This window comes from Pipistrellus kuhlii, unplaced genomic scaffold (assembly GCF_014108245.1).
Source record: "Pipistrellus kuhlii isolate mPipKuh1 unplaced genomic scaffold, mPipKuh1.p scaffold_m20_p_2, whole genome shotgun sequence".
NCBI lineage: Eukaryota > Metazoa > Chordata > Mammalia > Chiroptera > Vespertilionidae > Pipistrellus > Pipistrellus kuhlii.
The window spans coordinates 67664902-67736990 of NW_023425515.1; the positions used below are offsets into that span (position 1 = coordinate 67664902).

Consider the following 72089-nt stretch of genomic DNA (forward strand, 5'->3'; position numbering starts at 1 on the left):
TACCTGCCTGACCACCCCTAACTACTCCCCTTTTCCCCTCCCTCCCCCCCCCCCGCCCTCTGCTAGCCTTGTCACTCCCAACTATCCTCCTCTGCCAGCTTGGTCAGCCCCAACTGCCCCCCTGCTGGCCTAGTTCCCCCTTACTACCCCCAATCAGCCTAGTTGCCCCCAACTACCCTCTTCTGTTGGCCTGGTCACTCCCAAATACCTTGCTGCTGGCCTGTTTGCCCCTTACTGCCCACCCCCCCACCAACCTAGTTGCCCCCAACATCCCCCCTGCCAGCCTGGTCACCCCCAACTGTGGCCTGGTTTTCCCCAACTGCCCCTCTCCCCCCCCTGCCCCACCCTGCAGGCCTGGTCATCCCACGCAGCCTGCTGTTCAGTCATTTGGTTGTCCCTCACTAATCTCCCTGCCAGCCTTGTTGCCCCACACAGCTTGTGTTCAGTTGTCCATCTGTTTTTTTCAGTCATGATGGCCCTGGTTTTTTATATATTAGGATGAGGGAAAAATAAAGATATTTGGAGAATTATAAAACTGCCCAAATGTAATTATTCAAAAGATCTATACTAACAAGAGCCTTAGGGGTGATCAGGCCAGCAGAAGAGGGCAGTTGGAGGCTATCAGGCTGGTAGGGGAATACATAGGCATCAATCCAGCTGGCAGGGGAGCAGGTAGGGGGTGATCAGGCTGGCAGGCAGAAGTTGTTAGGGGCAATCAGGCAGATTGCTGGCAGGTAGACAGGAAGGCAGGTGAGTGGTTAGGAGCAGTGGTCCCAGATTGTGAGAGGGATGTCCGACTGCTGGTTCAGGGATCAGGACTAAACCAACAGTTGGTCATCCCCTGAGAGGGTCCCAGACTTGAAAGGGTTCAGGCCAGCTGAGGGACACTTCTCTGTGCACAAATGTTATGCACTGGGCCACTAGTTATTTTATAAGTATTCTTAGTAGAAATATTCTGATTAGAAAAGAAATAAAGCCATAATAAAGTATCAAGATATAAGGATAATGAAAACAACAACAAAAAGCATACTTCATTTTCCAAAATATCTAATATAAAATAAAAATAATATATTTTAAATTAGAGAACTAAACTAAAAATTTCAAAAAATATGAAAATTAGTTTTTGTTAAAAAATGTGTAAAGGAAGCCGGGACCGGTTTGGCTCAATGGATAGAGCGTCGGCTTGGGGACTGAAGGGTCCCGGGTTCGATTCCGGTCAAGGGCATGTACCTTGGTTGCGGGCATATCCCCAGTGGGGGGTGTGCAAGAGGCAGTTGATCGATGACTCTCTCTCATCGGTGTTTCTAACTCTCTATCTCTCTCCCTTCCTCTCTGTATAAAATCAATAAAATATATTTTAAAAAAATGTGTAAAGGAAAACAGAAGTTCTTCCTGAGTATATAATAATAATAACATATACTATAGTACAGGCATCAAATTTCTAGCAGTGAAAAATATAGAACTAATTTAGGGACAGCAAACAGACCAATTAGAATAGATAAGGAAGAAAACAATCTGTTTCTGTGTGAGATTTTTATATGATAAATGTTAAAAAACATATAGATAACTTTAATAGATTTTATTGGGGAATTTCATAGTGAAAAAATAAGCTGGATTTCTACCTTTTACTATATGCAAAGTTGATTTCATGAGTGAAGTAAATTTGTGTACTATAAATGAAGAACTATGATTAACTAACATTTCTGAAAGTATAAAAATAGAGGAAAATGCAAGTAGTCACAAAGCTGTAAAAGTTAATATATAATTGATGTTTTGCAAATGCTAAAGGGTTATATAAACCTTATATATTTCAGTTTCATTATAATATTTAGAGTCTATTAATACTTTTAACAACAATCTCAGTGTCTTAATTTAATTGTCATTTTTATCAGTTATGCATAAAGCTATAATACCATAAAAATATTCTCATGTAAAAATCTAATAATCTGTTTTGGCCTTAATAATGATCTTCATTTGCCAAAACTGGTTTGGCTCAGTGAATAGTGTCGGCCTGTGGACTGAAAGGTCCCAGATTTGATTCTGGTCAAGGGCATGTACCTTGGTTGTGGGCACATCCCCAGTAAGGAGTGTGCAGGAGGCAGCTGATCGATGTCTCTCTCTCATCGATGTTTCTAACTCTATCACTCTCCCTTCCTCTCTGTAAAAACAAACAAACAAACAAACAAACAAACAAACAAAAACACAATAAAATATATTTTAAAAAATAATCTTCACTAACACTTTTCTTTCAAAAAAGGAGAAAACATTTTCCACTGTAAGTTTATAAAGTCTAGCATAATATCATTTTTATTGTTAAATAATATCATTTTGTAGCCAAGTTATTTTAAAAAATCAATAGTTAGATTTATTTACTCTGCTATTTCACATTTAATATCAATTCTCTGAAGAAGAAAAAATGGAGCCATGAATAGTCATCATTATATACAGGGTGGGACAAAAGTAGGTTTACAGTTGTGTGTTTGTGAAATTATTTTGTATATTATTTTGTAATTGCTGCATTATTTTCCATATGAACAACTGTAAACCTACTTTTGCCCCACCTTGTATTAAGGATAAATAATTTGTAGCAAAACAATATATTCTTAGAAATACTTAGTAATAGTTCTAGCTTAAAATCTTTTCAGATTACTTCTATTTTCTTGGCTAAGATATACTCATTTCTTTTCTTTAAATGAATGTACAACATGATTACTAAAGTTAAAAGGAAAAATAATTTTTTTAGAGCCATAACCTTAATTTACATTATACAAGTTTGCAGTTCTTAATTTCCACTAATGACTACTATCTAGGCCCAGAATGAAGGAATATTTAGTATTACTACTAAAAATAAAATGATTTCTAATTATTAGAAATAATTTGAAAAATTAATAAAATTGATGTCTCAAATAAGTTTTGAAATTTTTCAACTAAATCTTTAAACTTATGTCCTACAGGCATTTTTTAATATGTATTATTTCACATTTATAAATATAATTTATTGATTTTTTTTAGAGAGTAAGAAGGAAGAAGAAATATGAATGTGAGAGTGTAGCATCAATCAGCTATCTCCTGCCTTCTGCATGCCCTCTGCCAGGGATTGAACCCACAACTTGGACATGTGGCCTGACCTGAAATTGAACCAGCCACCTCTTTTTATTTATTTATTTTTTAAAAATATGTTTTATTGATTTTTTTATAGAGAGGAAGGGAGAGAGATAGAGAGCTAGAAACGTCGATGAGAGAGAAACATCGACCAGCTGCCTCTTGCACACCCCCTACCGGAGATGTGCCCGCAACCAATGTACATGACCTTGACCAGAATCGAACCTGGGACCTTTCAGTCCGCAGACCGACGCTCTATCCACTGAGCCAAACCGGTTTCGGCAGCAACCTCTTGTTACACTAAAACACACACCCACAAAACACTGAGTCACACTTGCCAGGGCCCTGGAGCCATTTTTTAATACTTTAAAAATATTTATCCTCACATTAAAAAAAAAGCAATTATCTTTTTTGTTGAAATTATTACATATGTCCCCCTTGACTCCCTCCCCCCCTCACTGACCCTCTCCACCCTATTCTTGTCCTCTCCCCCCTCAGGCCTTCACCTCACTATTTTCTGTGCCCATGGGATATGCATACATGCATACAAATTCTTTGGTTGATATCTTACTGCCAACTTCCCCTCCTCTTTCTCTCTAAGATTTGTCAGTCTGTTCCCTGCTTCCATGTTTCTAGATCTAATTTGTTCATTGGTTTATTTTATTCATTAGATCCTACATATGAGTGATATCATGTGATACTTATCTTTCTTATTTTTCTCTGAGTGGCTTATTTCACTTAGCATAATTCTCTCCAGGTACCTCCATGCTGTTTCAAAGGATAAGATATCCTTCTTTTATACTGCTGCATACATTGCTTCTTGGCCTTTTGACTAAGATCAAGTATATACTGTTGCATGGTATTCCATGGTGTAAATATATCACAGCTTTTTTTATCCACTCATCTACTGATGGGCACTTAGGCTGTTTCCAGATCTTAGCTATTGTATATTGCGCTGCCATGAACATAGGGGTGCATACATTCATTCTGATTGGTGTTTATGGTTCTAGTGTATATATCTAGAAGTGGGATCACTGGGTCAAATGGCGGTTCCATTTTTAATTTTTTGAGGAAACTCCATATTTTTCCTATAATGATCCTCACACTTTTAATTTCTTTAAAATAACACAAAGCAAATAATAGAATTAGAATAAATGCATCATTATTCTAAGGTATTTTAGGACAGAATTAGTGAGAAATAAATGTACATAAGCATCAAATTGAGATGACTTCTTTATCATTTTTGTCTTAATTTAAAAAATATTTTATTTTGTTGAAACCGGTTGGCTCAGTGGATAGAACAGTCAGCCTGCAGACTCAAGGGTCCCAGGTTCGAGTCAAGTCAAGGGCATGTACTTGGTTGCAGGCATATCCCCAGTAGGGGATGTACAGGAGGCAGCTGATCAATGTTTCTCTCTCATTGATGTTTCTAAGTCTGATTTGCAATAGGCAGATCTAAGTCTCTATCCTTCTCCCTTCCTCTCTGTAACAAATCAGTAATATATATATATATATATATATATATATATATATATATATATATATATAATATTTTATTTCACTCTGCTTTGGGTGTATTTATTAGAATAAAATCTATGTTTTTTTTTTCTTCATTAAATAAGAGGATGGTGGTGGTAACTGATAATAAAATAATGCTCAATCCCAGTAAATCATCACATGCTTCTTAGTAGGAAAGTTATTGGTCAGAGTTCTTGTACTAATTTTTTAATTAAAACTGTCTCTTCAAGTTGTATCAATTTTAAAATAAGGATTTTATCAGTTTCTCAATAATATTTGTGTTTCATTCTGGACACCGAACTTCACAAAACTCAGAGATAACTTCTCAAGGAGAGAGCTTGATACATAAATGATTGATTCTTGTAAAAACTTTTGAGTATATAAAAATATTTTTGAAAGAATAACAGTAATATTTCTATGTGAAAAACAAATTCACATTTTAAGAAGCATTTGGAAAGACTTCTTATTATAAATCTTAGATATAATAAAGAATATATACAATATCTGAATTACAAGGTAAACATCCCATAAAAGCTACATAGACATTAATAAGATTTGTTTGGAAAAAGAGAGGAAGGATCCAATTAAAAATTCAGAAACGTGTTTTTAATAAATCAAATTTATTAATTTTAGTGATTACTATTTCAACAATAGAAATCAATATATTAAAATATATATTTAAAATAGGATGTGTGTCTTTAAAATATTTATCTTCCCTAAGGCATCCAATAAATATCATATATTTACTTGAGATTTTTCATAGAGTTCTGGCCTTAATACATTTCCACTATGAGGTGAATACAAGTTCAAAATTTCAACCAACCTCTTCTCTAGTGCTTTCTAACTTGCCTCAATTTTTCTCATACAGCTATTGCCATTTACGATCATAAGAAGGAGTTCAGGAAATTTTTAAGTACTAACTATCTGCCTATTGCAAATCAGTCACAATGTTCCATGCAGAACAGACAGAAGGGGCCCAGAGCCAGATAATTCTGACATTTAAAAGGTCCTGACACTATTCAGAGACTTGTACCAGTTATAAGACCAGGATAGTTCACTCTCACAATGGCGCTATTATGTAGCTATGCACAGCTCTGGTTCCGAATACTTCCTCTTTGACAGCATGACTTGAAAGGTTAGGAGTTTGACATTAGATTTTCACCCCATACTTTGAAATGAACACTTCAGCCACTTATGATTATTCATTAGGAAATTTTTGTATGTTATTAGGAAGACATGTTTCCTGATTAAAAATAGCTTAAGAAAAGATTGTTAAATAGTGTGTCTACTAACAATGTCATTCTTGTTATTCATTTTTAAAATCCATGTAATGGAGTACTATAAAATAGAGTGTATCTGTCTAAAACTATTTATGTGATACATAATGGATTTAAATAATTTATCTAATTAGAACAATTCAACTATGAAAACTGCAAATAAGATAAATGAACTAGCCAGGACCTAAAGGAAATGCATAATAAGAATACAGAGCTGTCCCAAAGAATCTCAGTGCAGAGATCAGGACCTCAAAACTGAATTAGGCTATGACCTTATATGATAATTTCTATAATCTCAGTTATGAAATACTGCAATTTGGACCCAGTCTCTGGTTCTGTAAGTCATAATCCAGTGCTCATTCCACTGATTAATCTGAAAGCAATCACAAGGCTCATGGGTGTTGTATGTAGCTAAAATATGTATCTCCTGAATAGCCCTTTCAATATTTTTTTTCTTTAGAGTTAAGTTTTTATCCATAGAATATGCAGTCATATCAAGAAATCCAGAAGGACAGTGGTGGATTTAATGTCCTTAAATAGCAATTACTAAGAACATTTTTAGACCTTTCCTGAATGCATTTGTGCCTTTTGGTACAAGTACAGTTTGAATATGAAGTAGTAAGTATCATATTTCCTTATATGAGTTTTGTGTGGAAAAATATGGGAGTATCTACTAGTAAGAGGAGAAGCACACACATTGTACCCACAGTTAGCCACAAGGCTTGCTGCCCCTTGTGCAGGTCGTTGGTTCAGGGAAACACCAGAGTGCTGAATAGTCCACACTGGAGAGGAATGACAGTACTCATTTGGAAGGAGCTCCTCCACATTAGATGACAAATGTCTCTATAGTTGTGATGACTGAAAGTTCTGCTGTTTCTAAATGCCGAACTCATTCCTGTTCTAGGGAGAACATGTGATGAGTTGGAAGTAACTACACTGTTTCCCTGAAAATAAGACAGTGTCTTTTATTAATTTTTGCTCCCAAAGATGCACTAGGTCTTATTTTCAGGAGATGTCTTATTTTTCCATGAAGAATACAGTACACATTTATTGTTAAATGAAAATAAAGGAAATTTATTACCTATATACGGTATGGTAGTACCGTAGTTGTCAACACAAACCAGACAAACTGAATCATACAGTATCAAGAATTTACTCATTTATTCAATGACAATCATGTCATCATATTCTGGAACATCATCATAACAATCCAATTCCTGAATTTCCTGGTGAATTTCTTGTGACTCCATTTCTTTCAGAATCAGTTGACCAAATCTCTCATGTTTAACCTGGGGTGGGGGCTTATTTTCGGGGGATGCCCTATATTTCACTCAGAAGGAAACCTGTAAGTAGATCTTATTTTCGGAGGATGTCTTATTTTGGGGGAAACACGGTATGTAATGAGTATATTGCAGGCATTGTGTTTTCTGAATAAAAAAAAAATAAGTATGTGACAAATATTCATTTCAATAAATCCTAACAAGTGAAAGTTCTGTTTAACATTTCATGTAAGTGTTTCACCTTTCTCTGGTCAATCTGATTGCCACTGAATATAGGGGTAGAAAAACTAGAGGTTCCAAGTGTTAGAGGAATTTTGAAAAATTGATGTTATTTTCACAAAATTCTATAAATATGCTGAGAGATGAGAGAGAGAGAGAGAGAGAGAGAGAGAGAGAGAGAGAGAGAGAGAGAGAAACATTTTTCGTAATGTCACCAGATAAGAGTAAATGCTCTCATCTCCTATAACAGAATGTTCTCTATAGCACTTTTTATTTGCTCTCTTATGGTATTTACTTTACACATACTTTATTTTAACTCACTTTCCTATGAACTCTATAATTTTTATGTAAAAAATGAGACTTAGTGTTCTTTGTACCTTCTGCAGTACTTAACTCTCTGTAGATGTTCAGAAAATGGTGCCATTGAAGATTTCATAGGTTGTCATGCAGAGCCCAAATGGATTTGCTGTTGCAAAATGGGAAAAGACAGAGCAGAGCTTGACAGCAGAACCAAGGGCGTGGAATTCAGATTACAAAAGGGTCCATTCCTCTACCTCTGCAAGAAACTATTGGTGGAGCAAAAATTATGCAGACTGGGGAGAAAGAAGGGGCATGCTCCAGAAAATTTGCTATCCTGGGGACAAATAATTTTACTTGAAAAATAAACAAAAGTACATTGTCTGCTTTTTTTTTTTTGCTTTTTTTCCCCCTCCCCTTTTGGAAGCATGTGGTAGCAAATCTTTTTTACATGTGATTCTACAGTTGCCTTAACACAGTAGTCAGCAAATTCATTAGTCAATAGAGTCAAATATCAACAGTACAACGATTGAAATTTCTTTTGAGAGCCAAAAATTTTTTAACTTAAACTTCTTCTAATGCCACTTCTTCAAAATAGACTCGCCAGGCCATGCATGGTATTTTGTGAAAGAGCCACACGCAAGGGGTCAAAGAGCCTCATGTGGCTCGTGAGCCACAGTTTGCCAGCCACGGCCTTAACATAAGGGCTAAAACATGCCTATAAGTGCCCAACATAAAATTGTAAAGAATGGATAACCAGTAAGTTTTGCTTATATGTGAGAAGATAGGATATTGATAGGGAAGAAGAACAAAAACAACAGAGACCAAAGATCCTAAGTGGATTTTGAGAAGATATCACATGCAGTATACTTACGTATTTCTTAGAAAAACACACACAAAGTCTAGTTTTCTCAATTTGCTGCTGAACTTAGTCTACTGGTATCTAATGTGTGCTTTCTTTTCTGTCTGAAAAGTCAAGTTTCTTTTCATTTAGAAAACAGGTTGGCTAAAGGTACAGGGAATTGCAGATACACAGGATATATTGACAATGAGGTTTATTAACTTCATTTTTTTTTTTTTACTAGAAAGCCTTTCTACTCTTGCAAAAAATAATAAAATCCAATACATAATTTTGGAAGCCCCTCATTTGTCTCAGAGGCAAATTGAGTTTGGTACTGGAAAATGTTTCTGGAATGCGTTCAGTCTCTCCATTTCTTATGCTTTCATCTGCAAATGTGAAATAGTTTAATATATCAACTAAATCTAATAGTAGATCATATGTATATGTTTTAAAATTTGGAGCCATTTTATTTCATAATTGTAGGTATGTAAATCATGAAAATGCATGGGTAAAGGAAACCACAGGTGGTGGTTTAACTGAAAGGAAATCCATCTAATTAAAAATTAGTTTTTGTATTTATATTTTATTCCACTAACATGTCTGATGACTTTACTAATTTTTTTTCTTTATGGATTAAGGTATTACATATGTGTCCTTATTTCCCCATTGTCCTCCCCACCCCCATTAATGCCTCACCCCCTAGGTGTCTGTGTCCATTTGTTAGGCTTATATGCATGAATACAAGTCCTTTGGTTGATCTCCCCCCCTTACCTCCACCCTCCCCTTCCTTCCCTCTGAGGTTTAATGGTCTTATCGATGCTCCTTTGTCTCTGGATCAGTTTTTGTTCATCAGTTTATGTTGCTCATTATATTCCACAAATGAGTGAGATCATGTGATATTTCTCTTTCTCTGACTGGCTGACTGAAACATGGACCTTACCTCTCTGAAGTCTGAACCCTATTACCTGAAGGGCATTGTTTTGCAAAGCGAACTACACACAGTGCTTTTAGGAGATAATTAATGATTGTGTATTATCTTTCTGTTTGAAAACATAAAAGCAGCATTGAGAAATCATAGACATATTATTCAAAAATGACACTAAATTTATTTAAGCAAATTGGGAGATAATTTAAGGAATTATTATTTTTTCTATTCAATATTTGTCTCATCTGTTCTTTTCTTCCAGTCCTGCTTTCTTTTGAATTATAAAGGTGAGACACTTTTTAAAAATTTCACATTATCTCCTCCTATATTGGATATATATATTTTTTTAGCAAGAAACTAAAAATAATCCAAGTTTGGAGTGATGAGACGAAAGGGCATTAATTCAAAACCTGAAATCAATCTTTAAGCTGAGAAAGGCTAAGGGATTCTTTCCTCAGAGGCTTTAGAAGGAGCGAGGCATACTGATACTTGAAGAGCTCAATGACTCATTTTGTACTTCTAACTTCCAGAGCTCTGAGAGGATAAAAGTTTTGAAGCCACTAAGTTTGTGATAATGGGTGAGAGCCACAGTAATCATGAGAGGTTTCACTTGAAATGCAGGCAGTTAGGGCAGGTCCAGTGGAAACAAAGGCAGGTGGAACATAGGTGGGGCAGACACAACAGTTTAAGCAGCCTGATCCCAGAAACCAACCAAACAGAAATAATAAAATGTTTCTGGACACAAAGCAGGAGGCATGGGAAACCAAGGAAGGGCCTGCAACAACAAGGTGTACTGACACATAGAAACAAAGTTCAGCACAGGAACAGAGAAAGAACACATTGAAATGGGAAAGTTCAGATCTGTTGCTGGGCAAGAACACTGAGGGAATCAATCAGGTGACAACACAGTAGACACATAGCAGGCTTGTAGCAAACATATACCCCTGGACTACAAGGCCTAACTGGGGCAGCTCATTATTGGCCTCCTCTCCTTGCAGGGAGTCTGAATCTGCTTGCAATAAACTTTCACATTTTTGTTTAAATCTTCTGGTCCACAGAGCTCATTCTTCAGTGTCGAGAGACACAACCTCTGGAAACACCTGGGCTCACAGTTCTGGTCATCGATAAAGCAATACAAGGAGTAAAGACTTTTTCTGTATTTTAACAACTTCCTCTCTCCTCTCTAAACCAAGCCTAATATTATAAGAAGTTGGGTATTACCATCACTAAAAGATTTAAGAAGAAACTAGCTGGAAAATGTCAGGCTCACACTCAATGTAGATAAGTTTGTTTTCAGAAATCTTAATATGGAACAGCTTAAATTCACACAATACACTAAAGTATGCATTTGAAATCATCATTATAAAAGTGCTCTCATCTTTATTTTATTTTTTAAATTCTCACTCAAGGATATTTTTCCATTGATTTTTTTTTTTTTTGAAGTAGCAATACAGGTATATTTTATTTCACATTTTATTAGTAGACAGATGGACAGAAAAAGACGAAATAAGGTTTATTTTGTCTTTTTCTGTCCATCAATCTACTAATAAAGTAAGGTTTATTTTGTCTTTTTCTGTCCATCTGTCTACTAATAAAATGTGAAATAAAATATACCTGTATTGCTTTTTTAAAGAGAGTGGAAGAGAATGGGAAAGAGAGAGAAATATTGATGTGAGATAAACACATCAATTGGTTGCCTCCTGCAGGATGCCTGGCAGGAGAAGCTTGCAACCAAGGACCAGGACCTGAGCTGGGGAGGAGCTCGCAACCAAGGGATGTGCCCTTGACCAGAAGAGAACCCAGGACCCTGTGGTCAGCAGGCCACTCTATCCACAGAGCCAAGCTGGCGAGGGCTGCTCTCACTTTTTAAGACAGGACAGATGGACCTGGAGAATATTATGCTAAGTAAAATAAGCTAGTCAGAGAAGGATAAGTACTATATAATTAATTTATATGTGGAATCTAATGAACAAAATGAACTAACAAACAAAATAGAAACAGACTGAGAGCTGCAGAGTGGAGAGGGGTTGGGGGATGAGTGAAAATGGCGAAGGGATTAAGCAAAGAAAACAAAAAGCCTCACAACCACAGAAAACAGTATGGCGATTAACGAAAGAAAAGTGGGGTGAGGAAGGTAAACAAGAGTAAAGGGGGGATAAATGGAGATAGAAGTACACTTGACTTTGAGTGATGAACACACAATACAATTGTAAAATAGTATCCTGAATCTATGTAATTTTATTAACCAATGCCACCCCCATCAATTCAATATTTTTAAACTGCTCTCACAATTTTCTGATTCTAAATGTAATATTTAAAGCTCCAAGTGTCTCTTGAATAATATGATGAGCAGATATTAAGATACATATGTGCTATGTAGCATACATGAGTAAATGAAAAAATACCCATTCAAACTCTTCTCTAACATGAAAGGATATTCTCAAAACCTCTAAAATAAAATGTAACACCTAAAATGAGGAGCTATTAAATAGAATTTAGTTCTTGTTTCTTCTTTCTTATTTCAGCTTCAGGTTCTCGCTTTTGATTAGACACACAAAGATCTTCTAGACACTATTTATGTATGTTTATTTTCTTTTGTGCACTTCATTTACTTCTTAGTGTCTCTGATTTGGAATTTTAATTTCTAGATTATATGACTCCCTTTTATTATTAATCTATCTATTATTTTAATAATAACAGGTCTCATTTCTCCCCCCAACCCTCCCAAAAATGTATTTTCTGAACTATTACCTGCCTACCTCACCAATAGGTCAAAGTTTGTACTTTGCCATTACATCATTGCTGCTCCTATGTTCCGAGGTGGTCTCCAGTCAGAAACAAGATTAATGTGTATAGTTACCCTCATTTATCCTTTTCTCTGAATTAATGCAATTATTCTCTGATACCTATTGCCAGCTTGAACACAGAGAAATCCATCATTTAGCTAAAAATAAATAATGTTTATGTAATTAATTTTTTAGGCAAATACAACTTTAAATGTTATTCACTGAAAATATGTCATAAGAAATTTGTGCCACGAATCTCAGGGCATTGTTTATACTTACAAAGCAGAGATTCTATTTCATTGTGGCTTGGTGCTACATCTCAAGACTAGTCAATCTTCCTCCTCAAAAAACAAAATATAACAAAGCAAATGGACAAACGACAATAACACCTCAAATCACCAAAACAGAATTCATCCTTGGAGCCATAGAAAGAGTCAAGATTTTCTTCCACATTTAAAATTCAGGAGGGACACCCTCACAGCCTTCCACATAGTTTAAAGTTGGCCAGCCTTGCCTTTTTGCATACAGTACACTCACATAGCAGTACTGTTAGTACATGAAATATGTTTTGTTGGTAATTAATTACTTTTGTTTATAACAAGTCGCTGATGTCCATTATGGATAGTTTATATTATTAATACATCATTATCTTGACGCATACTGAGGAATTATTTGTGTTTCCAGGCTTCTTGAGTTTATTCACACTTAATGAGTAATGAGCAGTAAAAAGAAACTCAATATTTTTGCAACTCCCAGACATCGAGCATAAAATATATATTTGCTTTAGTTCATAGAGTTTCCAAACTTTCTGTTTTATAGGAACGTGGGAAATTACAATAGGAAGAAAGAGGAGAAAAACAAGTTAGGTAGCTCTATTATGGCGGCCTGACAAATCATTACGCTCAGCCTGCACTGGTTACTGTGCAGCTCATGAAACAATATTCTGCTTTGTACAGAAGCAATTAGGGAGTGGTTCCCTGGGATACTTTTGCCAACGCTATTTTGCAGAGGCGAAATTATATCTGGGATCACTCTCATTAAAGGAACCCCCAAAGCTAATGAGGTCCCTATATTACTAATACAATATATAAAGTATTTTCTGTTTCATTTGTTACTTAAGAATTCTTACTTGGGGGGGAAATGTACTTTATTTTTAACTTGAAATGGTAAGAGAGGATTGTGGCTCAGAAGGCAGACATCACGAGGAGAAAATATCAAAACAAGCGAAATAAAGGTATTAAATATTTAATTGGTATTCACACTTACTCAGTGGAAACTCAGTTGGGGTTTTGTATGTGAATTACTACAAACAAATATTTTTTCAAAGTCAAAATGGAAAAACTAATATTGGTGTTAGGGTTATGTTTTGTTAGATTAAAATTTTATCATTTTATTCTTTGCTTTCATAAGTTTCTATTTTGCTCAAAATATGTACACAATGCAAGGGACATGGCAGAATCCTGTACTGGGAAAAGAGTTCATTGAAGTCTGTAACACATATCTAAGCACAGCACATATACGAAGAGTAGCATAATGAAATTTCTCCTCCAGAGATTCAAGTCTCTTCAAGTATGGGTGGGGAAACATTTTTTTTTTGCCTTTGATCCTATTTTTATTCAAAATCAGCTGTCCAAAGTGTTTTGTGTTTTGACCATTATGAAATAAACAAATTTAAGTTTATGCCACAGTTGTGGGTTTTTGTTTTTTTTTGTTTTGTTTTGTTTTTCTGAGGTGGGTTTCTTTTCTACAGGCTTCTTTTCAGCTTCTGGTTGCTTGGTACCTGCAGCCTTTTTCCCCACCAAAGGCTTCTGCTTCTTAAGGTCCCCAGCCTTCTTTCCTTTCTTCCCGACCACAGGCTTCTTGCCTGGAACCCCCTTCTCATCTGATTTGGCTTCTAGCGCTGCTGTTGCTTTGTCCACCCGGAGCTTGTGTTTGTTGGCCTGGTGAAGAATGGCCTTCCCGAGCATAGTCTTTGCATATGGTTTTAGCATCAACATGACCCTCAGGCTTTGCAGTGGATTCTTCTTCAGGACTCTGCATGGTGCTCACAGGGCATTTTGGATCTCTGGCCTTTTCAAGATTCTGCTAAGGTCTGTACTGAGCATCTTGTACATGGGAAAGTTGCAGTTCCTCGTGAGTCAAGTGCCATACAGCTCATCTAACTTGCAGAAAGCACTTTCAGCCCAAATGCAGAAACATCCCACATGCCCCCCAGGAGTGAGTTTCAAAATGTTCAGTTTGCTTACATTAAGCAGAGCAATTCTGGGATGTTTCTGAAGACTTTAATGGTCCCGTGGTCCTCATCACAGACGATGCGAGGTCCCCTGCACTGGACACCATGATTTCTCATTTTGCCTTTGCCAGCCCTCATTAGAAGAGAGGCATAGACCTTTTTTCTATCCAGGCATTGAGTTTCTTAAGAAGCAAAACAGCCTCCTTGGGTTTCTTGTAGCTTCATCTTTATCTTCAATCACCAAGGGAAGTTCAGAAACTTCCTCAATATGGTGACCTTTATTTCTTTCTTTTATATCTTTTTATTGATTTCAGAAAGGGAGGGAGAGGGAGATAGAAACATAAATGATGAGAGAGAATCATGGATCGGCTGCCTCCTGCACACTCTACGCTGGGGATTAAGCCCCCAACCCAAGCATATGCCCTTGGCAGGAATCGAACCTGGGACCCCTCTGACTGCAGGCTAAGCCAAACCGGCCAGGGTAATACGGTGACCTTTAGACATAACTAGTGCTGGTGAGGCTGAGGCAGCCAGGGCAGAGCAGACGGCATATTGTTTCTGTGTTGTGTTCACTCTGCTGTGCCAATGGTGCCAGGTTTTTGTTGGTGCAAATATGCAGCCACCACAACACATATTTCCAGAGCACTTCAGCCATGACCATGAATTTCACCGCCTCGGACTCTGGGAATTCCAGCCACAGGTCTGCCAGTACCAGGGCTCAGCACTGGTTTGATGACCTGCCAATTCACTGACAGCATAGGGCTGTCTATTGTTTTTGCATAAGTTGGTATGAACAAAGCCCACACTATCTGGTCGAACGGGAGCTTTGAACACAGCAGGTGAAGTGGCATTTTTACCAGATGGTTCTCTCTTTTTGGAGTCCACAGCTGTCAATGCAGGAGCACACACCAGGAGAGGAACAGGCCCCACTCCTCTCTACCCAGAGGATCCCACAGGGGGAAAAAGTGGGGAACCTTTTTCCTGGCAAGGGACATTGGAATATTTATAACATCATTTGCTTAATATAAATCTATGTTTCTTTAAAAAAACAATTCACAGATTTATTGAATTTTGAGTCCCACCTGTGGGTGCCATGAGAGGGGTAGACAAAATGATTTCTCAGGCTTTGTACGTCCCGCATGTGGGAAACTCCCCACTTCTGCTTCAAGGAGATGAACAACTAGAAAAACAAAACAGAATAGGAGAACAGCATATGTAAACTTTATTGTTTTATAGAATTACTAAATACCCTGAAATTTTAGCAAAGAACGGATGGCTGTGGCTGAAGTAGTAAGGTGAGGTATCATAGAGGAGAAATAGTTTGGTTTTATGCAGAAGTACTAGTACAATTAGGAAAAGAGAGAGAGTGGGCCATTGCTATGTGTCTGAGAAGAGCATGAGCAGAGGCACAAAGACAGAGCATGTAGAAGGAGAAGGGCAGGAGGAAGGAAGCAAATAGAAATACTGGACTGTTTGAAAAAGAATCTTTCTATTGTGAGTAGATTAATGCACCCACATGATGTTCTTGTCCTAATTTTCATATATTTTTTTTTAATATGTTAGGTTATATGGCAAAGGAAAATTAAGGTTGCAGATGGATTTAAGGATGCTAATCAGTTGACCTTAAAATAGGGAAATTATTCTGGATTATTGAAGAGAGCTCAATATTACATAAAGCCAACAAGGGAAACAGAAGAGTCAGAGAATCTGAGAGGAAGATATAACCACAAAAGCAAGTACAGAGTGATGAGATGTGAGACTCATCCTAGTTTGCATATGGAAATTTGGAATATGGAGCAAGAGGGCCATGAGCTAATAATACTGGCAGCTTCTGGGAGCTGGAAAAGGTAAAGAAAAGGATGAATTCCCTAGAGCTTCCAAAAGCAATGAAGCTGAATGACACCTGTGGCATTCTTCTAACCCATATGTAGTATTTTAAGGTCATAAATTTGTATTGCTTTATAGCATTATATTTGTGGTTATTTGTTCTAGACAGATTGCTTGAAAGCTTGGCTCATTGCCATCCCAAGAGTACATATCAACATGAAGAAAGCCATATTTTATTAATGGTGTGAAAATGAAATTCAAGAGAAAATAAAATATTATACATTTTGAAGTAAAAAAAAAATTAGGGAACAAAATAGATAAAAGTGACATGTTAATAAAGTACATATATATTTTTTGTAAGTTAGAAAAATGATAATGCATAAAATAATTTCTTTTCAATTGCTCTTTACCATTTTTATTAGAGTTATCAGAAATTATCAAACTTTTTTTGAATATCAATACTTTAATAATTTAGTTTGAATTTAATTAATATACAGGGTGGGGCAAAAGTAGGTTTACAGTTGTTTGTATGAAACATTTATGTATATAAAACCCTAATATGCAAATAGACCGAATGATAGAACAATGGTGCAGGAGGATCATGGTGGGTATTGGTAGCAGGCAGCAGATTGCAGTACATGGCAGATGGTGGAGCAAGTGAGTGGGGGTGCCAGTCACTATCCTCGAGGCAAGTCTCTGGTGGTTACTGAAAATTCTTTGCTGCTGCTCACTGTGGTCCCACCCAGTGCTTGCAACCAATGCTAGCACAGGTCCACTTACACCCATAGCTAGCACCAGAGCTGCCACTTGCACCGGATGCTGGAGCCCTGTGCCAGCTCCAATTGCTTGGTGCCATCAGCATGTGTGAGCGGCGGCTGCTGGTGCCTCTTGCTCCTGACGGTTTTTCCACTGCCAATGCTAACACCCACTGACAGCACCAGCCTCCCTTGCACCTGCTGCTGGCACCAGCCCCAATCGCTCCACACCATCAGCAGGCCAGTGTTGTCAGCAGGTAGGAGCAGTGGCAGCAGGAGTGGAGCTGCCAGCAGACAGGGGACTGAGAATTGTGGTGGGAGGGGCTAGTCAGGGGTGCAGAGGATGGGCCGATACCTGCCCCTGTGCCCACCACAGCCTCGTGGTTAACAGTTCATTACAAAGTGCATGAATTTGTGCACTGGGCCCCTAGCAATATAATGTACACTAATAAAAGAGAAACATGTAAATTGACCATTAATTTGCTATCTCCACCAGCCAATCAGAGCAAGTATGCAAATTAATCCAACAAAAATGGCAGTTAATTTACAAAAATGGGCTCAGAGGGAAGACTGAAGACATTGTAGAAGGAAGAGGGAGGGAAAGCACAGGGTGACACTTCGATCCCTCCTCTGCTTTGGTCGGCCACAGGAAGCCCTACTCTTGCAGGAATCTTCCTTCAATGGGCCTCTAATAATTAATAGTAATACAAGAATGAACTCTGTGTTTTTCATACAGTCACCCTCAATTTTACCAAAGATAATTATAATAAAAGTACTTGGCTTATACAATAAATCTAAACTTATATCTGGTCTCATTACTTACTGCTGTAAGAGCAGTAAGAATATAAATTGCTCATATAAGCTCTTTTAAATCTGCTTTGTTGGAACTTTTTATAAGGAATCTCACATGTAACCTTTAACAGCCTCACAGGCCAAGGAAATACAAGCCAATTATTTAGCATTTTTTTTGCAATACCTATAGATTTGGGCAAATTTCTTTCCTACTGAGGTCTCAAAAATATCTTGACTTACCTAGGTCTGTCAGGAAGTAAACTCCCTAATTGTGATGAGAACCCTGTAAGCAAAGTGCCAGGCGAGTTTTTCCAAGGGGCTCTCTCTACTCCATAGAATCACCTTCGTTGCTTAAAATTATCTGGTCATATCTACGAGTAAGTCTATGCACATTCTCAAATGCAGCACTCTAGCCGATGCTTGGAAAATCAGCCAGTTTCCAATTGTGCTTATCACAAGAACAGATTCTTATTGAACTGATGTGAAGAACTATACTGTCATGAAAATATAAGAATACTCCCTGAAAGTTATGTTTCAATTTTATGTATGTAGGTATAATTTATCAAATTGTTGTAGTCATAGTTAGCTTAAGAGAAATTATTTCTTTATATCTGAAAACTAAATATTAAAGAACCAGCAATATTTCAAATAACAAGTCACAAATTTATATTCGCGTTTCTTGGTTCATTTAATAACATTTTATTCATTATTGCTTATATTGATCTTTCAGTTAGTAGTTTTATGAAGCCATTAGTTTCTCAATTTATGTCCTGTAATTTCTAATCTAGTTCAGTGGTATGATCTATAAGTCATTAGAGACATGACTCTATTTGAAGCTGAAGCACTTTTGTAAAAGCATCAGGGTAAAAACAATAATTGTCTGTAATTGAAAAAATACTTTAAAAATGTATTTGTGAGAGATTTGATCAGAGTTCATTATAATGAAATTGACAAGGAAATTTGGTTGTTTTATGACATCAAGATTTTAAAATGATAACTAGAATTAAAACTGATAAGGTTATATTAGGACATATTAGATTTTTAAAACATTTTATTTATTGATTTAGAGAGAGGAAGGAAGAGAGAGAAAGAGAAACTTCAATTTGTTGTTCCACATATTTATGTATCATATTCAATGTTTGATTCTTGTATGTGCTCTGACTGGGGATCAATCCACAGCCTTGGATTTACCCAACTGACCTACCTGAACATGGCTTGAATATATTAGATTATTTAAAATTTTATATAATTTCTACAAAATTTATATAAATAACATATATCTACACAAATATAGGAAAATTTAGTATCACTTGTTGAACAAAGTTTTCCATGTAATTTAACTTGTTAAATAGCCTAATAAAGAAAGGAGAGGAAGTATTTTGAGTTTTTACAGAAAGCCTCTGAAATATCCCAAAGATAGCTAGAGGTCAAAATGACTTTATTTAGAATTTGATTTGGGGACATTTGTGGAAAATACCAAGAGGTTAGGATATTTGGCTAAATGAGTCCACAGATCATTGTGAAATAACATTTAATTATCTATTTAACTAAAGTAACAATAATAGATTTCAAAGGCAAATACAGAAGATTAAATAGCTGTTAGCAAAATGTAGCCCTTTTAATATTGAGAAGATTAGTTTTCTTAGGAAATCAAAGACCCGATTAAGGCAGCATTAAGACCTGACTAACAAAACCTGAAGCAAAAAAACATTAATTTGGTAAAACAAAATCCCTGCTTTCTAGACAACATACCCAAAAAGCAAAGGAGATACTTCACAATCTTATCAAAAGTAAACAATTAGTCTAAGAAAAACAAAATTCTAATTTTGTACCAGATTGCTTTAGATATTTAAATTTATTTATTAAATTAAATTCATTCCAATCTTAGCCAACTTAACACACATTATTTTTTTACCCAAAGATCCTTTTTATGCAAACCTTTTAGAACTTTTTTTAAAATTTAATTTGTCCCATATTTCCACGTTTACAGTTTGCTTCTCTTTAAAATAACATTATTTTACTTATACAAATATATTTTTATTTTTTTACTGAAAATGGACATCCTATATTTTTGCATTCAAGTAGTTTCCTTTATTATTTCTAATAGTTTTAATTACATATACTAATTAAAATATTTAACATTTAGAAACCTTGATTTCTAATGAAATCTATATTCAGACATACCTCACAGACATTGTGAGTTCAGTTCTAGACTACAGCCATAAAGTTGAGTATCACAACAAAAAAATCATACTCTGTTGTCTTGCCTTAAATTTGTAAAATATGCAACACCTTTTAAGTGCAATAGAGTGAGGTGCAATAGGATGAGGTGTATCTGTGACTATGAACTGTCTGTTACACATTTTTACTGGCAAATTTATTAATATATTTTATAATTTCTAGAAATATATGCTTCTGCATGCTATTTTTTTTTTTCAGTGTGGCACAAGACATTTTTATTTGCAGACCAAAGTGTCTTTAGTTCCTCCATAACAAGAGGTCAAAACAGGTAAATTTAAACTCAAATGGCAATTAATGTACCAGTATTTTATCTCATTTGTAAATACTATAGACATTTGCTGAATTTCCACAATAATTCCCATTTATTTTACTTAGTAAAATTCCAGAAGTAGAAGTCACTAAAGGGGTTTGGGAAACTATTACACAACAAACATTATTGAAAAATTTACCTACCCCCCCCCACCTTTTTTTAGTTTTATTGTTTAAGGTATTATAAATAGTGGTATACATGTCTCTCAACCCCCTCTCCCCCCATTGACCTCCCATCAGGCTCTCCTACCCCCATGGACTTGCCTTAGTTCTCTTGCCCCCAGTGTCTTGAGTCTGTTGGTTGTGCTTATATGCATGGATACCAGTCCTTTGGTTGATCTCTTACCACCCCCCCAACCCTTCCCTACCTTCCTGCTATATAGCTACAGTCTGTTTGATGCTTGCTTCTTTGCCTCTGTTTATTTTTGTTAAACAGTTTATAATGTTCTTTATTATCCATAAATGAGTGAGATCATGTGGTATTTATCTTTCACTGACTGGCTTATTTCACTTAGCATAATGCTCCCCGGATCCATCCATGCTGTTGCAAAAAAGAAGACATTCTTCCCTAAGCCCTTTTTATTTCACCTATGCCTATTTAATTTATTTGTTTCAAGCAATCACATTTAGATGACCTACAGGAACTTTTTCCCACTTTGCTGAAAGTTTTTATCAATAATGGGTGTTGGATTTTGTCAAATGCCTTTTCTGCATCAACTGATACAACTATGTGATTTTTATCTCTCAATTTGTTTATGTGATGTGTCACTTATATTGATTTGTGGATATTGTACCATCTCTGCATTCCTAGAATAAATCCACTTGGTCATAGTGTATGATATTTCTGATGTAATGCAGGATCCAATTTGCTGGAATTTGTTGAGGATTTTGGCATCTTTGTTCATGAAGGATATTGGCCTATAATTCTCTTTCATTGTTTTCTTTATCTGGTTTTGGTATTAGTGTAATGTTGGGTTCATAGAATTAGCTTGGAAGTGTTCCTTCCACTTAAATTTTTTGGAATAGTCTGAGAAGAATAGGTTTAAGTTCTTTGAATATTTGATAACACTCCCCTGTGAAACTGACTGCCCCTGAACTTTTATTTGCTGGAAGCTTTTTGATGACTGCTTCAATTTCTTCCATAGTTATCAAATTATTGAGATGTTTAAATTCTTCCTGATTGAGATTTGGAAGATTGTGTTTTTCCAGGAAGATGTTCATTTCCTTGTCTAGTTGTTGGAATAGAGTTGTTCATAGTAAATATTTTTACAATCCTTTTTTATAATCCTGTCAGTTCTGTTGCTATTTCACTTCTTTCATTTCTGATTTTGTTTATTTGGGTCCTCTTTCTTTGCTTCTTGCTGAGCCTGGCAAGAGGTTAATCTATCTTTCTTATCCTTTCAAAAAGCCAGTTCTTGGTGTCATTGATTTTGTTTTGTTGTTTTTATCTATGTTGTTTATTTTTGCTCTGATCTTTATTATCTCCTTTTTTTTTGCTCACTCTGGGCTTTTATTGTTGTTCTCTTCCTAATTATTTAAGTTGTAGAGTTAGATAATTTATTACTATTTTTCTTGTTTTTTTTTAAGGTAGGCCTGTAGAGCTATAAACTTCACTATCAGGACAGTTTTAATTATGTCCCATAGATTTTGGATTATTATGTTTTCATTTTCATTGGTTTACATGATGTTTTTAATTTCTTTTTTGATCTCTTTGCTAACCCAATCATTGTTTAACCTGTTAACCGGGGAGTTCCCTTTTTAATTATGCAATGTACAACGGGCGCATACTCTTTCACTAGGAAGTGTCAGTACATCACTCCCAGTGCACATAATTTTATATTATTATTTTTTTATTTATACTTAATTAAAATTAAAGAAATATATATTTTCATTTATTTATATATAAAGCACAAAAGAAAATACAAAATTACAAACAAATAGAAAAGAATACCAACAAAAAAATGGAAACATTGAATTAAAATATTATAAATTTTACAAACAATTATAAAGATTACAAGAAATATTAATCGTCCCTCTCAGGGCGCAACATATATTTCAAGGATGTATTCATATGTCCTACCTGTTCCCAATATTGTTTACGTTTGACGTATTTATAGGTCCTGCTCGGTTAACAGGTTAATAGCATGCTATTTAGCTTCCAAGTGTGAATTTTTTATTGTTTTTATTGTAGTTTATTTCTAATATTATGCTATGTGGTCTAAGAAGATGTCTGATATTGATTTAAATATTCTTAAATTTGGAAAGACTTTGCTGGCAGTCAGACGTTCCCCTGAAGGATCCTGGTTGGAGAGGTTGCAGGCCAGGCTTAGCCCCCATCCCTCCCTCCATGCACCAATTTCATGCACTGGGCCTCTAGTCTATATAATAAAAGCAAAATCAACCATTACAGTGGAACTACCAGAACAGCCAATAACTATGATGCACACTGACCACTGGGGGGCAGGTGCCCAATGCAGGAGTTGCCCCCTGATGAATAGTGCCCTTCCACAGAGGGAGCACTGCTTATTGGAAGTAGTAATAAAATAAAGTGAATCCAAAGGTAATATAGTTTCTTCACTTTATAATGTGTATATAATATGTATTTAATGTTATACATATTATTACTAGGTTTTTATAAATAAAATACTATTTTTATTAAAATTTATTAAAAAGTAATAGTATTTATATCTAACATTTAGTTCTTTCCAATTGTGTCACTACCCATAATTTAGTATTTCTAATAATTATAACTACTATTATAGCTTCAGATCCAAAAAACTGTTTGTTTTTTTTAAGAATAGTTTATTGATTTTTAGAGAGAGAGGAAGGTAGGGAGAGGAAAAAAAATCAATGAGAAACATTGATTAGCTTCCTCCTGCATACCCTTTACTAGGGATGAAACCCACAACATAGGTATATGCTCTGACCAGGAATCTAACCACAAGTTTTCTGTGCCTGGGATGATGCCTAACTAATTGAGCCATACTGACCAGACCAAGAAAATGCTTTTTTCCAGATATACTATTGGGTAATTCATTGATAAAATACTACATACTTCTTTAGGATTAACAAGTGAAATTCACTAATTAAAATTCTCTTACTAGTATTTGCATCTATTAGTACATATGTTTTAGAATCTTTTAACAGAGTTTTAGTCTTTCCATCTAATGTTTCAGTTTAGACATTGTAAATGAACTCAAATTGTTTTCTATGATGCATTTTTTACTTTTACTTGTCTTATTAGCTAAGGAAACTAAGAACATTGATTTTATTCCCCTGTTTTTTCCTAATTTATTTATGTTAACTCCACATCCTATATAATAAAGAGGTAATATGTAAATTGACTATTACTCCAACACACAAGTTAGCTGTCCCCATATGGTCAAAGATGGCCATCCCCATGTGGTCAAAGATGGTTGCCCCATGTGGACACAAGATGGCCACCACAAAATGGCCAGCAGGGGAGGGTAGTTGAGGGGGACCAGGCTTGCAGAGGAGGGCAGTTGGGAGGGACTAAACCTGCAGGGGAGGACCAGATTAGCAAAGGAGGGCAGTTAGGGATGACTGGGCCAGCAGGGGAGGGCAGTTGGGGGCAATTAGGCCTACAGGGGAGGACAGTTAGGGGTGACCATGCTAGCAGGGAAGGACAGTTAGAGGTAACCAGGCAGGCAGACAGGCAAGCAGTTAGGAGCCTGTAGTCCTGGATTGTGAGAAGAATGTTTGACTGCTCATTTAGGCTGATCCCAGGATCAGTCCTAAAGAGGGAGTTAGATATCCTTTGAGGGGTCCCAGATTGGAGAGGGTTCAGGTGGGGCTGAGGGACATATCCCCCTCCCTACCCCCCCATGCACAAAATTTTGTGAACTGGGCCTCTATTATTTTATAACTATCAAAATTCATAACATCTGAAAAATTTGTCCACCTATAGTAATTCACTTATATTTAAATACAATAGTTCACAGTTTTATACAGGTATATCAAAAGTAATTTTAATAGCAGTGAAATATATTAGGTAGTTATGTCTCTGTTTTTGAAACATTTTTTATTAATTATAGTTTGTATTCATAGAATGGATATCATATGACCTAGACTATTTAAGTATGTTTAGCTTTCTCTATTCTAGATTGAAAGAAGTTAAATAAATTAATGCTTTTGAAAGCCAATTATTATTTTTACTAGTTTGTATTTTATGTATTTTTAAGAAGCTTAAACTGAAAACATGAAAAAGGGTCGATTTCTATTTCCTTCTTTTTCTTTTTTGACATTTACAGAATTTTTCAATGAAGATATTAATAATTGTTCAAGTAGTTGAATGGCAATGCTTCCATTATTATCATTTGATTGTACAGCCAAATAATCAACTTAGATTACTTGAGAAATATGTGAATATATAGAACTAAAAAGTATAAGTTTCTTAATATGGCATTTTCAAAGTACTATGTAAAAACATGTTTATGTAAAACCTATATTTCTATAAACATCTATAATTAAATACTAACATTAACATGTAACTTAACCCATGGAAGGCTTTCAGAACTCATCAAACCAGAACTGTTCAGTAAACTTTCTTATTACCAGCAGTTCTCTGAGAAGTAGGAAGAGGAAAGAAAATAGGACTAATATCTGCTTAAAAAAAATAAGTTTTTATTGATTTCAAAAAGAGGAAGGGAGAGGGAGAGAAAGATAAAAACATTAATGATGAGAGAGTATTATGGATTCACTGCCTCCTACATGGCTCCCACTGGGGATGGAGCCTGACCAGGAATTGAACTGTAACCTTCTGGTCCATAGTTTGATATAGAGCCACATTGGCCAGGCTAATGACTGCTTTTAAGAAGTATGCTCACTGTGGAGGACTCAGACTTGTAACAACTCATATGATTGTGCTGTAAGGGAACACAGATTGAACATCCTACCAAGGCTTTGTAAATGATCTGTCTTCCTCCAGGAAGAAATGCTCAGATTGATAGCTGAAGTCTGAACAAAACATAGGAAAAGAGTTAGCAGCAGAAAATTCTAACCAGGACAAAGAGTGCCTTTTAATACTGTAGATCAGACACATGGGAGCATTTGGAAAACACAGGGAGCTCTAAATAACTGTGGTGCAGGATGTAAAAGGATATGGTCAAGAATAGACTGCAGAGGTTATCGGAGGCCAGGCCACGTAGATGGTGTTAAGGCATTTGGATTTGACTCTAAGGCAAAAGACTTGGAGATCTTTGTAAGAGGTGCAAACATGCTCAGATTTGCATTAGTGTGGACATTGCAATCCCAGGTTTACGAGTCATAAACTTGGGTTAAGAAGAGTAGGTATGTGGCAGACTTAGTAAAATGAGATATGGTGGCTGTACTTGAATAAAAATGGGAAAGATTAAGCTGTTTGGATAGATGTTTAGGTGAAAAACAATAGAGATAAGACCAGGAAAAGATTTCTTTGGTTAAGAAGTGTGAGTGATATTTAAATATCTATGACTGCCAGAAATTTTCCAAAGTGAATTTCCCCTTCAACACTAAGTTATATGGTCCTTTAAGTACAAATACAATATTCAATCTGCAAAGGAACACAGTAAGACTATTTTCAACTAGTATAAGCTTATATTTACAGAATTTATTGTTGTGCACTGACTCCAGAACCTCAAAGAAATGTTTATTGTTCTCCATAAAGTAATTTTCACTATTAATTATTGTGTAAATCAAGAAAATACCCCAATATTTTTTAAATTTATGATAATTCTAATTTTTATATTTAGGACTTATTTTAATAATATAATCTTACTAGAAAATAATATGTTTGAAATAAAAGAAATGATTTCAAAGAGGTCTAAGTAATAGACCTCTTTGAAATCATTTCTCAAGGTCTGCCATTATCACATAATCATATACTTCGTTTTTATAATGGCTTTGTTGGTATAAATAGAAAAGCAGATATTGAGTTCCAGTTAGTGGTAATAAGCTAACTATACATGATACAACTAATTTTTGTTATTAAGCAAAATGAATGAGGCACTATTTTATTCTTGCTTAAGACTGAAAACTTTTAGATTACATGTGCATATTAGTAAAACATTATACCCTAAAAAATTATTGGCTACTTTTTTTTCCAAAAGAGGCTGTTACTTTAACTACATTATACTAAATATCTTTTAAATAAATGAACTATGGGCCACTACTTTCATTTTTAAGGAAGTTATTTTCTTACTCTGTTCTTAAATGAAAAACAAGTCTAAAGTTAATTGCAGTAACCTATCATTTTCTTTCGGAGAATGCAACATAACTCCTACAGGATTATTTCACACTCATGCAGATCATTTTTCCCCAGTGTACTTTAAAGGCGGACTTCATTAGCAGAAGAAAGCAGCTCTATTAAATGAGAAAGAACCCGCACCCCACACCCATCGAGGTTACTCTCTACCTGGCCCTCTGCATTCTTCTGTGTGGCATTTTCACCTAGTGATTTCTCGGTAATGATGTTTTGCATTCTTATTAGATAAATTTAACATTTGTTTTAGAATATTTCTTGCCTAAAAATTATAATATCAGACAAAGCAAAGACAAACCTGTAGTTTCAGTTTATTGGGAAATACAAGAAAATATGTTTGTTTATTTTTTTCCTATTGTTTCTTAGCCATGTGATATAATCTATATATCCCCAAAACATAAGGGGCCTATATTCAGCATCATTAGTAATAAAAATCATGTAGAATTTAGTTGTGATATGTGTCGTTTTTAGGTGATATATGTTGAAATGTTTAAATAAAAGTAAAATAATTTCTCTATAAAGTTACTCTTTTTGAATGGCTTAGCACATGCTACCTATTACATATGGGAAGATTGAACTTAGTTGTATATATTTGAATTTGTGTAATAATTTATTAACAAATACCTCTTCTATGAAAGAACTAGTCTCTAAGCTCATGAAATGTCACTAATGAGAAAGAAAGTCTGTTAAATAAATAAACAATCCCTTGACAATTCATTAAATACTTATACCTTCTTGTGCAGTGCCAAGATTCTTGATGTATGATGAAGATGAGAGCAAAAATATTTGGCAGGTTTGGGCAGCTGGTCATTAGGGCTATTTTCAATACCAGCACAGAGGCTAATCTAAACATTACAGCTTCCTTTACTATACTCAGCTACATGATTTACTCTTATGGTATGCTCAGTACCACCCTGGCTGAGATTAGGAAGCCTGTGATCAGTGGAAGCCCATCCCTATTTTGCAGAAGTGAGATTCCACTAGCCTGAATGGAGTGGTACAGTACAAAATATGTTCTGGAATACATTGGTGGCTTCAACTTGCAGTGTGGAATAAAAGTGTCATCTATTTCCATTTTGCTGGTATTTCCATGTTTGTGATGGGAGTGAATTATGAAAGCATGTCATCACTTTGAAAATTGTCAGCAATGTTTCTCATACCAACAGCCGAATATATCCTTTGGACAAGAATATAAAAGACAACTTTAGCATCGTGACCACAGTGTATGTACAACTAATGTTAAAAGAAAGTACATAATAATTCTGGCAGCCTGGGATTTGGTGGCTGCTGTTCTACCCAGAACATCAGCCTTGTATTCAAAAACACTAAGTCTTTAGTTAATGAGCATTTCATTTACATGGTCTTCTGTGTACCAATCCGCGTATCTTTTAAAGGTCTGTTCTGTAGTCTTGAAATAGTTGCCAAAGTCCTTTTATGTCATAAGGTAGAGAAACAGACTTTGAGGGACTATTGAGGGACAGCCTAGAACAGAAACATCTGGGGTTGAGGAAGAAAGATGGAATTGGTTCATCTTGGACTAATTGAATGTGTGATACTATGAAATACCCAAGCCATGACCTTTAGAAGAGGATATGCCTAAACAGATTTCCATATACTAAATTAAATTTAACTTCGTAAGGAGATAGAAGGAGTGAGAGTGAGGGAATAAATATTGTACATTTCATGAATTAAGAATAGTGTTTAGCCCTAGCTGGTCTAACTCAGTGGATAGAGCATCAGCCTGAGGACTAAAGGGTCCCAGGTTTGATTCCAGTCAAGGGCACATGCCTGGGTTGAGAGCTTGATCCCAAAAGGGGTCTGAAGGAGGCAGCCAATCAATGATTCTCTATCGTCAATGACTTTTCCATATCTTTCTCCCTCTTTCTTCCTCTCTGAATTCAACAAAAATATATTAAAAAAATATTTTAAAAACAAATTAGCATTTGTATTGGATTTTACATGGCAAAAACTTATTTTGAAGAGATTTGAGCGGCTGATAAGTTAGCAACAAACAAATGGATTGGGTCTAAATTTACCTTGTGAGAAAATTTTGCTTTATTTTAAATTCATAGATAGGTGCTCTTAGAGTAATTTTCATGATAAGATGTATAAATACCCCCCAAAAAATTACAGGAAACAAACTTCTCAAAAATTTTTCTTATCTATACTAATAAAAGAGTAATATGCTAATTAGACTGGGTGACCAGACATCTTCAGGACATCCAACTTCTTTCTGAAGATTTAGGGGTGACCAGGCTACTATAGGCAGTTGGGAGGTAACCAGGTTATCAGGGGGCAGTTGGGGGTGACCAAGCCAGCAGGCGAGTAGTTAAGGGACAATTAGGTAGGCAGGCAGGTGAGCAGTTAAGAGCCAGCAGTCCCTGAGGGATCAGGCCTAAACTGGCAATCAGACATCCCTCAAGGAGTCCCTGATCAGAAAGGGTGTAGGCCATGCTGAGGGATACCCCCTCTCCATGCAAGAATTTTGTGCACTGGGTCTCTAGTTTATAAATAAAATACTTTCATTTGGATAGTACAAAAAAAACCCAAACACTTAAATTATTATTTTATATTTAATCTAGATATCAAATGATATACAATACAATTTACTAGCAATACTTTTCTGGGCATTAGATGGAATTATTACATTAAATTTACTATCTGCACAAATTGATAGACTTGTAATATGCCTAATAATAATATTATGTATATAATATATGAGTCAATTAGAGTATTTTCAGTATTTCAGACTCTCTACCAAAGATTATTTGAAAAGATTATTATGAAAAAGCAAATAACACCTTACACATTTATAACAAATCACTATTAAATTATAATCAGAAAATAATCATGTGTTATTAAAAACATTTGTTTATTTATATTTACTAGCCTTCCTCTATTCATTTTTAAGTGTGGGATAATTTTGAAATTTAAATAATTTAGGCTTTCTATGTAAGCAATGGTTAATTTAGATGCTTATAATTGTGAGCTTCATCAGAGCAGCATTTTGAAAGTATTGTACAACAAGGTAAATCTCAGTTATAACTAGAATATTTGGACAGGGAACAAAAGAAAAAAGTTAACATTTGGGTCATTACAGGTAGCTATTAACTTCATCATTCTGGTTAAAAACAATAGTACATTTAAAATTTAAGGTAATCTTAAGTATCTCAACCATAAGTAATATTATTCTTGACAGCATAATGGCAAGTTTTGCTCTATGAATAATTATACCTTTTGAAAGAGAAGTAGTTAATAAACTATTGAACTTAAAATTATAAAAACAAAGGGTGAGATTTATACTTTTAATTGAAAATGTATAGCTGTGAACTACTTCTTTTCCAAAATATTTTACAAAAAAAAAAAATGTAGTTTAGGAATGCTAGATAAAATTTGTTCATGGTCCTCCATTTCTAGCTATTGGTTTTATTCATATTTGTATCTTTTCTCTTTGTTATTGTGAATAAGAGCAAGTGTAATTCTTTTTTTTTATCAAGATTTGGCCTTGTAAATTAACTGAAGTAACATGGATAGACTTGTGGAGAAAAATAATTTGATTTAACAAAATGTGAATGTGCATAATTTAATCATTTTGAGCACCCAATGTTAGCCACAGTAAAATCATTCAAGTTTAGATATTATTTGAAAAAGTTCCCGCCTTATTATTCACTGTGAATAATAAAATAAAATGACTGTTACAAAAACCAAGCTTTGTATCAAAATAAATAAATGCTAATATAATTCTGTCTGATTCATAAGCCATTCATAAGCCAAGTTTATTAAATTTTAGATGAAAATATTTGTAGATGCAATAAATTGTTTGGGAAAAGAAAAAAAATATATCAGGGGATATATATATATTAAAGGAAAGACTAAGAATAATAAATATACAACCTAAGAGAAGTGTTCATATATGTATGCAGGGGTGGCCAAAAGTAGGTTTACAGTTGTTTATATGAAATACAACAATAAATAATACAAAAATAATTTATGTTTCACATACAATTGTAAACCTATTTTTCCCAACCCCTGTGTGTGTGTGTGTGTGTGTGTGTATATTCCTCTACTTATACTTAAAAAAAAAAATAGTACTCTGCTAACCAATAACAACAAAAGCAGCATGTTATTATTGGGTCTAGTAATAATTAATGTCGTTTTTAAACATTCGTTTAAAATCTTGCTTGGCGTTGACTTGTATTGACATAACCTTCAAACACGTGGTATCTACAGAACGTGTGAAGTGCAATTAACAAGTTTTGCTTGAAAAAGTTTGTGTTTGGTTTGGATTTTGTTGCAAAACTAGGGCTAAGAAGATGGCGGATGAAGAGCATATTCGGCACTGCATGCTTTACGAGTTCCGATTAGGAAGAAAAGCAAGTGAGGCTGCAAAAAACATCTGTAGTGCTCTTGGTCAAGATGCAGTTAGTGCCAGAAAATGCCAGCATTGGTTTGAGAAATTTCGCGAGGGAAATTTTTCGTTAGATGACAAGAGTGGACGAGGCCCTGTGTCCAATTTTGATCAAGAAGCTCTTCAAGCTCTTTTGGTGCAAAATCCTCAAATTACCCAACAAGAGCTTGGGACAACTTTAAATTGTTCACAAAAAACAATTTCCAATCAATTGCGTGCACTTGGCAAAGTCCAAAAGTTTGGAAAATGGGTTCCTCATGAGTTTACCGACAACAACCGTAATCAAAGAGTCACAATTTGCAGTTCGCTCCTCTCTCGTCAAAACCGTTTGCTGTTTTTAGAGCAAATTGTTACCAGAGATGAAAAATGGGTGCTGTATGTTAATTTGAAAAGGCGGCCTCAATGGTTGGACAAAAATGAGGCTCCGCAGCCCACGCCAAAACCTGACTTGCATGTGAAAAAAGTGATGTTGTGTGTTTGGTGGAATTTTAAAGGAATTCTTCATTATGAACTTTTACCATCTAACCAAACCATTACAAGTGCAGTGTATAGTGCCCAATTGGAAAGGTTAGCCCAAGCTTTAAGAGAAAAAGAACCCGCGCTGATTAATCGGAAGGCGTAATTCTTCACCACGATAACGCACGACCGCATACTGCAAGAATCACTGCTGAAAAACTGCTCCAGTTGGAATGGGAAGTTCTCCCTCAACCTGCATATTCTCCTGATATTGCCCCTTCTGATTACCATTTGTTTCGTTCTTTGCAAAACTTTCTTCTTGGAAAAAAATTTAATAATGAAGAATGCCTCAAAAATGCATTGACCGAATTTTTTGCATCAAAATCACAAGAATTTTACAACAGAGGGATTAAAATGCTTCCTGAGCATTGGGCACAAGTAGTAGAAAACAACGGCAACTATATTGTTGATTAAATTTTGTTGTATTGTTTAAATACCCAATATATTCGATTTAAAAAAGTAATAATATTAGAAAACGACATTAATTATTACTAGACCTAATATATAATGTTAGATCTGGTAGTTTCCTTATCTTAGATGTCAGTCTCAGCTCTCTTCCAAAGTCATCCATTTTAATTCCTGACAGTAGTTTCCTCAATATCCATTAATACTTTTTAAAAAGTCAAATTTGAGAGGACATTGGGTAGAATTGTCAATATTTTTCTCTTCATTCTAAAATCAAAAAGTACACAAGATAGTATAAAATTTATGAAAAATATAATACCAAGTAAATAGCAAGCAAAAAAAAAAGGAACATATTGATTTCATGTAAAAAAAACAACAACATGAATCTCATCAGTAATGAACAATTTTAAACTTGAAGCAGCAATCTATATAATCTTAGAAAGATGAAACAAATTTCTCTCAATTATGACTAGCCCAAGAAAAACATTTTATGAATAATATAAGATTTTAAAAAGTAAGTGACTAATGTAAGTGAAAATTGCATAAATACATACTATTCTCAAGTATACCTAGGCCATTTATAAAAAGTGAATGTACACATTTGGTCATAATACAAATTTTAGAAATTTCACAGGATAGATGGCAATTATTGTTTCCAACTTAGTAGTTAGAAGAAATAACAGCAAATTACTTCAGAAAAGCTAATTTGTAAATAAATGATACAAAAAGCCAAAAAGCAATGCACCAAAGATAGCTGCCTAGATACTCTGAGAGATCCTGGGAACTAATGCTCTAACTGTCCTGATTTTGACCTTATTGTTATATATCAGGGCATAAATGCTTTTATTATGTAGCAACCTTCATATGTAATCAACATAATTATAGCTTTAAATAATCTAAGTCTACTTTGTCTACTTATAAAATATTGCTTGTTAATACCTACTCCAGATATTGGCAATATTGAAGAGAAATGACATTTTTCTTTATGCTGACAGGCACATACATTTGCAGAGATATTCAGAGAAACAAATTATAACTTAAAATATGAAGGCAAATATATTTTATCTACATTGCTATTCATTCTCTAATTTTGGTTGCCACAAGAAAAATATGTCCCTAAACTTTTTGTCTTTTCTCAAAATATCTCATTCCACCTCAGGAAAAAAGGAATGAAATAACCACATGGGTGAGTTTGGGAGAAAAATCTGGGTGCTATATCTCAGTACCTTCCTTTTCCCCTCTTGTGTACCAGCCTATCTCTGGACTTAGAATTCTCTTCCACTTTTCTGTGACATTAGTTTTAAAAGGGCAGACTGGAGATGGCAAATATGTTACAGTTTCTAATAGAAAGTTAAATTTAATCACGTTTAATTTTTTTTTTTAACAGAAAATAATGGAACTGCAAGTTATAGAATTTTGGGCAGTGACTTTTAAACAGAGTTTGAAACTTTTGGCATGGCTAAGTTGAGTAGTTTATTCAGGGAACTTTTGTTGTTGTTTTGTTAATATGTTATTTATTTCAGAGAGGAAAGGAGAGAGAGAGATAGAAACTATCAATGATGAGAGAGAATGGTGGTCCAGATGCCTCCTGCACACATCCAACTGGGATTGAGCCTGAAACCCAGCATGTGCCCTGACCAGGACCTCCTGCTTTATGATTAACACTCAACCACTGAGCAACACTATCGGCTTACACTGACAGTTTTTTTTTGTTTGTTTGTTTGTTTTTTAACAATGAGCATTAAGCAAATTCATGAATTTGATAACTTGCAATATCCCTTTCTTGAGACAGGGCTGGTTTTACCCTCATGTGGCTGAGACCTGGGCAATGTTGATGGACAATTCTTCATGGATCTGTTGCATTTCTGCACATCCTATCTAAGAGGGAATATGCTAATTGACCCTCATGCTGTCGCAAAGATAGTGGCACCCACAGCCAATAAGGAAAGAATATGCTAACTGACTGCCCAACCCTCAAAAATGGTGGCACCCACAGCCACAGAATGGTGGTACTCAGTCCCCTCAGTCCCACTGGAGTGGCAGGCATCTGGCAAGGCCGGACTCACCTGCTTCCAGAGTCCCCCAGTCCCCTCAGCCTCCCAGACATCTAGGGCTGGCTTGAGGTATAGGCAAGTCTCTGATGGCAGCTGCCCAGCCGCCCAGAGCTGCCTGAGGCTCAGGTAACCAGGGCCAGCTGAGGCTTGCATTGCCAGCAGTGACAGCAGCAGAGGTGTGATTGGGTGTCACCTTCCCCTGATGGCCGGGTGGCCTCCCACCCCTGAAGGCTCCCAGACTATGAGAGGGAGCAGGGAGGGCTGAGGGACACTCCCCTACAGTGAATGAATTGTCATGCACTGGGCCTCTAGTACTATTGACACAATAATGTTTGTTCCTCACAATCTGCTCAAAGATGTTTATATAGCAAACTAGTGGCCCCGTGCATGAAATTTGTGCACAGGGTGGAGGGGTGGGGGAGGGATGTGTCTCTCAGCTCAGCCTGCACCCTCTACAACCTTGGACCCCTCAATGGATGTTCAACTGCCCATTCAGGGCCTAAACAAGCAGTTGAAAATCCCTCTCACAATTCAGGACTGCTGGCTTTCAAACGCTCACCAGCCTGACTGACTAATTGTCCCTAACTGCTTCTGCCTGCCAGCCTGATCACCCCTAACCACTTCCCTGTCAGCCTGATGGATAACTAATTCTTCTCCTGCCAGGCCGATTGCCCCTAACTGCCCTAACCTGCCAGCCTGGTCACTCCTAACTTTCCTCCCCACTGGCCTGATTGTCCACAACTCCCCTCCCCTGCTGGTCATGTTATGGCAGTAATCTTGTATCCACATGGGATGGCCATTTGTGTGTTGCAGTGATGGTCAATTTGCATATCACCTCTTTATTATGTAGGATAGCCTTGGAATAAAAAATAGTTTCTCCCTTCAGGAGAGAGGGCAGATTTATTTGCTTTTTGTTTCCTTCTGGAGAAAAAATTTAGCATGTTTTCTACTAGTCTTTTTAAAATATTGAAGATATTCTAAGCTTAAATTTCCTCACCTACACTGTGCAGCTCCCACCACAGCCATTTCTCATTGTTCCATGGGAGAGGAAATGATGCAAACATGAAGCTAATACTGCACATACCTTTAGTAATAAAGTCCTGTCTCTGACCAGGAAACTTGTTTTCTCTGCTTGCTTCCATAAGCTGTGGCAGGTTAATTTGTCAGCTTGCAGGTAAGTTGAAAACTAATACCCTTCCCAGTCCTTGAGAAAAAAATTAAGTATCAGGTCATTTGCTATTTTGATATGCTCATTGCTGCTGACATTTTGGTATCTATTTTTACAAGACAAATACTTAGAAATTGTTTTGATGGAAAAGCCACAGTTTAACAAAAGCCACATGGGTTTCTGCAAGAAGTAGTTCTCAAAAAGTTCTCTAAAGAAACTATGGGACTCAGAGACTTAGGAATGGTATGGGGTTTTAAGAAGAGAAGGGACCATTTGGGTTACAGATAAATGGCAGAACTCTAGGTTGTAATTTGCATAGGTTGACTTCTACATAGAATTCTTGGTCTGATTTACAAATGAGACTGGGGCAAGATGAAAAATCTTTAGCTTCTGTCAAAGGAACCATCAAAGCTGCATATAATCTGCAGGGAAGCTGGACTCTTATTGATGCTACAGAGCTCTAATGAAGTTCTAGCTTTAAACAGACTTTAGGAACTAAAGTGAAAACTCTGAAGTGACTGATTATACTTGGCTTCACATGGTTTGCTTAAATTTACTCTGTATTTGTTCATTGTACTATCTGTAAATGTGGATTTAGCTTTCTGAGAATCATAACTTTACCCAGAGAAGTATGGGATGTATTTTATGAATAAACACACACACACACACACACACACACACACACACACACACACACACACAAATAGGAGCCCTTTTGTAAAATAAAATTTATCACCTTAGATTAATGAAGATGGACAATTCAGTGACTTTACTAGAAACCTTAAGGATTTTCTAACACTTACTACTAAAAGTGTGGTCTACTGACCAGTAAATAGCATTTGAATTAATCATAATGTATTTTATAACCTCAATACATTTTCTTGCACTCCAATCCATGAACTTGAATTTGCATGTTATCTTGAGTAGTTTTTACTTATGTTGAATTTTTAGAACTATAACCTTAATATTTTCATGGGGGATTAGGCATGCTCATGAAATTAAAGGTAAACCAGAGATTTGAAAAAATGTACTTATTATCAAAACAGGAGCAGTGAAATAATGAACAAAATGAAGGAGAAAAATTCTGATTAAACTAGAGGAGAAAGAAGTTTTCTTAGAAGAAAGCATGAGCTATTAAATGGTGGCTTAAAAAGTTAAATACAAAAATCTTAAAAGTCAGAGTAAGTTGATATAAAATTGATATAAAAAGGCCAAAAAATGCCTCTGCTATTTAAGTCATTGTTATATCAGAAACAGTGACAAGAGCTCTAAAATATGCAATCAAAGGAAAGAATTAAGTTTCAGAGAGTAAATTGAAAAGGATCATAAAAATAATTGAGTAAATGTTTCTTAAAGTTATAAATAAAAGATGCAAAATAAAAGCAAACACAGTTACACAGTGTTTACATAAAATTTGGGCAGTGTTGAGTGCAATAGATAAAGGAGATAGCATAAATATAGGGTGTTCCAAAACAGTGTATAAACACATTTTGAATAATTATCAAGGCAGTGTTTATTAAAATACATTTCACTTTCAAAACTGAACTATCAGCTGTTAAAGTGAGTGTACATTTTTTGGGGGGACACCCTGTATTTAATTAACTAATGAAGAAATTTCATGGTGAAACAATTTTTGACATTGTGAATCCTATTATTGTATAAGAGTTTTGAGAAAATACAATAAATAAGTAAGAGAGGCAATAAATTTGTAGGGAATGAAATTTAAAAAAATATATATATTTTATTGATTTTTTACAGAGAGGGAGAGGAATAGAGAGTTAGAAACGTCGATGAGAGAGAATCATCAACCAGCTGCCTACTGCACACCTCCCACTGGAGATGTGCCAGCAACCAAGGTATGTGCCCTCGACTGGAATTGAACTTGGGACCTTTTAGTCCACAGACCGATGCACTATCCACTGAGCAAAACCAGTTTCGGCATGGGAATCCTATTTTTTACTCATCTTGGATTTTTAGTTAGGATTCTTTAACAAAATATGAAGAAAAAACAGTTTATTAACATCCTGCAGGAGAAACCAAAGGTGAAAATTAACTCAAAGTGGTAGCTTAGAACTCTAGCTTATATAGCACCTTCAACAAAGAACAATATCTTTGTAGAGAAATGGCAGAACAAAGGAAAACTATTTAAGTTTTCCCAGATAGAAATTTAAGAGGGTTAATAATGAGAGGGAGTTAATTAAGTAAGGTTTATTTGCATATTCCTCTGATACCATCTTTGGACTTATCAGAATCTGTCTCTAGTAAAAGAAGAATTTATATCCTGCCTTGAGACAGAAAAGCAAAGAGTATAGAGACCTTTTCTTGCATTTAGTGCTTCTTAATTACCTTTAGCCCAAAAAACTTAAGCCAAAGATAATTACTTAAGAGGTAACATATTCCTGGTTTTCTTCAAATTAAAACTCTAAGAGAAAACGAATGATAAAATATATTCAGAAGGAGCCAGATATGGACCAAAACTAAGCTACAGTTATTCTATTGTGAGAATGCTCCATGGGTAAAAATTCTTCTAGGTAGAACCAAGCAATATATGTGTATAATAAATGCATTCATGATTATTTGAATAGCAGATTATTTTAGTAGATATAGAGGTCATTAATTATAAAATCTTTTATTTTATTTTATTTTTAAATATATATTTTATTGATTTTTAACAGAGAGGAAGAGAGAGGGATAGAGAGCTAGAAACATTGATGAGAGAGAAACATTGATTAGCTGCCTCTTACACACCCCCTACTGGGGATGTCCCCGCAACCAAAGTGCATGCCCTTGACTGGCATCAAACCTGGGACCTTTCAGTCCACAGGCAGATGCTCTATCCACTGAGCCGAACCGGTCTCGGCTATAAAATTTTTTTGAATTATGAGAGAGCCTACAATTCAAAACCTAAACGAAGATGTTAGAAAAATATCTGAGACAGAAGGCATATGTAAATTAAAATATCTTTTTATTCTAATAGAAAGCATTAGTATTGCATTGGGTAGGAGGGAGAAGAGTCAAACTCCAAATGATTAAACTGTTTCATTTCCAGTGAGCCTTCCAATAGTAAAATAAGAACACTGGGCACATAATCTACTACTAAGGGCCCAGCTCACAAATTTGTGTACCTTGAAAGGAACTGTGGGCATTGAGGAGGCTGCTGTAGGTATAGGGGCAGGTCTAGGCCCATCCTCCATGCCCCTGTCCTGTCCCTCCCACCATGGGTTCCGGTCCCCTGTCTGCCTGCAGCCCCACTCCTACTGCAGCTGCTCCCACACACTGACAGCGCCAGCCCTGCCCACACCCACTAATGGTGTAATGGTGCAAAGCAATTGGGATTGGTGCCAGTAGTGGGTGCAAGTGGAGCCAGTGATGTCAGGGGGGAGGTGGAGAAGCCCTCAGGGACAATCAGGGCCAGCAGCCACTGCCTGAACCTGCTGAAGGTACTGAGTTATCTGGACCAACTCCAAGCATTGGCAGTGAGTGTGAGCACTGCTCTGGCGCTGGCAGTAGGTATAAGCACCAGGTGTGACCATAGCATGTGGGAACAAAAAATTTTTAGTAACCACCAGAGGCTCCTCCCAATGACAGCGACCAGTGTCCTGCCTTGGTCTGGCACCCCCTCTCACCTGCTTTACCATCCCCCTGTGGCCTGCCATGTTCCACACATGGTCAGCGCATGTCATAGCAACCTGTAGTTCGGTTGTTTCTGCTGTTCTGCCATTTGATTTATTTGCATATTAGCCTTTTATTATATAGGATAGAAAATTTTTATGAATAAAAATATGTAGTATAAAGAAATGCTTATCCAGTGGAAAGACAGTTTGATAAGAAGCATGTGGCAGATGCACCAATAGTGGCTTTAGTTCAGAAAACCACCGTGGATAAATTTCTAGTTAAAAACCATTTAGTGTTGAAGAAACTTGCCTAGGAGAAGAGGATTCATAGGCTTAAGATTCTATTTACCACAGGATGGAGAGGCCTGCTCACAAGAGATTTTAGAGGACCTGCTACTAGCAGAGACTACCCCCATGTAGGGTTGTCTTGCTAGAAATGTGGAATGTCAAAAGAAACTGTTAAATAAGAGTTTAAATAAGCTTTATGGTGAAGACAGACCTGTCAAATAAGACCTGGTGATAGAGGCTGTTGCCATTGCAAATTTTTGAATTTTTCCAGAATGCAGTAATATCTCAGATAGTATTCTAAGAGATGAAGAATTTGCATAATGATATCTCCCCCCCCCCCAGATATCCTAAACATAGTGAATTAATTAACCTCTTTATGTGATATATTTTCTAATCTAACTTATATCAACAAAATATGGGTTTCTGAGATTTGGCATAAATTTACTAGTACATTGGCAGAGCTGAAACCCAGATGTTCCTTCTCTGCCCATTGCCTTAGATTCTATTGAGTTGTACTATGGTCTTTGGCAGAACTGAGTTCTGAAAACAATAACAAAAAAATTATGTAGTGTAACTGCACTAGTGCCTATGATTTTGGCATCTTTTCTAAATTTATTGGAAGAAGTGCCAGTGACTGGAACAATATTCCATATCTTTTAAATAATGAATGTACCCATTTAGTGAGACACTTAAGACATTAGCTGCCTAAGATACCACTACTCTACCAGCTTTCAGAACTTTCCTGGTTTGCTCAGATAGAATGGTAGGTAAAAGAGGAATAAGGAATTGGAGAAGAGGTTACTGTAACAATTTTTATTGCATGAAAATATTATTTGGGGATTAAGTTCCTATAGATATTAATTTGTAAGAAAAATTAATAACTGAACTTTAAAGTTTCTTGGAAATCAATAAAATTAAGAATTTATATACAAATTTGGAAAATATCCAGTAACATTTTGCTCTTGTATACTTTTATGTTGTTACCTGATCACAATGCAGACCCTCTGAAGAGTTATATTGGACAACAAGGAGAGAAAATTTTGGACCAGAAATAAAATAGTGACTTTTGAGCCTTGAGAAATTTTAATTAACATAGGATTTTTGTTTTGTTTTTTATCCTTTTCATTAACTTTTTTAGGGAAAATTGATACTGTTCATCAGTAATCTTGGGAGAATCCTCAAACAATGAGTGGTTGATATGGAGACAGATACAGTGATTGTCTGCTGATCTCCCCTCCAATTCTGGATTAGCAATAGCTTTAATACTTAAGTCTTAAAATTTTATCAGTTAAGAAACTTGGAAATGTTAGACTAGGAATGTTTCCTTCTCATTTCTGATGTTAAGAAGATCCATTTTCTCTATAATCTCCTGCCAAATTTATACCACCTTATTCATTATTTACTTGGGAAAGAGCTATGAATAAATTTGATTTTCAAGGAGAAAGTGACTTATATTGTTCATTCTTTTTTCTCTGTTTTGTCTTTGTAGAGAATAGGCTTCAATGAAAATGCCCATATTCTGCTCTGTTTCTCTCTATATGAATTTTATAGGCAATATTCTGATATTGCATAGGGAACCTGTTTGGGAAAGGAAAAGGAAGAAATGGTCTCAGTCTATAGCTCATTATTACTACTAAGAACTTACTTACATAAAGAATAAACTACTCAACAGGTCATACTTGAGTCTCTGAGTTTAAGTAACTTGAGAATTTGGATAGAGAAAATGGATTTTATTTACCAAATCCTCTGAAAATACATAGACTCATGTTTTTGTTCTTCAATTTGTGTATAATATTACCAATATTATACTTCATTATTTTGTCAACTAGTTTTCAATTGCAATTCCAAGTTTTACTTTCCAGAACAATTCCATTTTATATACGAATTAGTCTATTATATTTATATTACTATTCTGCTTTTTTCATAATATTTATGAGATTATATAGCACATTTATGAACATGTTTACTGTTTATCTCACTCCATGGAATGTATGATTAATGAGGGAAGGAAGTACTTATTGTTTTTTATAATCCTACCACTTAGTGCAATGCCTGGTACATGATAGAGAAATCCATAAACATCTGTTGATGAATGAATAATTTTAACTTTGATGCTAAAATTAAAACTTTTTCAAGAAGCAGCAACATATATTAACTATTCAGTAATCTATGAAAGGAAATGGCATAAAAACATATTCTTGGGCCTGTGATGTGCCTTTTCAAGTATTTGGAATGCCAAGGAAATAAAGTAATTAGCAGATTAACCACAGAATCCAAAATGGAAAAAAATGCCATAAAGTCTACTTAAATCTCTGCGGTAGCATGGAAAGCTAAATTCATATGTTAAACTAATATTGTCAAATGGATGCCATGAGGCATTATAAAAATACATATTAGAAAAGGGCAGTGCTATTCAGTAACAAGGAAAGAAAGGAATAGATAGGCAGATATAAGATATTACAACAGATAAATCCTATGATACATATAAAAGTATGGGAGTCTAACTTGTTCCTACAGTTGTTTGAGTTTCTTACAGGAGTCTATATCAAGTTTACACATCAATCATTAGCAATAACATTTTACTCTTAAAATAGCAATATATATTTGTTCCTTAAGAAAAAGTAAAAATCTGCCTATGGGTATGGCATTTTCCTTAAGCAAAGCAATGCTTGTTCACCACAAACCCAGAAGGTTTCAAGCAGAGCAGGTGGATGTTACACTCATCTCATCCCAGAACCAAATTGTAATTACAACTAAAATATAGAACAATAATCTGAATAATGCAAATGAAGACTAGTTGAACAGAAGTCTTATGAGCAATGTTGTATAGAATAAGCCACATCCAGACTGGTAGGAAGAGCAGAGATGTAGAAATGACTGGTTCCACACCCACATGTGGTGACTAAGAATCTGGAGGGATATCTCACCTTCAGAGATTGCCTCAGAGAAGCTTGGGGCCTTAATTCAAACTGGGGCTTCCCACTGAAGTGCACCAAATCCAAGAAGATAAATTTACATAGCATCTGGTTGTGAAAATCAATAGGGATTATGTCTGCTAGGGAGAGATGAGAGCCTGCTGGAACTTAGGTACCCTCTTAAAAAGCCAGACCACAGTATCTCTTTTGTAGCCACTCACCCTGGGCTCCTGCAGAGGGAGGGCAAGTGGACAAATAACATGCGTAGAGAGACTGGGTTTTGTGGATACAGGGAGAGAGCTGAAGTGACAGCTACTAGGGTCCTTGTACTGAGCCCCTATCCTACCAGCTGCCAACTTTCTTAGGTGGAACACTCCCCTCTATAAGGCATCAGCCTGAGGGAATACAATAGCTCAACCCTCTGGACTCCCTCTCATCTTACCCTGTGAAAATAACACCCTGCTAGCAGTCAGCAGCCTGGGCTGGGATGTAGAAGTCCTAGTAGACTCAGGTGGAGGCCAGTAACTGGGCTGTGTGGCTTTGGGGTAGGAGCCATCCCCTCACTTTTCTTTGAAAGTGATGGGAACCACTCTTTCATGGGAGATCTACTAGTTCCACCTCACCCTGGAACCTGAGATCTCCAGGGTGTCCAAGTAGAATCAGGAATAGACTGGGTTGTGTAGCTCTCAGAAGGAGCCATTTTTTTTCCTTGCACTATGAAGCAGTGCAAAGACCTTCCTTTAAGTGGACAAATCTTGGTCAGTTTGGGTCTAATGAATTCTGCTGGCCTCTCCCTAATGATCCTCTAAGATTCTGCCCCACAATAAAGGTCTGTTGGCACCTAGTGAGTAGAAGCTAGTGTTGGTGTACCCTGAGGATTTGCTGAGTGGTCTCAGACCCAGCATTCATGCTGAGTTTGAATTTGTATCAGTCTTATGAACACCACTCACTCCTATATGGTCTCTCACCGAGAATCTAATTCAACCTGCACACTGCCAGATGTTTTTCAATGAGTGAGCCTAACAGACATCCATCAGGTAGAGACAGGTAGAGAATATTTTGAGGTATCTTGGGACTTTTGCTGAACTTCCCATGGGCTCATTTCTGGTGGAAACCAACCTTATTGTGTATCTTGGTCTTTCATATGCATAACCAGGCCCACAGAGATAGCAACAAACAGGATTACTTTGTAGCTCCAAAAAGATTGCTCAGAGCCAGTCACATGTAGTGTCAGACTTTGACCTTCACCCCAGTCTCTCTCCTTCTCATGTCTGCCTTTTAGGCTCTAACTTTTTATTATGTTAGCCACTTTTATCCCTTCAAGAAATTGATTTTTCTCTTGCGTTAAATTAAATTAAATTGTGTTAGTTTATATTGGTTATAACAATAATCCTACTTGATAAAATAGGGCAGAATTCAAGCATTCTTGACTTATTGGGCTAACTGAAATGTTGAATGATTCTGTACTATACTTCATTCCATAAAAATTGAGGTAGCTAGTCAAATTATCCCTGATTCCTAACATATTAAAGGTAGAGCTTTCATTTATTTTTCCCTTGAGGCGGTAGGAATGCTTCAGATCTGCCTTTCTCCATATTTCAGTGATGGGATTTTCTTCTCAGGCAGAAATTCCTGTTATACACTATTTCCTGAAAGGTACATTAAGTCAGAAAGTTAGTTGTTTCTTGAAAATTTGATATAGTTGTTTATGACCTAACTGTTATGAAGCTTATGAGAAGTATGTGTGTGTGTGTATCTGAGAGAGAGAGAGAGAGAGAAAAAAAAAAAGGAAAAGAGAGAGAGAGAGAGAGAGAAACAGAGAGAGACAGAGAGAGAAGGGTTGATTTTACATTTTATCTGGGAATTCGATTGGGATTATTAATGAAAAGAGTTTTTATGAGTGAAATAGGCAGGTTTAGGAAATTTTAGGAATTAAGGGATCCATGGAAAAAAGCACAGGACTACAGAGCTGCAAGGGGGTACATTTCCATAAGATAAGGGAGCTGAGAGCTGCAGAAAGTATACATTTATAGAATAAAAGGAAATAATCTTCTCATTCAGAGAGGGGAAAGGAAAGTCCAGAGGGAATAGGGAAATAATAAGTTAGAAGAAGGAGGGAACCTCAGGTAATTCACATGAGCTCTGGAATTGCTATAGTAACCAATCTAAGGGTGGTAGTGGCCAATCAGAGGGGATAACAAAGCACAAAGATCTGCAGCTTTTATAAGCAGAAGGAAAAGGACTCAGTGGTACTCTTTCCCCCTACCCACCTGGAAGTCTGTGCTTGTTTCTCAATAAATTTCCACCTTTTGCTATACCACATTTCATCCCTGGTTTCATTCTTCCACTCCACTGGACAAAGGACCTGGGAACCATCCTGCCCAGGGGAACATGGAGCGTTCCAGTCCAATTTTCCCAAATCATTAAGATTGTTTTCACTTTTCTATCTTTTGTAATATTAAACTTTGTAATGGATATAGTCCTAGAAAATCATCCTAATACTTGAGAAAAATTATCCATTTGAATGGGAGACAAAGTTAATTTGTTGTAAATTTCTTATAAGCAAGCTTTCTTGTATCAACTAGTACAAAAATGAATAGGATGGAGCAATTTTCTAGTAATATTAATTCAGTTAAATATAGTAATTTCCAGAAAGTAATTAAGAATATCCACTTGAAAGAATTCCTAAGCCAATCTCATTTTTATTTTAATATAAATTCAGTTATATCTTTGCTTGCCTATGAAAAAAAATGAAATCTCAATGAGAAATTTAGTATTTTTAAGAAAATAATAACAATGTTGTAAAATCATTATAAGATTGTCTGAATTATCTGAATTAGTGCTATATATTTAAAATACTAAGTTAATATTAACATTATTTACAATATTTATAATGGCATGTATCATATTTATAGTGTGTGTTTATAATTTATTTCCTTAACACTTACTACACTACAGTTCAGGCACATTACCAAATAATTCAGTGGATTCAGTAGTGGGAAGGAAAGCTGCTAAAGAACAGGTGAGCATCACTTTCTATGCGTCCTGGCATGCTGATATAGAGTGTAGCATCTCTGTTTTATAGGTAAGGAAACTAATGTTCAAAAGGTGAAGAAACTTTGAGTTTTAAAACTTGAAAGCAATAGGACAGGTATTTAGATTTAGGTCTGTTTGATTTTAAAACATATTAGACCCTAATCCTAAAAAATTAGTTAAGACCGAATCCTCCATAAAAGCATAGAAGTTAATGATAACTGTCCTGAAATATCTGGGTGAAAGAGAAAAGGAGGAATGTTGTTTCATTGATGAAAACCATCCTATCTTTGTGTTTATTACATAGAGATGTGTTGGAAGATTGAGGAGAGGGTATATGTCTAAAATGACTGAGCAGCAGAAAATAGGTTAGTCACGGTGTTAAGGCAATAGGGATGGGATGGTTGATGATGCAGAAGAGTAAATTTATGGATTAAGAATTGTATGAAATAAAAAAGAACATAAAAAGATATTCTGAAACAAAACATATACAACAAGTTTTTAAAATACCCATAATTTTTTTTTTATATTACTATTATAGGGAAGGTAGGAAATTGACATGGCTGACAATATGATAGCAGAGATACCACTTTGGATGTTAGAATCTCCACAGAGGTTCTAAATTAATGGAACAAATTATGGAATCATCTGCAAAATCTTGGATTCTGATGTCATGTGAGAAGATGAAATTTACATAGAGGATATTAGATGAATTATTTGTGAGCTTGATATGGAATAGCAGATAGAAGTTTAAAATCAAAGGTAAAGTGGTAGCTAGGAGCCATGAAAAAAAATGTGCAACAATATTAAGGAAATAAAGGTCTATGCCAGTGGTAGGCAAACCACAGCTCGGAAGCCACATGTGGCTCTTTGGCCCCTTGAGTGTGGCTCTTCCACAAATACCATGGCCTGGGCAAGTCTATTTTGAAGAAGTGGCGTTAGAAGAAGTTTAAGTTTAAAAAATTGGGCTCTCAAAAAAATTTTCAATCATTTTACTGTTGATATTTGACTCTGTTGACTAATGAGTTTGCCGACCACTGGTTTATGTTATAAGAGGAAAGCTATTGAGATTTTTCAAGGAGCAAGGTTATTCAATATAAGATTTATGCCTTAGTTGGGAAAGCTTTTATACTGTACAGACTGAAAAGAGTCTTTGACTTTAGGGAAAAATGCTAACCTAGAAAGAAAACTATTTACTGAGCATCTAATATGTATCAATCACTCTCCCAGGTATCTTTTCTCATTTAATTCAACAGTGCTTTTTATAGACGTGGAAATTGAGACTCAAAGTTGAGCAATTCTCCAGGGTCAGTGTTGATAACTTCCCCTAGTCAAATTTTAAACTTAAGCCAGTCTTATTTTAAAGCCCTGTTCTTCTCATTAATTCAAGCCACCTTTTCAGTTCTTACAGTAAAATTCAGAAAAAGACCTAAGTACACTAGAGATAATGAGGAACAATTTTCATGGAAACAATATGACTAGGCTTTAACAGAATCGGCAGTCTTAAAAATCTCAAGGTGAAGGGAAAGAAAAGGAATATTTCAGGCCAATATCAAGACCTAAGGTAATGCATTTGGTGCTGTGTTGACTTTAGGATTAAGGAAAACTGAGGCACCTGCTTGGGCTCAAAGATGTAAGCAATTCAAAATGAATTAAACTAGGCTTTTTGCTAAACATAACAACAGTTAATATTTATTGAACATATACTCTGCACCAGATGCTGATCAAATAAGTTTACATGTATTCTTTGTTAATCTTCCAAATAATTCTATAAGTAGTTATGATTATCTCAGTTTATTAGTTGACAAAATCTGCACAGCAAGACAAAATGAAGTTCAGCAAATCATAAAGCAGTATCTGAACCCAGAATCCTGATTCCATTCAACAGAATCAACCAGCTCACTGCCTGACACTCTGTTACAAAGACCCTAAGCTGAGGTTATCTAACAAAGACATATTTCATCAGTAGAGGTAACCTCTAAATTAGAAGTTACCTCTGATCTTTGCTTTTAAGGAACATTTTAGTAAATTTGTCCCAAGGGCCCCAGGCCTTGAACTACAATGAGAGGATAGAGGGCAGTTCCATTAGTTTCTTGGTGGCCTCACATTTTCCTCAGGCAACTAGCAACCTTTTCATTTAAGTGCTGTATTGTGTAACCCAATAAACTGGAAATTTGGAATTTGGCATTCTACATACACTATAGTTCATCAATGCCTTCTATAAATCATGTTCTGAGTGGTAATAAATGCCACCTTTTCTGCTGTGCTATCAGGAAGTAATAAATAATATATACCCAGATGAATTGTGATTCTGCCGAATGTACAGAATGAAAGAAACATTTTCAAGTTTGTTTTATCTACTTGTAATTAATAACTCTGTGTAGATAAACTTGCTCTTTACTTTATTCAGCTTTCTTACACGTGTAGCACTTATAAGCAGGTAGGTTATATCAGAGAACAAATGGCCTTTTAGAAACATGGAAATATATTTAATAGTATAGGTAGGGAGGAAGGAAAGTTAATTAAATGACAATCAGAAGTGTCACAGATTTCAAGGATACAGAAGTGGCCACAATAATTATAAATCAGAAAAATAATTTGCACTATTATTCAGATTTTTTTCTTTTTAATATGAGTTTAATATTTTTAGAGTAGCAATATATAAATACATAGCTAAGCACTATTCAAAATTTCTCTTGAGGCTTAAAATTAAAATTTGTCTGCAAGTAGGTTAAGAGTTTGAAGTTATTCTCTAAAAATTGTGTTGGTGCCTAGTCAATTTGGTTCAGTGGATACAGTTTCAGCCTGCAGACCGAAGGATTCCAGTCAAGAGCATGCACTTGGGTTGCAGGCTTCTCCCCAATCCAGGCCCTGGTCTGGACAATCAGTCAATGTGTTTTTCTCATATCAATGTTTCTCTGTCTTTCCCTCTCTCTTCCACTCTCCCTAAAAAAATTAATGGAAAAATATTCTCAGGTGAGAATTAACAACAACAACAACAAAATTGTGCACTCAATAAAACAAACTCTCATTGAGTGGGTATTTCTATCATTTAATGTTCCCCATGTTCATATCTATATTTAGTCTTTTGTTCCATTTTTAGTATTTCATTGAAACCATGTTAACTCCCTTGTTTTTAATAGCACATTTGTCCATGTATCTGTACATTTCATATGTGAGAGAATATCATGGACTCTATAACAAAAATGTCCATGTTTTGATATGAAAAATTTTGAACTTACATGCAGATACCTATAGTGCTTTGATAAGAAAAGTTTAGATTATACAATAACAATTCCAACACAAAATTGGAAGTAGTAGCAAGACCAAAAGCATTGAATCTAATCACTTGAAAATCAAGAATGTGTATGTAGCTATGTGCATCTGGAAGAAAAAAGTGAGTAAAAACACATTGAATATAAGAATAAAGCAAAGATAAAGAGGAAATGGTGTTTTGTTAATTTCAAAATTATTTCTATAATATGTAACCTCATAGGAGTTAGATGACAAATAACAATATTGTAAGAGCTTTGGTAAGGGAAAGTTAGATGAAGTTATGTGTGAATGAATATACATATAGATCAAGTTTCAAAATCATCAGTTGTATCTACATCAGAAGGTAAGTAGTCCTTGGCTTGTCCTGTGAAAGACATAGCCCCAATGAAACACAACCTCCCTTTCAGTTTTTATTCTAATAAAACAAAAAGATTATGGCCTGAAAGGTGCAGGAGGCTTTAAGTCATGCTCAGAGGTTGACAAGAGAAGCTCACTTTTACACAGGCAGTTATTTATCCTTCTAGCTGAATCTCCAAGCTTCAGCAGCCAGGAGTGTGAGAAGGAGAGCACAATGATTCAGAGTCACAGTTTTCTCTTAGGGTTAGTTTCTGTATAAACTCAGGACCAGGGACCGGACCATTCCAATTCTCTCCTAACTTTTCCTAAAAGTCATTGCACAGAGTCCCTTGATCACCCTTTTCTCTAGTTTCAGAAGCTAGTTCTGTGATGTACCATGCCTCCACCTTTCTCTGGTTTGGGCTGCTTGGTTCCTGAGTTTTGTCTTACATTACCTTTGAGTGATCCTCGGTGATTCAGCTGCTTCTATTGTTTAATTTTTCCCCTAACAGTCATTTCACCACAGAGCAAATGCTTCAAAAATTGTACTGACCACAAAATAGCCTTGTCCTCTGTTCTTTGTATCTTACAGAGATTCTAAATCATACAGCTTTTCTTGTTCATTCAATTCATATCTGTCTCCACCCCACCCCCAAAATAGTAGAGGCTGAGAGGAAAGGGAGGAAGACATATCTAATGGAGCTGTGAGAGATGCATTCTAATGGTGAGTTTCTTTGAACAGACAAGCCAGTGCTTTGGTCCTAAGCTTATAGCATCTACCTTTTTTTAAATATATATATTATTGATTTTTTAGAGAGGAAGGAAGAGGGATAGAGAGCTAGAAACATTGATGAGAGAGAAACATCGATCAGCTGCCTCCTGCACACCCCCATTTGGGGATATGCCTGCAACCAAGGTACATGCCCTTGACCAGAATCGAGCCTGGGACCCTTGAGTCTGCTCTATCCACTGGATTTGGCTTTTTTATTTTTTCTTAAGGTAAGCTTCTTCTCATAGCCACCTTATTCCTATGACAATCAGAAGTGTCACAGATTTCAGTTATTGAGTCAATAACTTTCTGTCGAGTGCTTACTGTATCCTAGGCACTGTTCAGGCACAACATGCTAAAACCATCTAACAAGCTTATATTTTATTGATGTGCATATATCTTATACACTGAGTGGCCAGATTATTATGATTCCTGAATGCATAATAATCTGGCCACTCAGTGTGTGCGTGTGTGTGTGTGTGTGTGTGTGTGTGTGTGTGTGTGTGTGTATTGGAGGCCCGGTGCATGATTTCGTGCATGAGTGGGGTCCAGGGGAGGGGACATGGGTGGAACTCCTGGTTGAGGGGACAATTTGCCTATTAGCATTTTATTATATAGGATATACACTGAGTGGCCAGATTATTATGCATTCAGAGATCATAATAATCTGGCCACTCAGTGTATGTTTGGAGTAAAAAATAAAGTGAGTATATGTTAATATATAGACATGATAATAAATTTTATATAGGAACAAAGTATCAGAGCTTCTGTTTGTGTTGCTTTTATTAAAATAGAAAGGAAAATTAATTTTTACCTATAACTAATAAGGATTGGTACTCTATCATCATAGATAATGGATGACAGACAGGTGATAGATGGATAGACTTTTCTCAGTCACAGGTCACAGCCACCCATTTTTGTTTCTTTTTGCATCTTGGTAGACAGAAGTCCAAGATTGACCTCAAGATTGCTGTCTTCTGGTGTATCTGCTTTGGATAATTCTGGTTTTTGAATCAGGAAAGGCCTCTACATAGGATAGGATATTACTCATGCTCTTAGGCTACTATAATTTGACTTCAGTTAATAAAAAAGGAGATAGATTATCCAGGTAGGCCTGACCTAATAAGGCAAACCCTTAGAACAGCCTGGTCCATTGTTGTAAAAAGAGAATCAAGATGTGACAGCACATAAGGGGGTACTAAAGGCAAATTATTAAGGTTGGCCTCCAGGAATTGAAAGTAATCCCTAAGTGGTAATCAGCAAGAAAATAGGGGCATCATGTTTACAAACACAAGAAACAAATATTTTATACTTTAATGGTGCCTGCTTAAAAATATTAATAGATTAAATAAAGCTTTAAGTAAAATATCCTTCACAATGTAAATCAGTAACTTGAAAATATTCTTACTAAGAAATTGTGGAATAAAGATCAAATTGATACAACTCTAGCAAAGAAGGTAAAAATAAAATAACTCAAAACCATTTGTCTTTGTTACCATACAAATTAAAAAATATTCACAATAATGATTAATTAAAAATATATAAAATGCTTGACTTGAAAAAATAGATTTATGCCCACTATATTAATAGAAAAGTTACCTTTAATAATAGTAAAATGTTTTAAAGTTGCATGTTGTGCCTTGAGATATTAGTTAATCACACTATGGATATATTTAAAAACTCAGTAACTAGGAAGACATGTGACAAAAATACTTTTTTTTTTTTTTAGTAAATGCTGTTAGAATAACCATGGAAAATATTACTTAATTTCTGAGGAAACAAATATCAGAAAATGTAAGCATTATGAAAGATTAATTATAATTTTATAAAGCATAGATTTTGATAGCTGCTAAATTATTTTTTTATCAATGAAACACATGTAGATATATGTTCTTGTCTAGCCACTGAAAGAAAGATATACCAGAACTAAATGTTTTTAGGATAATTCATTTTAAATAAAAGTAATATTATAAGTAAAAGTTATGTAAATCTAAGTAAGGTTAGTGATTATCTTGATTGGGGTATGAAGGGGCCTCCAGAATAAATATAGAGGAAATGCATCAATCAGAAATCCACTCTATCATTCAAAATCAAGTTTTTGCATCATAAATTCTCTTCAATTTAACAATCATTTAACATGCCCTCATTATGTGCCAGAAAAATGTGAGCAAATCAGAAAAAAGCAATGTTTCTAAGCAGCTTATGTTCTAGTTTAGCAGTCACGTAAAGATAAATAACATATAGTATGGTAAATAGTGAAGGGCTCTGGTGGAGGCTGACAATGCACACATAACATCTTCACATTTTAGCCACAACATGAGACTACATTTTTCATACACCCAATATGGCTGGAGCCATTGTAGTTAAATAGAGCAAAATGGCTGAGTTTTAATCAAAGAAATGATGAGAGCAATGATGTAGTTTCAGCCAAAATGGTTAAAAGGAAAAATGCCTTCTTTAGAGTCTAGCTCTGTTATATTCATCTATTGTTACACAACAAATCACTTCCACATTTAATGGTATGAAACAATTCTATTGCATTCATGAAGTCTAAAGATTAGAAATGTGAACAAGGAATATCAGGGATGGTTTGTCTGTGCTTTGCTATATCTGTGCCTTTAGGTGGAAATACTAAATGGCTGGGGATGACTGATGATTGGGACATAATCTTGTGAAGACTCCTTCACTTGTTTGGGTGATACCAGCTGTAATTTGGGAACTCATCTGGAATTTTGTACAGAAGATCAACAACTTATTTCTTCATGTGGCCTAGGTTTCCTTACAGCACAGATATTGGAGCATTCCAAGTGAACCAGATCTAACTTAAAAAATAACATTGTGTCACTTATTTCATATTTACAAGCACACCTGAACAAAAAGGAAGATAACATAGATCCACCTGGAGACAGGTCAATATCAATTTTCAGTACATGGATATGATATGATATGATGATATGATATGATATGATATGATATGATAGAAATTATTGTGGTTATTCTTTGAAAATGATATCTGCTACATTCTTCTTCCTTGTTACCTGAATGAATACACACAAGAGCAAAATTGGAAGGATCCCACACTATTGACTCACGTTAGTCTCTGATATGCATTGGAAAAACACTTCATTAAATTATAAGACTGCAAACCTCTGGGTTTTAGTTTTTCTTCTGTCTTTATTACTATTACAACATTGGGTCCTTTGGGACTTACATAAGAACTAAGAAGATATGAAAAGGAGAAATAAAATGCCAGTCATCTGCAGAAGTGTAAGTTCAAATTTAATTCACTGGGGTGACTTACGTGAAGATCTTAGAAAATGAGGGAGTTAGCCTTTTAGATAATCAGGTAGAAGGAAAAGCAAGAAGAAGAAGAAGAAAAAAAAACCTTAAGTGGGAATGTTGATAAACTACACAAAGGCCAGTGTGGCTGAAGCAGAGGGAGTAAAATGATGAGTCACACAAGATGAGATAAGGGAAGTAATAAGGCCAGACCTCTCAGAATTTTATAGGTCATAACATTGACTTTAACCTAAGGAAGAAGGGAGACTGGTAGATAAAAGGCATGATCTCACTTATATTTTAATAAGATCATGTTGGCTGTTGTATAAAGAGACTTGCAAGGTGAAGGGGGCAGAATCAGAAACACCTATTAAATGACTTTTGTGATGGTGGCCTGCATTAGTTTATTGAGAGTGAAAGTAGTTTGGAGGAGTCAAATTCTGGACATATTTTTTCAGATTTACTTTTTTAACAGGGAAAGACACATAACAAAATTTACCATTCCAACCATTTAAAATTATATATATAGATAGATATAGATATAGATATAGATATAGATATAGATATAGATATAGATATAGATATAGATATAGATATAGATATATATTTCATTGACTTTTCACAGAGAGGAAAAGAGAGGGATAGAGAGTTAGAAACATTGATGAGAGAGAAACATCCACCAGCTGCCTGCAACCAAGGTACATGCCCTTGACCAGAATCGAACCTGAGACCTTCCAGTGTTCAGGCCGATGCTCTATCTACTGAGCCAAACTGGTTTCAGTTCAACCATTTTTAAGTATAAAATTATATAGTGTTAATTAACTAAAATTATTATACAAACAATTTCTAAAATTCTTTTCATTTTATAAAATGAAACTATATACTCTTTAAACTTGGGTGTATGTTGAAGGTAGAGATGACAGGGTTTGTTGGAATAAACTGGTGTAGAGTCTGAATAAAAAAAGGAAAGAGAGGTGTAAAAATAAAAAAAATTACCTAACTGGAGGAATCTTGTTGCTATGAACCGAAATGTCTAAGACCTAAGAAGGTACTGGCTTAGAATGTAAGGGAAGAGCAGAAGTTCACTTTGAATATGTTAAATTGAGAATTTATGTGAGTCATTGAAGTGGAGGTATAAATAGCTAATTGTGTGTGTGAGAGCTCATAATTGTATAATTACATATATATTATATAGATAAATAATAGATATATATATAGATATAAATATAGATGATGATGATAAAGATAGATAAAGATGATAGATAGATAGATAGATAGATAGATAGATAGATAGATAGATAGATGATAGATAGGTAGATGATAGATAGATAGATGATAGATAGATAGATAGATAGATAGATAGATAGATAGATAGATAGATAGATATAGATAGATAATAGATGATAGGTGGATAGACTTTGGGAGAGAGTAGTTCTGGGCAGAAGTGGCACATTGAGTAGACATAAGTAAAAATGTAATTTAAAGCCATGTTCCTGGATATGTTCAGCAAGAGTTTGAGTTTAAACAGAAAAAATAAGTGGTATAAGGACATAGCACCAGAACATTCCAATATTCAGAGGATTGAGAGATAAACAAGTAGCACTGTGTGTGTGTGTGTGTGTGTGTGTGTGTGTGTGTGTGTGTGTGTTGGGGAGTGGATTGGAATGGTATAGAATGTGTAGTCTCTCAGAACCTAAAAGAAAAAACTATTTCAAGATGCAGAGATTAATTGATTGTATATAATGCTGAGGATAGATCAAGTAAAATGGGTTGTGAGAAATGACCAAAGGGCTTAACCATTTCAAGGTCATTGTAGACCCTAAGTAAAGCTTATTCAGTGGTTTCATGGGATAAAAAGAAACTGAGAATTCAAAGGAAGAAAGCTTGAAAAAAGTAAATGTATACAATTCTTTCAGAAATCATTTATGTAAGAAGGAAAAAATAAATGGGAGGGAGTGTGGTTGGGAAATTAGGATGAAGACTCAGATGTGCATCAAGTGGTATACAAATTCACAACATAGTTAATTTTATAATATAAGACCTTAAAGCATAATATATTCAACATGACATTTTAAAATAAAAGAATGGCAGTACTAATGAACTATCTGTTCTGTGTAGTGGTGAGTTGATGATCTCATGGCAAAATGTATGAGTTATTGAATATATAATGAATTATGCATTTCTAAATTTACTGACCTTTTCTCTGATGACAATACTTATCAGTAATTTGCCAAATAGCAATACTTAAAGAAAATAAACACAATCTGTCCCAGGATAAAGATGTCATTTTAACATTAAATGAGAAAGTAGCTGCTTTTTAAATTGGTGCAGCTGAATAATTTCCCTCCAAAGGTGAGTGTAGACTTTCCCTCTTTCTTGTAACTCTCATGCATAGTGGTTGCCCACAGTTAACAGGGCTTCACTAAAGACCTGAGTCACAAAAGGAAAATACAACACTGTCAACAATTATAATTGCTATTTGTGACCTACACTGAGTGGCCAGATTGTTATGATCTCTAAATGCATAATAATCTGGCCACTCAGTGTATATCCTATATAATAAAAGGCTAATATGCAAATTGCCCCTTTATCTGGAGATCAACCAGCAGGTAGGTGGGCCAAATGCTCATGTCCCCTCCCCCCGGCCCAGGCTGAATTTTTGCACTGGGCCTAAATAGATAGATAGATAGATAGATAGATAGATAGATAGATAGATAGACAGATAGATAGATAGATAGATGATAGATAGATGATAGATGATGATGATAGATAGATGATAGATAGATAGATAGATGATAGATAGATAGATGATGATGATGATAGATAGATAGATAGATAGATAGATAGATGATAGATATAGATATACACACTGAGTGGCCAGATTATTATATGTTCAGAGATCATAATAATCTAGCCACTCAGTGTATATTTGATGCAAGAGCCAGTCTTTTATATTCTGGCTCTTAGAAACCCTGAAGCCAACAGAGCTTCCCTTATCATATATACTCCCCAGTGAAAAGGTCCCAGACCTTTCCCGTTCTTGGAGTCCCACTGGAACAAAGCCTCCACAGGCCCAAAGATGGACAACATTTACCCCTCATCTATGTCTCACGTTCTCTTCTCTAAGTCTGCCTAAAGAAGAAACAAAAACATTTAAATTATTTCCAGAATAAAACAAGGGAGCTGGCTGTTTTCTACATCAAAGCTATAGTCTGGTTGTCCTACATACACCTGAAAATCTCAAGAAAAGGTCAGCATTGTATATATTTTTCAAAATACCAAGTTTATTCAATCTCTTTATAAAATGAATATTAACTTGTTGAATGACTATGCCCTATCATAATTGAAAAATAAATTTTATTTAAAACAAGATTTTACTAGCAATAAATTTCAAATTTTTGGCATATCCCCAGACATCTAACATATATTTTCTAAATAAATGTGGAACTACAGCAGTAAGTTATAAAATGAAGTTCTCCAGTGTCTTTGCAATTAGGAGCATGACCTTGAAGTCAGTCAATATCTGGGATCAATTGTGGTCCCTTTACACAGAGGCTTTCCCTCTCTAAGTATTAACCTTTTTGCCTTTAATGTGAGTCAAAATACTGCCTATTCCAGGTTCTCCTGGTAAAATAAATTAGAAATATTATTTTAACTTTCAGAATAGGATGTCATGTAGTAAGTGATCAATAATTGGTACTGATTATAGTCATTGCTGTTAATGTCGATTGTCCTCAGCTTACACCTTTTAACTTTTTCCCTATAGAATTTCCACTAATGCTCAGTGGTTGAGCGTTAACCCATGCACCGAGAGTTCACTATTTCTATTATCAGTCAGAACACATGCCAGGTTGTGGGCTCAGTTCCCAGTAGGAGGCATTCAGGAGGCAGCTGATCTATGTTTCTATCTCTTTCTCTTTTCCCTCTCCCTTCCACTCTCTAAAAGTCAATAAAAATAAAAAAAAAATTAAAAATTAAAGAGTTTTCACTAATGGCAGAAGAAAGAAAAAAAATTTAATGTGGACCTGCAGTCTAACTCATACCTCTCTTCTTAGTTCCATTCACTTGCAAGCATATCACCTGTGAAGTTTCATGCTATATATTTTACAAATTGTTAATTGGATCTCCTGCACAAGTATACATCATTTTGCATTAAGTGTCTTCCAACTCACTTGCTAAATGCATTATTTCATTTCTTTCAAATGTTTAAGTAAATATGATATCCCAGGAGGACAGACCATGCCTCTCAGATGCATAGTTTTACTCCCAAGGGTTTCCATATGCCTACTTTGAGAAGCAGGAGAGTGCATGCATTTCCACACAGCATTAAAGCCCTGCATCTGTCATAGGGTTACTTTAGGTAGCCTCATATTCTGACACTTGTCACCCCCCTCCCCACTTTTCTTTTTTAAAGAAATGCTTCTTCTTCTTTTTTTTTTTTAATACATTTTTATTAAGTTTAGAGAGAAAGGGAGAGGGAGATAGAGATAGAATCATCAATGATGATGAGAATCATTGATCGGCTGCCTCTTGCTTACTTCCTGTTGGGGATTGAGCCCACAACCCGGGCATGTGCCCTTGACCAGAATTGAATCCAGGACCCTTCAGTTCACAGACCAATGCTCTAGCTACTGAACCAAACTGGTTAGGACTGTCACCTCCATTTTACTATCCAGTAGTGTCAAATTGCTGCACAGCCTTAATTCTACTGTTTCTTGCCTTCATGCAGTTCCTGATGAAAGCATCTGTCAGTCTGAATTTGATCCTGGTCTCTCAGATGAGGTGGCTGTGCCTAATTCAGAAAACCCCCTACCCATTTCTTTGTGACTTTGTTAATATTTAACTATAGTTATTGACTACATAGAATTATTAACTATAAAGTATAAAATATGTAATTATAGAATTTACCATGTAGAAATATTAAGTACATGTTTCCTAGGGCTTCCATAATAAATTATGATGAACATGATACTTAAGACAACAGAAACATATTATCTCATAATTCTGGAAACCAGAGTTTGGATTCTAAGTGTCAGCAGGACCAGAACGCCTCTGCAGGCTCCAGGGGAGAATCCTACCAAGCCTCTAGTGGCTTCCTTGGCTGTGACTACATAACTCTAATCTCCACTGCCATCTTCATGTTTTTCTTCTTCCATGTGTCTCTTCTATGTGTGTCTTATAAATATACTTATCATTGAATTTAGGGCCCATTTGTGTAATCTAGAGCAGGGATGGGGAACATCCAGCCTTAGGGCTGTGTAAGGCCTGCTGAGCCATTTGGTCTGGTCCTGCCAAGGCATTAGGATTGAGTTAATTAAATATTTGACCAAATGAGGTAAGTTATCTTGTAAATTGATAATTTTGTGTGGCCCAAATGATGTTATAAATATCCAAATGATCCTTGGCAGAAAAAAGGCTGCCCAACCCTGATCTAGAGTGGTCTTATGTCAAGACCCCTATTTTACCTACATTTGCAGAGACCCTTTCATCCAAACAAGGTGACATTCCCAGGTTCTAGGGCTGGGACATGAACACATTGTTTTAAGGTCACAATTTAATCCACAATAGGGGAAATGGGGAATCTGCCTATTTTAGTTAATCTGCTTCTCAAAAGATTACAAGATATATATTTTTAATAAATTGCAAACAATGATCATGAAAAATAGGCATGGCTGAGTACTTTGTCTTGGCTGACAGCAATTATAATAAAAATAAATTTTAATATAAAATATTAAAACATTTAAGTGTTGAAATAATAGAAATTCACACAGCAATAGAAGGTTTAGAAATAAATATGTTTGTGAATTATAAAATACCTTAAAAAGATGAATTCAAATCAGAATAATAGTGATAAAATTTGACTTCAGAGGAAGATGTGATTATCAAACATGTAATACTCTTCCAGAATTGATTATATTCCAGAATTGAATATATAGGATTCATATATTGTGCAAAATTTTATCTTTTGTTCATCCCAAAATGTCATAAAAATGCATGAATCTTAATCCGAGGTTGCTCCATACCCTCAACAGCCACTTTTCGGGCTCATATAAGACTCACCATCCAAAGAACCTGGTGAATTAGTGACTTATTCCTCTGTTTAGACTGCCTTAAAACCACCTTCAGCATGATCCCCTGATTAGATTTCCAAATAGAATGAACAAAGTAATGAATAGCATAAAAAACTTTAAATGAGTGAGTTGTATTTTTGTAGTTTTGCTTTTTGGTTAAGAAAAAAGAAATCTCTAAAGAGATCTTCTAATAAGCCTTTATCCCTGCAGTTGCAAGTACTTGGGAGACTTTACACTTTAATCAGGGAAGCCATGTTTGTTTTGACATGGAAAGCCTCAGAAAGTGTAACAAATAGAACTGGGGAGGGAGTACAGGGCAGAGTGGGAATGTGGCAAGAAGACTGAATACCATTTAATGAATGAACAAGGTGGATATTCAAAAAGGCAGAACATATATGATGACCACAGGGTGGTGTGGGAGGGAAATTTGAAATGAAACAACTTACCTCACCAGATTATTTAAAAGTCAGAATTTTAAATTGCATAGTTTATATGTAGCCAATAAAATTATGCTGCAATATATAAAACAAGAACCTAGAGAACCAATGGAGACAGACTGATAGCGAATAAGAGTAATTAAAAGAAAGATGTGGTTCTGTTGGGGATAACTGCTCTAATTCCCCCCAGTCATTGTAGGAGTAAAGAAAAAAAAGAAAAACTGACTCTCTTACCAGCATCTGAATCTGCTAATTAGCAACATAATTTGGGCCTCATGTTCATGGTCCCTGTAACGACTTTACTATATTAATTCTCAGTTATGCAAGCAGGCATTAGGTATGGAAACATCGTAAGCAATTTCTAAGGCTTTAAGATATTGAGATTGAAATGATACTGCTACTGATGAATTAAAAGAAAAACTGAGCATAAGAAAAGATCTCCAATTAACAGACAATATTATAAATGGAGGTAAAATAGGTGAAAGGGAGTGATTTTGTTTATAGACTTGACTGGTTGAGTAGCAAGCAATTATGGGACCTGTTTCCAGTGTGTCCTTTATAAAAAATAATTGGTGTGTTCCACATAAGTATCTGTTTCAGTAAATGGATATCCTTGAGATGCAGAAGAAGGATAGTGTGGAATAGCAGCATAATTTAGCATGGTGAATGTAGATGTGGACACCATTAGAGCATTAGCCGCAGCACTGCATATGACACAGTATACTGGGTTGACTGCTCAGCCTAGATAAGCAGTGTAGAAGGTAAATGGAGTGACAGCTTGTGGTGTCATGGGTCCAGCTGAGCTAATTAATTAGTCTGCGCTGCTGCATTAGCAGTGTCTCGGTAAAGTGTTCTGGCCATGGGAAGACAGAGAATGAGCTCGCTCTTGAAGGGAACACACATCCAGACAATGGACAATTTGCTTAGCGCATTTCAACAGGCAAAAAATAATTGAAGTTTTCTTAAGAGCCAGGATAAAGAGGTCTGTCCATGTCATACACCAATTTGCTAAAATGTATAAATTTTTATCCACCAAATGACAACTTATTATGAAATTCTCAAATTGTTGTAAATCAATTAAAATAATAAAGGTAATCTTCTTTATTGCATTTGTTTACAAGCTTGGATTCACCTGGGAAACATTAAAACTACATATGCCCAGGTCAGACATCAGAGATTTTTATCTAATTGGTCTGGTTTGAAATCTGTCCATTGGGATTCATCATCATTTAAATTTCTGAGGTAATTCTAATGTGTAACCAAGGTTGAGAACCATTACTCTATTTTATTCTCTCATCTGTACCAAATGCAACATTCAATACATGTTAAAATCACTTGGAAAGCTTTAAAAATAAAATCAGATTTTGATCAAATTAAATCTTAGTTTTAGAAATATTCAAAATTACTGATTTATTTAAAATGTACATATGACAGTTACTAATATGCACTAAACACCACATTTATAACTAAGAAAACAAATGTAAGATTGCTCCTTATTTTCAAGCAATGTAATAATATTGAAGTGAGTTTGTAGTTTAAAAGGGATTTATTATTTCCTAATGGATTGAGTATTATTGTCAGCTATTGTAAATTCTGCCTCTTACCCAAAGACTAATTATTCCCATAGAAGTATTTGAGAAATGAGGAAAACTTTTTGATGAACTATATTAAAATCAAGTGTTAATTTAGCATATTGCAAATCAAAGAAAGGCAGAATAATAAAGTATAGAGAGCATATAGTGACTTTGCCACTCATTTGTTCTATAAGTTTGAGAAAGTTATTTGATTTTAGATTTATATATCGGGGAAATAATTTTTCCTCAAACTGTTACACAATCTAGTAAATATCAAACCAATTCAATCAAATAAGATAATGGATATCCAAATGCTTTGAAATAGATCAAGAATTGCAAAAGTATTTTCACAATTCATATGGAAATGGTGATAAATCAGACCAAAGTTGTGTTTGTTATAAAGTAAAATCTGTCAAAATGATATGTGTGCTGTTCAGTCATGACACAGTCATTTAAAAATACTTTCATAACTTGTAACATGTACTAAGATTAATATATATTTATATATGTATAATATGTAATACTTTCAATAATAAAAATCATTTTTAAAATAAATATATATTTAATATTAATTACATAATATCTTGAAACAATTTCCAGATGATATGACAGAACCTTAATGTAAGCATAATAAAATCCTTTTTAATTTCAATAAATTTGATAGATTGGTATTAAACTTACTATATGAAATATTTTATATCAATAATTAGTAATATATAAATAAGGAAGGCACACTTACTGCACTTCAGGAAGCATATTTTAAGTGTAGTCAGTACAACCATATCTCAATTCTTATCTATCTATCATTTACCTATATATCTAATACTACAATATGAAATTTCAGACGTTGATATAAATTAAAAAGCAAAGGAAAAAACAGAGGGCATAAAAATCTTTCATAGGTAATCTACACAGATTAAATGACAGTCAAATTGTTTTGAAGAATGAGAGTTTGCCAGATAGAAAGAAGAGCTTCCCAGACAGAAAACACAAAGAAGAGTGACAATGTAGTGTGCCTGTCATTCACAATCCCCACCTTAAAAGTTTTTAAAATACAGATAATCTAATGTATTCTGTGTGGATTCATCTAAACATCTTTCAAATGGACTGCTAGTCCCATATATGGATATGCTATCCTGTTCAAGAAATTCATTGTCAAATGTGGAAGTCAATATTACATTTTAGCCAAATCCTTCTTTGACTATTAATTAAACATCTCAATATACTTTGTAGTTCAAGTGTTTTGGTAACAATTTGAAATTGAGCTCAACTCTACCTATCCAGAAAACATATTTTGAGAACTCACAGGGAATGATTTGAGAGTTGGATTGCCAGATTCTGAATGGAGTGCTCTCTCAAATGATAATTTATTAACATTAAAATGAAGAGAAAAGTTTGTGAGTATATCGATTTTGTAAAGGTATAATTACAACTTTTCTATAAATGTGAGAGTATGATTTACTGAGTTTTGAGATTTATTTTTCAGAATTTATCCAAGAGGCTCAGATGCTTACAAAAATCATATGATCACTCCAATCCAATGGCCAAAAGTGGTTTTCTCTTTAATAGATTCCTGTTTGAGGAAGAGACAGCAGCATTTTCATCAATATGTTGTCCCTTAGATTCTGATGAGACTGTAGTTCCATACTTTGCAGATTGTTTATGAAAAAAAGGACACATATGTTATACCTTAATCAATAAAGAAAAAAAAAGAAAAAAATCTTTGAGAAGAAACAAATCAATTAAATTAGGAAAATTAAGAAAAATTTAGTTGCAAGAATTTGAAAAAAATATAGAATTTATTGACAATAAAACTATAAAATAGTACTGACAAGGGCTTTTTTTTAAATTAATAAGGAATGAGATGATCAACTGAATAGGTATCTCATTTATAAAAGAAGATGTAGCAACTACAGAAAGTGAAAAATTTAACTATTGAGATTATAGGTTACAGATTTTACTTTAATTTGCTTGTTTTAATTTAGGAAATACTTGTACATGTCTATAAGTTTATAATAAAAATGAACATTTCCTCACTGTAACCTACCCATGATCAATATCAATCTGCCATTATCACTTTGTTTTTTCATTTATTCTATGGATCTCCTTTAATTTTTCAGATACTAAACTAAACATTTATCCAATCTATAAATATTGGGCCGGCAACTAAGTAATTGCGGATCTTTTAAAGAAAATCAAAAACAATTTTTTCATGGAACTAAATAACTTTATTCTGTAATATATTGCCCATTTTGATCAATGACCTTTTGCCATCTTTCAGGCAGCATCATAATCCCACGTTCAAAAAACTTCTGGTTTTTATTAGCAAAAAACTGAATCAGGTAAGATTTGACATCATCATCATTATTGAAATTTTTACCATTCAAGGAGTTTTGTAAAGATCAAAACAAAAAGTAATCAGATGGTGCAAGGTCAGGAGTATATGGTGGATGTGGCAAAACATCCCAACCAAGCTCCATTAATTTTTGCCGAGTGACCAAAGATGTGTGTGGCCTTGCATTGTCATGATGGAATACAACACCTTTTCGATTTGTCAATTCGGGCCGCTTTTCTTCAACTGCATTGTTTAATTTCATTAGTTGTTCAATGTAGACATCAGAATTGATCATTTGGTTGGGTGGTAAGAGTTCAAAGTAGACAATTCCTTTGTATTTCCCACCAAACTGATAACAAAACCTTCTTTTGATGAATATCAGCTTTTGATGTTGTTTGAGTTGGTTCACCTGGCCTGCTCCACGATCTTTTCCGCTTGATATTGTTGTAAACAACCCATTTTTCATCGCCAGTTATCAGTCGTTTTAAAAATGGATCATTTTCATTAAGTTTCTTTAGCAAATCGCAGCTGCTAATGCGTTGCGTTAACTGTGATTCTTTCAGTTCGTGAGGAACCCATGTATCGAGTTTTTGAACATAGCCAAGTTGTTTTAAGTGATTTTCAATGCATGTATGTGATACATGAAGCTTCTCTGCAATCTCACTTGTTGTACTGTGACAGTCCGAATTGATTATTGCTTTGATTAGGGCGTCATCAACTTCAACTGGACGACCAGAGCGTTTTTCATCTTTGAGTGAAAAATCACCAGAACGAAATTTGGCAAACCAATTTTGACACTGCCGTTCTTTTAAGGCTTCGTCACCATAAACAACACATAACTTTTTATGAGCTTGCGATGCGTTTTTCCCTTTGCGGAAATAAAAAAGCAAAATATGACGAAAATGTTCCTTTTGATTTTCCATTTTTCAACGAACGCCAAACGAAAACTACAAAACAGATCAAAACATTTTTTTTACTGATTAACAGCTGAATAGCCAACTATCAAATAACAAAATGTGTTTTACATTTGTACTACGTCTGCAAACCTAAAAATTCAACTGAAGCCATATATGTGTGAAACCCGCAAGTACTTAGTTGCCGACCCAATAATATAAAACTTTATACAAGAATGAATTTATTTTCATAACTCTTTTATTCTTTTCCTCACCTCCATTCACCTCTCCATGGCAACACATTTTAAAATATTTACTTTTTTTTTTTTAAACCCCCATTACCCTATGATATGATATGCCAATTGTACACTAGGTCCCAGAGTCAGGAGCAGGGGTGGATTAAGCTTTTGTCTTTTACCCATTGGCTATGATGGAGGTTCCTTACTGCTCTGCTTCTGAGCTTGAATGAGCTGTTTTTTCTGCTTACCTAACATTGCTTTGTGCCCACATTCCAGATTGGCTTCCTAATTCCAACACTTCTATAAGCTACCTAATACCATTTAAGTAAATTATGTTTTCTTTGCCTAACTATCCATGGTAATTAATATTCAGGACATTATTTATCACTGTTATATTTTAGATATAAATAATAGTATGTTTTCTCCAAAAATATTTACAAAGTAGATTTCTTTCCTTTTCAGTCTCTCATTTCATTTATCATTTAGCTGACTAAATAGACCTTATTCTCCAGGAATATCAACCTTGGCCTTTTGAAAAATAAAGAAAGAAATTTATCAGTTGCTCAACCCTCATAATAGCTCACAGGGGATATAAATATGGAAGTTCAGGTGAGAGATTACAGAATAGAGAAACAAATGACAACTTAAAGGATGGGTGAAATAAAGAGAAGGCAAAGAAAGAGAAAAATTCAGTCATAAAAAGTAAAAATTAACTAGGAAAATATGATTTATGAAAGCCCAAAATACAGATAATTATAAGAATGAGTAAGAAGTCATAAATGATAATTCCCAGAATTTTTGAAAACTATAATACGCCAGAAGAAATAACATTTAGTGTAACCTATCCTTTGTTACTGTCAAGAAAGAAGTTTAAAAAGAAATGTGGGCCAAAACCAGTTTGGCTCCGTGGATAGAGCATGGGTTTGGGGACTGAAGAGTCCCGGGTTCGATTCCGGTCAAGGGCATGTACCTTGGTTGCGGGCATATCCCCAATACAGGGTGTGCAAGAGGCAGCTGATCAATGACTCTCTCTCATCGATGTTTCTAACTTTCTATCTCTCTCCCTTCCTTTCTGTACAAAATCAATAAAATATATTAAAAAAGAAATGTGGGAGCAAAAGTCAGATTGCAAAAATCATAAAGCATATATTGTATAAGGGTAGTATAACAAATAATCTTGCTATTATTAAAAATAATAAATGTGACAATGTAGTGTGGAGTCAGGGAGAGTCATATTTAATCCCAATGTTACCATTTAGTTGTGATGTTGGGCAAATCTAAATCTTCCAGTGGTTGCCTGCTAGGGGTCTGTGAGGTCTGAAAGGTTGGCGATCAACTTATCAATAAAACAAAATATTATATCAAAAAGCATAGCTGTCATGCTTCCAATAAATAAAAATCTTTTCTTCCCTAAAATGGACTGACTGATAGGACTGTGGACCAGAAATTATTTTTGTTTTAATTGAAAAACTGGAGCATTTTATGGCCAGAATCAGGGAGGTGGTGGGCAAAAGCAATGAGAGAATAGATACAGTGAAGAGAAAACTAATAAAATAGAAGGTCAAAAGTAGTGTAGTTATTGATGGAGCAAGTTGAATGTGTGTAAAAATTTGCAATCTGTCCAAGTGAAGCTAATAGCTCTGCAAAGAATAGACTTGTTTTCCTATGATAGGGGGTAAAGAAGAACAAATTTCTACAGATATAGAATATATGTGAGGTGACAAAAATAAATTTAATATTTTCTATCTTAAAAATTTAAGTATTGTTAATTTTCAGTATGAAAATGTAGGGTTAGAATTGGATGAATAAAAATACTAAAAATGCTTGTAGCAAATGATGTAGAAAATCGGAATGAATTGGAGCAATAGTGAGGGCAGAATTATTTCAAACAAAATAGCAAAGAGCAATAATACAATCAATTATACTATGAATAATTTTACGTGGTAACTTTTAATAGTGTAGACTCATCTACATCATCATACAAAAATTGGAAGTTTTAATAAATGTTTATTGATTCCAGAACACACTTTAAACATTGGTTTATTGGCTAAGTTTGAAAACTGGAAGTTGTTTTAGTTTCTGAGATGGTAAAAAATATACAACATATACCTCATTTTTAAGTTATGTATAAGAAAGATTATTAGGAAATAAGTTATATATAAGAAAGAGTATTAGAAAATATAAAATTCAAGGGTTATATTTCATTGCTTTATTTCCAGTCATAATATGCATTTTCAGTAAGGGGATCTCTGAAAAATATGAATATGAAAAAAATAAATTCTAATTTATCTTTATCACATTAAATAACATAAGCAATATTAATCTATGTACAGGTTTATCTCTCAGATATGTTGTTGATAATTAGGATGACTTTTGAACTCAGTGTCATATGGGGGTCCTTTTGAACTCAGTGTCATATGCACTTAATGAAAAAATGGAGCCTGGTTTAATGCCTTAAAAACTCAGTCCTAATCTCTTTCTCTGCTTTTCTGTTCTCTGCCCTTATCTCTTACCTTTTCAGAGAAGAGTATTCCTTTATACTATTTAAATTTTTGTTACTATTGAAGAGGGCATCTGCTAATTAGGAAAGTACCAGTTATTACTGGATTTAAAGTCCAGCAGAATTTTCAGTATGAATCATTTTTTCCTTACTTCTTTGTTTTGTGTGTGTGTGTGTGGTGTGTGTGTTTGTTTTGGTAAGTTTTCAAGTCTTCTGTTTTATTTGTTCCTAAGTCATAGCCTTATAATAAGAATGAAAACAAGTTTCTTCCTTACTGTCATTAAATCTCTAGACACAAAATAATATTTTCAACTACTAAGCTTTAGAATGTTCATGATATAGCATTTCATCAATCAGGCATATATAAAAACAAAACAACAGGTGGTGGAATATTCTTGTTGCATTTTATACTCTATATTCTGATTCTTGAACCTGGGATCATGGAGTAATTCTGCTTGATTGGGTCAGGGGAGAAGATAAAAGGCAGCTAAATATACCCTTTATTACCTTGGTATTTTTTAAAATTAGCAGTCTTGAAGAAGGCATTTATTATTTATTTCTCTGACATGTTTCTGCTCTATAGCTCTTCTTCAGATGTGAGGAAGAAGGGGTGCTAAATAAGGTTGGAAATCTAGGTGAACATGGGTTGGTTTTGTCTCTGCCAATTTTTTCTTAATCTTCACGGGAGGATATTTTCCCCATTGATTTTTAGAGAGAGTTTAGGGGAGAGAGAGAAATATCTTTGTGAAAGAGACAAAGGAAGATGATCATACTGACTTGATCAGTTTAAGTCATTCCCCCAACCAATGTGGACTCTAAGCCTTAACCTCCTCATAGCTTGTCCACCAGCTGCTTCTGACTGCTTTTCCCCAGGAAGAGCCCAGACCCCCATGAGTATGAATACCATTACTATTAAGAAAGCCCTTCTACATAAAGGCCCAATTAAATTAAATATCTGAATAATGGGACAGGTCGAATTTGGTGTAGCTGACTTTAATCATTTTTAAAGGCATTAGAGGATTTAAAACAATCTAAAAAGATAACCTGGATCTATATGCTTCTTGGCTAAGAAAGTCATTCAGATTATATTTTAGTGCCAGAGAACAAAAGAAAGATGATTACTATTTAAAAAGGCAATTAAAAATGTACAATCCCCAGGTGAAATTGTATGGAATGATTCATGTAATACATTAAAAATATAAATGTATGGCCGTAATTTATTTTCTAATTTAGCATCTACTTTTGTTTTAAATTCCAGAGCCTCAACAGTCATTCTATCTCTGGACTGTGAGATCATTCAGAAATGTAACTTATTAAAAATTTATTTTAGACAGAAAGGAAGAGGAAGAGAGGGGAGGGAGAGAGAGAAAGACATCGATTGACTGCCTCCTACACTGGAGATCAAACCCACAACCTGGGTATGTGATCTGACCAGGAGCTGAACTGGGGACATTTCGATGTACTGGATGATGTTCAACTGAGCCACACAGACCAGGGCCATAACTGTAACTTTTAACTTGTATCTTGGGTCTTTGGACATTTGTTACATTTAATATGTAAAAAATAAATAACAGTGCATGTCAACGAATAGCAGATAAAACACAGTATAAGTTCCTATATAGAACTTTATAACTTTTAAATATATATTTTTATTTTTCTGATTGAGGCCATTCATTGGGCATCTAAAGGGAAAGGTTTTAAGGTCCAAACTCTGGGTGAGGAAACGTTTTTAAATTGGGATATGAGCTTGCTTATTTATGACAACTAAGTCATCTGGAATGTTTTGCAGCTGTATAAGAAGCTCTGACCCACATAGCAGTTTCTTGCCTTGAAACTGGGGTAAATTTGTAGTTAGCAACACATAATCATACACATTCCAGGAGGTAGAGCTGTTTGTTTCTCATCCGGTCAGGTTGGATTACTTGGTCAGCTCAAAAGAGTTTAAATGTGCCTTGAAGCAATATAGCAATTCAAACTTTTAACCTATGATTAAACTCCACAGGACAAAGAGAAAAAGATACATGGAGAATGTGCTTGTGGCATAAGGAAAACAGGGCAAGAGTGTCACAATGATTAGGTATTCAGATGTTATGTACAACACACAGAGAAACTTTAACCATCCTCAAAATGCCTGGTAGCATTACTGTTCAGCCCACTGAAACTGCTTATGTTAAGAAAAACAAACATTTCTTACTGGGCCCAAGTCCTACCATCTATCCAAAGCAACCCTTTTTTGGTATGAGAATATAGAAGAAAGCATATCCACAGATTTAGTTCTCAGCAGATCTCTGCTCAGTCCCCTTTACACCTTGCATAATAAAATGTTTCATAAACTCTAATCTTGGCTGAGACAATTTATTCTTGCCAAATCTTATAATGGGGAATGCATTATTTTCCTATTGCTGCTGTAAGAAATTACCATAAATCTAGTGATTTATTAATTTATTGTCTTACAGTTCTGGAGGTCACAGTGTGAAATGGGTCTTATTTGCTCAAATTAAGGTGTTGCCTTGGCTGTATTCCTTCTGGAGGCTTTGGGGAAAAATAGGTTTCTTGCCTTTTTCAGCTTTCAGAGACCACCCACATTCCTTGGCAAGTGGTTCTTTCCCATCTTTAAGACAAGCAAGGGCAGATCAAATCACTCCAGTTTCTGCTTCTATTGTCACACCCTCTTTGACTCTGTCTTTCTTGCCTCCTTCTTTTCTCTTAAAGGGACCCTTGAGATTACATTGTGTCCAACAGGATAATCGTACCATTACAAAATAATGTCTCCCAAATGTCTTTTACCAGGTTAAGTAATTAAGTAAGTAGAGTAAGGTCACATATTCATAGCTTCTCTGGATTAGGACATGGATATCTTTGGGATTCATTATTTTGTCTTTCATAGAGTGGTCCTCATTTTACCTATAAAAAAACTGAGTCTCAGAGAGTTGAAGTGACTTGCCACTGAGTCTTTAATTTTTGAAGCTAGAAGTCTGTGTGACTACATCACCAGTGTTCTTTCTATTGGACAATGTTTCATGCCTGTGTAGAATCCTTTGCCAATTTGGTGATTCTAAATTTTCTACATCATCCTTGGACAACATTCAGAAGCTCAAGCATACCTAGAAACTTATAGTAAAAGACGTAGCCAGGATTAAATTTAAATATCACCTTTTCAGAGAGATTTTTTTCTCCAACTATCAAAAATAGCCCCATTCCACCTCAGACTATTTGCTACTCTGATTTTCTTCATAGCACCAGATCTGGTTACATAATTTGCAGGATATAGTGGAAAAATAAAAACATAAGACCCCTTTCTTAAAAACTATTAATACATTTAATAAAGTGAGAACAGAGCATTAAATCAAGGGAATGATCTTTCTAAATGCAGCTTCCTGTGTGACTGAACAGATTGCAAATCAATGAAGCTGGACCTCTATTGTAGTTATTGTCATTTTAAATTGGCCTCTTAATCACTGTGTTTGTTCAGTCTGGCTCCCCTGTTAGAATGTACACTCTGCATAGCTCAGATCATAAATGTCATGTTGACTGTTACATTTCACATATTTAGACTAGTCCCTGACACATTGAAAAGCAAAATTAAATATGTCCTGAACAGGGAAACAAAGACATTCAGTAAGAAAGAGAGAATCTATTTTACTCAGTCTTTTTGCTCTATTTAGGACTTTGATGGATTAGATGAGGCCGGCCCTCCCACAGTAGCGACAGCAATCAGCTTCTCAGTCTACCAATTCAAATGTTATTCTCACAGAAACATCCTCATAGAGAAACTCTAATATTTTTAAATAAAGTATCTAGGCACACTGTGGCTGTCAAGTTGACACCTAAAACTAGCCATCACAAACTCACCCCTTGTCAGTTTGTCATCTTACACATATCCTTAAACCACACATATTCTTCAAGTGAAGATAATAACAAGGTCAGAGCAGTGGCCATAGCCAGGATGGCTTTGGTGAATGGAAGTTAATGTTGATAAACCCATGCATAACCTCCATCCCTGTCACCATAGCCACTTTGATCATGAGCCCATTTGACAGTAACAGAGGTGGCTGGGGAAACAAAGGTTGGCTTGTTTCCACAAAACTAGTCATGCTATCTATTTGATTATTAAAATCCTTATTTTATGTCACCCTCTGATGAACATTCACATGGAACATAAATATCTTCACATTATTTGACCATTCAGAGAGATCTATTCATATACTGCTTCCAAAATGTTCATCAATTTTCCAATCTTGGATGAGGTCTTTCACCAGAATTGGACCATGTAGGCAACTTGATCTTAGATTTTCAAATGTAAGAACTGTGAGAACTAAACTTTGTTTTTTAATAAACAGCCTAAACAGACTAAACCCAAAGAGACTAATATATCCGCATTTACAATTAACTTCTAGAAAGAAATTTTGCCTTAGGATGAATCATAACTGAAGTGTCACTCATATTTGATTTAGATAAAACTTAGGATTTTATGTGTTAGGACTATGTTGAAATAAGCTCAGAATTTTGGAGATTTTGAGATGGAAAGAGTGCATTTTATACATGATGCATGTCTTTAGGAGGATGAGGAGCAGGAAGATACGGACTAAATTTTGTCTCCTCAAAATCATACATTGAGGCCCACACCCGCAATGGGATGCTGTTTGGAGATTGGGCATTTGGGAAATAATTAGGCTTACATGAGGTCATGAGGTTGGAGTTCTCATTATGGGATTAACGCTCTTTTAAGAAGACTAAGAAAAGAAAAATGAAAAGAAGCATTCATGTGTTTTCTTTTTTATAATAACAAGCCCAGTGCAAGGATTCATGCACTGGTGGGGTGCCTCAGCCTGGTCTGTGCCCTTTTGCAATCTGGGAGTCTCACAGATCTTGGAAAGCTGGTTTTGGCTCAATCCCCGCAGGTCAGGCTGAGGGACTCCATCAATGCATGAATCTATGCAATGGGCCTCTAGTATACATATAAGATCTTTGGTTAATCTCTTCCTGCACTTCCCCCTCCCCTTTCCCTCTGAGATTTATCAGTCTGTTTAATGTTTCCATGCTTGTGGTTTCCATTCCTGCATTGAGTGGCTGCAGCCTGATGGTCAGTGCTTTTTATAACTACCAGATGGTTGGTTGGTTGGCCAGTTAACTGGTAGGCTGGCCTCTATGCTTTTATACTAGTACTAGAGACCCAGTGCATGGAATTTGGGCATGGGAGGGAGGTGTGCGTTTCCCTTAGCCCAGCCTGCACCCTCTAGAATCTGGGACCCCTTGAGGGATGTCCAACTACCTGTTTAGGCCCAACTTAATTGCACCCAAAAGGACAGTTGGACATT

The 72089-nt window shown here is 35.3% G+C and overlaps 1 pseudogene; it reads right to left on the minus strand.

Moving 5' to 3' along the window:
- Window positions 1-13969: 13969 nt before the first annotated feature.
- On the minus strand, window positions 13970-17091 carry LOC118722962 (annotated as a pseudogene).
- Window positions 17092-72089: the final 54998 nt, after the last annotated feature.